The sequence below is a fragment of the Tachysurus vachellii genome, chromosome 15, assembly GCF_030014155.1.
Source record: "Tachysurus vachellii isolate PV-2020 chromosome 15, HZAU_Pvac_v1, whole genome shotgun sequence".
Classification (NCBI taxonomy): domain Eukaryota; kingdom Metazoa; phylum Chordata; class Actinopteri; order Siluriformes; family Bagridae; genus Tachysurus; species Tachysurus vachellii.
Window position 1 is genome coordinate 17,208,597 of NC_083474.1, and position 72,089 is coordinate 17,280,685.

A 72,089-nucleotide genomic window follows, 5' to 3' on the forward strand; every position below is an offset into this window, starting at 1 on the left:
TCTCTCTCTCTCTCTCTCTCTCTCTCTCTCTCTCTCTCTCAGTTAATAAGCCATAAGAGTGCATTTTACGTTACTGAGAAACAGCAAAACTCTCACGACTGTGATTGGTGAGTGAAACTGATGCAGTCTTTGAGACAGACTAGCTCCGCCCACTTTTCACGTGGCCGCACATCTTTTGCTGTCGCGGTCGTTAATAACGTAATATTTACTATTAAATAAGAGTTCAGTCTGATGAGTTTCAGTCTCTTTCAGCTTCATTACAAAAGAACACACAAATACTGGTTTTACTTCACTCTTTAATTTGAATAATTAATAAAACAAATAATGAATTAATTATTTATTTAAATCCTTACCTCTGTAGCCCTTGCCTAATGTTAAAATTATAGCTATTTTAGATTTCCTCATCACTCCACTCAATCCTGCACCATCAACACCCTGTCTAACAGCTCACACGTTATAAATAAATAGCTTCCAGTAAAGTAGAGCTCGTTCTCTTTTAGTTCGTCCTTAGATCTGAATTATTCCTCCCTGTCATAAATTGTCCAATTCGTCAGGCTGTCAGGAGATTTCTTTGTTTTGCTGTGTACAAAAGCCTTCTAAACATTACTGTTCGATTAATATTTCCTGGTGATCTGTCTTGCTCAGACGTCATCTTTGAATAATGAAAACGTATTGAAATTAGATCTGATAAAGTCTTTTTTTCCCCCCTGTTGAAACAAATCTTTCTGATTCAGACATTATGGAGAAAATACATAATACGGTGGATACAGATGAAGCATGATGCGTGTGGTGGATGACTCGGGTAGAATTTGTATTATTCACCAGAATGTTCTGGTTTCGAATCTCAGGACTTCCTGATAGCCAAGGTTTGATCCTTTAACTAGAGTAAATTTTAGCTGTCATTTCTCAGCTAAAATAAATTCACCTTTAGCTACCCGCTAAACTGGTAGACCACCTTTACCATGCACCACGTGGTACATGTTGGTAGAAATATTCCTCAATTAGTGTTTCTAATGCTACATCGTAGTGTAATGAGTTTGTATTTTTGCACGTCCGGTCCCATTGTATTTAAGTCGATTTTTTTTTTTTTTTATAGTTTTTTTTTTAGAAAGCCTGACACAAGTTCTGTGGTTAACACAAGCTCAAGCTATTATCATGTTTTATTCTAGAAACCTCTCATGATTTTTTTAAAGTTTTTACGTGTCTTGAAAAAGGCCTCTACTAACAAGAGGCTACAGCATTCTTTTGTTAATCATAAGTCTTTCAGCTGCAACTTAATATGAGTTCAGAATCAGGGGCATTGCTAGGGCTGGAAGGGATGAAGGGCTTAGTCTCCTTAGACTATGACTCACTTAAAAATTATTTAATTTCACCAGAATTACAAACTTACAATCTGACATTTAAATTATTATTAATAGCTCATCAACATCAACTCTTCAGCTAATTCTGGCACATTTACATTTTGAGTGTAAACAAAAAATGTTGATTGATGTGCATTGTCCCTTTCAAATAAATAAAAAAATAAAAAAATAAATAATAAAAAAAAAAAAACTGGGGGGTCACGGTGGCTTAGTGGTTAGCACGTTCGCCTCACACCTCCAGGGTTGGGGGTTCGATTCCCGCCTCCGCCTTGTGTGTGTGGAGTTTGCATGTTCTCCTCGTACCTCGGGGGTTTCCTCCGGGTACTCCGGTTTCCTCCCCTGGTCCAAAGACATGCATGGTAGGTTGATTGTCATCTCTGGAAAATTGTCCGTAGTGTGTGATTGCGTGAGTGAATGAGTGTGTGTGTGCCCTGTGATGGGTTGGCACTCCGTCCAGGGTGTATCCTGCCTTGATGCCCGATGACGCCCGAGATAGGCACAGGCTCCCCGTGACCCGAGTTAGTTCGGATAAGCGATAGAAAATGAGTGAGCTCATCAACTGTTTGAATGAACGAATGACGACTATTCAATGGCCGTATATTAACAACAGTGCCACCTGCTGAACCGGAATATGTACTGTTCTGTTTAAAAGCTCAACACAAAACGTTTTAAAAGTGCGTAAAGCAGAATGAACGTGTAAAATAAACCCTACAGACAGGGCGGGTTTCTTGTCCTGGTAAGTCTACTTGTGGTATGGAATATTTCCAGTGTTCAAAGGACCAAGGGCTTTTGACAGTACATGAGTGTCTTAAGACCCCCAAAGCCCCACCCTCTCAATGCCACTGGTTCATAATTATCCACAAAAAAAAAACACAGTGAATCCCTTTATTAGGATAACTGATTTTTAAAAGAAGATTGAAAGAGCTGTCAGAAACAGTGATGATGATGTCGAAGTTACGTGACCGTACAGTCGTTTGTTTACTTCAGCTTCTTAATTCTTACTGTATTTAGGCCTAAAATCTGTGTTCATTCATTCATTTCTTTGGTCACAGAAAAAAAAAAACACTTTCTGGTTATATCCTACAAAAATCTCCAAACATTTATTGACCAGTTAACTGAAATGATACTTCAGTTAGAAAGTCTCTTACCAGCGAGTAGTTTAGCAGATTTCTCACCTCAGACAGTGGTTCAGAATCTAGTAGCTTATCAGAACATGCTGGAATTAAAGCAGCGGTACATAACCTTGACCGCTTTTTGACAGAAATCTCTCTGAAAAGCAACTCACAATGGAAATATATTTTCTATTCACTGTGCAGATTAAATTTATGGTCGCAAAAGGCGAGTCAATACGCACTAAAGACAATTTAAGACTTGTTGAATAAATAATTACGTGATGCAAATCTCTAAAATAACTTGGATTAGATAGAAGAAAAAAAGCTGCATTATTTTTAAATTCCATTAAATTTTGGGTCCGTGATCAATTCTAGAGAGCCTAGCTAGTGTTTATTTATCTTTTTTTTTTTTTTTTTTTTTGGCTCACTTTATTTTTTGCTTGCCAGCACTCTTGGGTGTATTCTTTAGGGGTCATTAGTCGATGCCTGTGGTTTAAACTGCTTTTAGAATATTAGACCTCAGGCTGGCATGTGATACTGTAAAAGCTACGAGGCAATAAACACCAAATCCGACCCAAACCAAACATGTCTGACTTCTCCGTCCCTGGAAAAGATCCAGTCGAGTTAACCCTCCCTCTACTCCTGACCTAATAATGGCACTTATTAACCCATTAAGAAATGTTACGTACTGCAGCTTTAATTTCCTAACCTGAGAGTCATGCCATACATAAATCTTTTATGGTTCTGTTGCTTCTGAAGGTGAAGGTGACAAAGGGGGGAAAAATCCTTAGCAATCACTGTTCAGCTTTTAATTAAAATTATAATGAGTAGAATGTTCCAATTAAACAAAAGAAAAGGATCGATATCTATTAAATGTTACATGATGGAGAGATGGAATGGTGCACTGTGGTTTTAAGCTTGGAGACTGAACATCTTTTAAAATTGATTAAGGCAAAGTGGCCGTGTGACCGGTTGAACTGCAGAAAGGCTGGAAAATGAAGTAAATTACTGCACATTTTAAGTAACATTTCAGGAATCACAACTCTAGTAAATGTAGATCGCTACACAATATATGGCCAGTTTTGTGGACACTTAACCATCAACCCATATGAAGATCTTTTGCCTCCCAAGTTCAAAGCACACAGTTGTATTTTTTACTGGAACTACTGTAACAAGCTCAAACCTAAAACCATGGATTGTCAAGGTTGGAATGGACAAACCTGAGTGTCCTGCAAACAGCCCTGACCTCAAACCCACTGAAATTTGGGATGAACTGGAACACAGAATGGATGTTGTTATAAAACTGGGAATGGGATTCACAAATACAGACATATGTGTGTGATAGCCAGGTGCACACAAATTATTATTTATTTATTGTATATGTTTTCTGGTGTGTGAGGTTGTCTGGTCAAATATGAAGCAGATATGTGAAGAGATGTGGTAGCCAAGTCTTTAGAGGTGAGTTTGAATCCCTGGTCCACCAATCTGGGCCACTGCTGGGCCCCTGAGCAAGGCCCTTAACCCTCAATTGCTCAAAAAAAAATCATACATTAATTCACTTTTAGTAATTTCCTGGTTAGTGGTTCAATTTCTAATGAATTTAATTATTTCTGTTTCCCAAAATAGGCTAATTAAAACCACTGAGACCACTAACATGATAAAAAAAATTCCTTATGCTTAAAACCATGCCCACTTTGGCTTTGCACCAACTCTAATGATATGTGTGTTAGAGCATGATACAGATATTTGCATTGCATTACTTCGTTAATAAATACATTTATATGTTTCCCAGCATAGCTTTATAAAAGCCTTCTACATATTATCAGCAAGTAGTTTTTTTTTTCCATCTATCTCTTTCCATGTCTTTGGGCATGAGTGAATCACCTCTTATGCAATTTTAAAGCTTCCAGCATCACTGGAGCAGTTTAAGAGCTTAGCATACTTACAATAAATGGAAAGATTTAGTCTTCTTGATGGACAGTCTGGTCATCTCTGTTGTTGACCCACTGTACACCTTTCATAAACACCTGCTTATTAGTGTAAAACATTGTTCCTGTTATTGCTGCCAGCATATAAATATTTATGTCATACCTCTGCCTGTGTCGCTGCCCTTCAGCCGCTTGGCTATGCTTTACTTGTAGACTTAAACCATTGACTTGTAGATCTAATGTCAATGTTTGCATTGTGTATTTGATGATGCTGACCTGCACAGCACCTAAAATCATCCATTATTTATCATAAGCATTCTATGTATTATTATATATTACACTATTACATATCCATTCTGTACTGTGTTTCTATATTGCCTCGCTTAATGTGCTTCAGAATGAAATATGAAGCAGTTGCGAGTGTGGTCTAGCATCATTTTTCACTTGCTAAATGCTGACTGTTGCTTGGTGTCAATCTCAGTCTCCACTGAAAAGCTCAGAGTTGTTGGATTAATTAGATCTAAGAGCATGAGCGAGAAGGGAGACGTTATTAAATAATGGCTGTGCTCCAATCTGTAGATTTGTCTTCCAAATACAGCGCTCAGCAAGAGTGTAAACCGAAGCACTCCAAATAGCATCGAGGCTGCCACTTTTTATATTTTGATTAAGTTCATCTGTAGGAATTGTAGAGCTTTTAACCACAAACATCATCAAAGAGCAAGAGCATGGGATGGTGATTTAGTACAAATTTACACTATGTGTTAAAGGTAAATGTACTGTGTTTATTTGATCCATTTCTGTTCATATTCTTTAGCACTTATCCTATAAAGGGTCGCAGGTAGCCTGGAGTCTATCACCAGGGACTTGTGACACAAGCCAGAGGATACTCTAGATCTTGTGCCAGCTCATCTCAGGGCACACACACACACACACACACACACACACACACACTCCCTTTCACATTCACATACTACAGAAAATTTAGTATGGAGGAACGTTGTTTCATTTCACTATGTAATGCATCAGCTATGTGTGGTAGAAAAGTCAAGAAGAGCTTCTTGAATTGACTAGAAATGTTTACTGCTAAATAAAAAAAAAAAGTGTTACCACAACCAAGGATGTGGTAGTGGTCCACCAAGGTCCACCAAGATGCAACTGCTGGACCCCTGAGCAAGGCCATTGACCCTAAATTGTATAAAAAATAAAAGTGAGATAAAATGTAAGTTACTCTGGATAAGGTTGTCAGCCAAATGCTGTACATGTAAAAAAAAAATAACAGCAGCTCTGTCAGTAGTACTAACTTTAAACCAATTAAGTCACTGGTTTTCAATAAATGCACTTGTAATATATTATCATTTCTATTCTGACACACAGGGCCTTGTATATGGTGAGATAGAGAGACGTTGCTGAGGGAGAAACTGTTTATAGCTGCTATAATACTGTATGTGAAAACTAATTTGTCTTGCAGATGGTCCATAACATGGAATAATAAATTAATTAATAAAATTAATAAAACAAATTAATAAAATGTTTGCAGTGTTCTAAGAGAAATGCTTAATAACACAAAAAACTCTGATGCCATCTGTTGATGTTTTAGTAATACAGTGCCTTCGTATTCTGGGTACACAGCTAAAGTAAAGTAAAAAAAGTAAAGTATAGTACAATTTTAACATGATTTTAACACTCTTGTCCAGTTTTTCAGAGTCCAATTATCAGTTAGTTTGACATATTTTAAGTGTGCAAAGTTTTCACCATGACAGCTGCTCATGTATTTGGGTAAGTAGCTTAACAGGCAGCTAGCTAGCTAGCTAGCTAGTTAAGTAACTAGCTAGTTTAATTAGATGCATGATCACTTACTTCATTTCTAAAATTAAAGTGATTAAACATGACTTTAACACTCCTGTCCAATTCTAAAGAGTCCAATCTGACAATGTAAGTATGTACATTTTTACAATGACACCTCTTCGCTTATTAAGATAATACGCAAGCAGCTAGCTAGCCGATTTGGAGGCATGAATTGTTTGTTTTTAAAATGAAGCTAATTAAACACCATTTCAACATCCCTGTAAAATATCCCAGAGTCCAATCATCATTTACTTAGTCTTGTTTTATGTGTGTAAGCTTTTCACAATGACAGCTACTCATTTATTTAGGTAGGAAATTAGCTAGTTAATTGAACTGGAAGCATGACCACTTGGTTTATTTATAACTTTTAGGTGAGCATTTCAACATCCTTGTCTTGTTTCCATGAGTCCAAGCATCATTTAGTGAAAGTTGGTGAAAGTTTATTTCCTCATTTATTTAAATATTTAGCAACTCTGCTATTCATTGCACACATCTGATAACACACTCAAGTCATGGCTGCTTTTTTATTTGAAATGGTTTTATTTAAATATAAATATGTGTACAAAGTTACAAGCAACAATAGCTCATTTTAGCAAGTAAAACCTCAATGCATAATCTTAAAAAGAAAAAAAAACAAAACAACAAAAAAAAGGTGTCTAAAAGAAACACAACCCCATGAATGATGAAGAACTCAAACGTACGGGGAGAAAAAAGTGAACTAAAATAATATGCTGTGTTAAAATCAAATCAAATCATATTAGATATATATTTATAAGCATTCATAATAGAAATGTACTTTACAGTTGAGCAGCTTACACACTGTACATTAAGGCTTATATAAAGTAGAAAAATAAAGACAAGCAACGTGTTTTTTCGGCACAGTTCACTTTGTGAATTTACTTTTTTTTTTCTTCCCCAATGGAAATCACTCAGGCCCGAAGAAAAGAAATGGCAGTACGGGAACCCGATCATCGGGATTACCACGATCCAATGGCATTAGGTGCAGTAAAGCAATGTCTCACACAAGGAATGGACATGGAAAGATACGTTCACATAGACACGTCATCTGCATGCAACAGACAAGAGGAGAGGGCTCACCTCTGTATTTTTACACTCGTTTATCAGGAGCATTGTGTTCTACCTTTTTATCGTGTAAACATGGCGGAGATACTTGATTGTGTCATTTCAGATAGAACGGCTCATGCCGCACTTTCTTCAGAAAAGAATTCACAGTCGCTAAACCATTACTGCATGTCGATTTTCGCAGTTTCAGATTGCCACCAGCTTCTCGATACACCCGAGGCACCTTTTATTTGCACCCCAAAATCAGTAACATGCTATTTTGGGATGCAAAATAAGCCTCTTGTTACTGGGTTGCATATTCATTAGGGCTTCATCTCTCTTTGTTCAGCTAATCAGAGCAAAATGCACCTCTTAATCTTCATTACATCATTTTGTTTCAGGAAGTCCTCCTTATTTGCCTTCTTTCTCAGAAATACAGTAGATTTCATTAAAAGAGGCATAATTTATCATTTCAACCATTTTGTCTCAGTTTATCTGTGAATTCCTGTTGTAAGTTCAGTCAATGACACACAAAATGTGCTTACGATTCCTTCAGCATGCCAGCACGAGACTTTTTTTTTTCTTCTTTTTGTTGTTTTTTTGTTGTTTTTTTTTTTTTTGATTGTGGTCCAGCATAAGATCATTAGCTTCTCATTTACAAAAGTTAGTTCATTTGATTCCTATCACAGACCACTCGGAGACGCCGAAGCGTCCTGACGTGCCTGTCTCCATAATAAGTGAGATTAAAAAAGGAATGGCATTCATTCACCAGAAGTTCAGCTAGTAAACAAAGCTAAACACGATTAAATTAGCTTAGACAATCCAGAGGTGACTCAGACATGGGAGTTGTCCTGCAGTTCTCCTTACTCCAAAAGCTCAAGAAGGATAATCCGAATCTGACTCCCAATGCGCATTTAAGATTGAGGGGAAAAGTCCTTCATGGATCAAACGTGGCACCATCTGCAATTTCTGGCGCTCACACGTGAGTCTGCATGCGCTGCTGGGACGGCCGTCCATAGTCTGACTGCTGCGAGGAAGCGTAGGAGAAGCGGGACGTCCCGGACACCTTACTGGCCTGATCTGATTGCTCAAACGTGTCCACTTTGTCATAGGAGGTGGGTTTGACGTAGCTGGTGAAGGCGCGGCCGTAGGTATTGGGCATGTACAGTGGGTCCTGTGGGTACATTGTGGGAGTTGTTTGCTGTTGTGGCTGTGGTTGTTGTTGTTGTTGCTGTTGTTGTTGCTGTTGTTGAGGTTGCTGCTCATAGGTGGTGCGGGTGGCTGGGGTGGTGGCGTAGCGGTTGGAGAAGTCATAAACACGTGGCTGGGTGGTGCTCTGGCTGTACAGTGGGCCTGGAGACGGAAGCTGGCACGGCGTGTACACGGGACGCGAGGTCGGGACAAACTCGGAAAAGCCGGTGCGTGCAACATGGCGGTCATCATGACCACGAACATTGTAGTAGCCGTTCGTGGGGTCCTGGGTGGAGAGAAAAGATAATGTGAATTAAGCCTTTATTTTGTCACATACACATTATAGCACAGTGAAATTCTTTCTTCGCACATCTTAACTTTGGAGGTTGGGATCAGAGCGCAGTGTCAGTCATAATACAGCACCTCTGGAGCATTGAGGGTTAAGGGCCTTCCTCAAGGGCCCAACACAGTCAGCTTGGAAGGGCTGGGACTTGAACCCACACCTTCTGATCAACAATCCAGAGCTTTAACCACTTGAGCCTCCACTGTTCCATTCAGCAATCATTTAGCATTAAAATTTGTTAAAAATCTCAAATGTAGTGCATTACGCTTGAATATATTTATACATCTTTAATTTTAGTAGCAGATGTAGTATTTGTGTGGTAAGTAGTCTGATGGACTTGTGAAACAGGACATATGAGACTTTGTGCAAGCAAAGTGCTAGTAAAAGCAGAAGGTGAGTTATTCGGGAAGGTTTCTGGGATTATTGTGACTTTTTCTGTGGAAAACTACTTGTTAATTGACGAAATTGCGAGCACAGGATTTTTACGTTTGTAGTTCCTTCAGGAGGTTTTTTTTGTAATTGTTGTGCTTGATTTGGCAAAAAAATGTTAAAATTTCAAGTACAAGATTCTTCTTTTAAACTCCTAACAGTGACGACACATATAGTGGCTTTCTATGATGTAGCTTTTCTATGAAAAATTGCAAACGTTCAGGCGTGTTCTTGATTTCGTGTTCACTTCCGAGATCTCAAAAAAATCACTTCTTCTTAAAATCCTAGAAGGTCTGATAAAACACCCGAGCTCTTCCTGGTATAAGATACTAATCACCGTCGAAGATGTATGATGTGGCCTGATGCCAAGCATAATTACTGTTAACACCCTGATCTCTGTCAGAGTTACTGTTATAGACAAATTAATCAGCACATCCTGACCAATCAGAATTGAGAAACTTTCTCCACTTCGGTGCATGTGAAGGGCTTGGTGAGAAAATATGATCCTTTACAGCCTGAGATTTGAGTTCCTCTGTTAATAAATGTGCATAAAATGTTGAGATTAGTATTTCCCTGGTTATTTATTTCATTTTGATGAGCATGTCTGCTGTGCTGGGAATCATCTAGCACTCAGATATGATCTGGTCAGCAGTGGTCCTGTGGTGATCCTGCCATCCGTTGATGGACAGTCCAATTGGGTGTAAGTTGTGTACTTCTAGAAGTTCTAGAGTAGTGCACATTACAACAGCAATGATCCTCAATCAGACGACTGTTAACATCGACGCTCGTGCAATTTTGGAACCCCACGGAGCGAGTATATTAGATTCTGAAAGATCTCTGAATAATAAAATAATAAAATATCATCTGGTTTTGCCTCCTACAGCTTCAGAAGCACTTTTGCTCTTTTGTGCGGTGTCCTGTTTCTAAAGAAAAGTATAAAATCTTGTATCAGACTGTGTATCAGTGGAAGTGAATGTTTCCATCCTCCTTGTTTGTGTAGGTGTGTTTTGTCGACTCGCATCACTGAACACGGCAATGCGATGCAAATGTACAAGAACCAATACGTTTGGCACCCAAGAAGTCAGCCGTGTTGCTAATAAAAGTGTTTAGAAGAAACTTACCTTAATATCTGATCTTTCGTCATCTTCTTCTTCAAGTAGATCGCTGTGCTCGGTGCGTGATGTCCCGGGAGACTCGCTGCTGTTGGGAGCCTGATAGAAATCAAACACACACACAGGTTGGTTACACACTGCTATACACACACACATACACAAAACACCCTGCTGCAAGCCAGCTGAGCTCTCATTAGGATGCTCATACTGTGAGTGTGCCCAAGCATAAAGTCTTCAAACAGCTTAAATGCTTAAAAATACCATATTAGGTTCAGGTTTGTGTAATACTTCCATGAGCTTTCTAGCACAGACAGAAACCGAGGAACATCTTTAATATTTTCAAGACAACCAGAACTATTTTTTTGTAATGCAATTATATTTAAATCTATAATGCACATGTTATTGATGTTCTTGATGCTCACCATGGGCTCCTTCACGTCCTCCTCGTCATCGTTCCCACGGGTTGCGTTGTGGTCGCTGTGCACGATCTGCACACGGATGTCACTCTTGGATAAGCGTGTCCCTTTTTTTCCTATAAGAGAGAGATATGAGATTATGCAAAACTCCTATTCAGTCGATATTGATTTGATTTCTTTGTCGTTGGACACAATATTGGACACAAATCTAGGAAACTCCTGACCCATGTCCTCACCTTTAGCAGCATGGCGGCAGCAGATGGACGCCAAGGTGATGACACAAACGATGAAAACGCATCCTCCTCCAACAGACGACCCGATGATGATGAGCAAGGGCAGTGCTTCTGGAACAGAATAAGAAAGACGAAGTCAATCATAAACGTACGCTCAGAGGAACACGTACGCTGACTGACAGCCGGGTCAGCGCGTAAAGCTAACTCTGTTTTCAGAACTGCAAAGTCAAGTTTATTTCACCAGCTCACCCTTTTAAATCTTAATTGATTTTTACTCTGGGTCTCGTTTCTCTAATGCCAAATCAGCCTTGAGATGTTGGAAAATGTTAAGAATGATTGCGTTTCATTACAGATTCGTGGATTCGACCTCTGGCGAGCCTTTGCCGTATTCTCCGGAGGATCTGGTAGCGAACTGGCCAGTACGCTTCAAAACAGTCTGTCTTCTTGTCACTGCTCATAGATGTGCGTATAGAAATTCATCCAGCGTGGCGTTCCCGAGCCTGGAGAATTTTCTTTAATCTCAGCTGGAAGGGGCCTAACCAGGCCTGACGCGTGCTGAGATGCCTGACGCTAATCTAATTAGAGATTGCAGGAGATATAGCGTCGCTTGCTGTATTTCTCCTGAGACACACTTCTTCTGCCTTGATGTAAATTGCAGCCGAGGATCTCGTTTCCACTGTCTCTCACGACTGACTACTATACGCTCAGCCTTATTTAAACAAACTCAGGCCCCCGGTGTAGGAGGAGCAGCGAGCCGAGGCCCTGCCGTGCGGTACGCGGGGACACCCAGCGGCCCCCGAATCAAATTAATCTAGGCTCAAAATCTATATGTGTGTTATGGGGCAGATGTATTCATTAAGCACTCCATCTCCTGATTAAATGATATTGATTTGCCCGAGAATAATTAAGATAAGCGCACTACTAGAGGGCTTTTTTTGTGGATCTGTTGGTGTAGAGCTGACTCTGGAGAAAGGGCTGTCACGAAACAGCCAGGATAAAAGACAGAGAAAAGAAGCCTCATGGAGCTGGTCGTAATAAATGAAACCATTACATTAGCCCAATACACTTGTGTAGGCATCTGATCACAATGTTTGGCTCTTCTTCCACTACTGAATGTCAGAATAATATGGCAGCAGTGGCATACGATTTTAAATCATACACACACACACACACACACACACACACACACACACATACAGATTTGTCTTATTAGCTTTATCAGGCCCTTCCCCTGACATCAGTAATAACAAAATTAACCTCTATAACTAAAAGGAAACTTTAGAACAGTAGAACTAGTTAGAAAAACTGCAGCTTTTATTTTAAAACCTAAGAAATAGCCTTTAAAAACCTCATAGAAACTCATGTCCAGCATTATGCAGTGATTTGTTGACCTGGTAATTTACTCTGGTTTCACCATTTTATTTTAATTATATTTTTCTTCTTTTCTTTTTTTTCCTTTCTTTTTTTCCCTTTCCTTTCCATTCCTTTCTTTCTTTTTTCCTTTCCTTTCCTTTTCTTCCCTTTCTTTCTTTCTTTCTTTCTTTCTTTCTTTCTTTCTTTCTTTCTTTCTTTCTTTCTTTCTTTCTTTCTTTTTCCCTTTCCTTTCATTTCCTTTCCTTTATTTTTTTCCTTTCCTTTTCTTTTCTTTCCTTTCCTTTTCTATCATTTCCTTTTCTTTCCTTTCTTTCTTTTTTCCTTTCCTTTCTTTACCTTTTTTCCTTTCCTTTCTTTTCCTTTTTCCTTTCCTTTCCTTTCCTTTCCTTTCCCTTCCTTTCCTTTCCCTTTCCTTTCCCCTTTCCTTTCCTTTCCTTTCTTTTCCTTTTTCCTCTCCTTACCTTTCCTTTCCTTTCCTTTCCTTTTTCCTCTCCTTTCCTTTTTCCTTTCCTTTCCTTTCCCTTTTCCTTTCCTTTCCTTTCTTTTCCTATTTCCTTTCCTTTCCTTTCCTTTCCTTTCCTTTCCTTTCCTTTCCTTTCTTTTCCTTTCCTTTCCTTTTTCCTTTCCTTTCCTTAACTTTCCTCTCCTTTCCTTTTTCCTTTCCTTTCCTTAACTTTCCTCTCCTTTCCTTGTTCCTTTCCTTTCCTTTTTCCTTTCCTTTCCCCTTTAATTTCCTTTCCTTTTTCTTTTCCTTTCCTTTCCTTTTTCCTCTCCTTTCCTTGTTCTTTTCCTTTCCTTAACTTTCCTTTCCTTTCCCCTTTAATTTCCTTTCCTTTTTCTTTTCCTTTCCTTTCCCTTCCTTTCCTTTCCCTTTCCTTTCCCCTTTCCTTTCTTTTCCTTTTTCCTTTCCTTTCCTTTCTTTTCCTTTTTCCTCTCCTTACCTTTCCTTTCCTTTCCTTTCCTTTCCTTTCCTTTCCTTTCCTTTCCTTTCCTTTCCTTTTTCCTCTCCTTTCCTTTTTCCTTTCCTTTCCTTTCCCTTTTCCTATTTCCTTTCCTTTCCTTTCCTTTCCTTTCCTTTCCTTTCCTTTCCTTTCCTTTCCTTTCCTTTCCTTTCCTTTCCTTTCCTTTCCTTTTTCCTCTCCTTTCCTTGTTCCTTTCCTTTCCTTAACTTTCCTTTCCTTTCCCCTTTAATTTCCTTTCCTTTCCTTTCCTTTCCTTTCCTTTCCTTTCCTTTCCTTTCCTTTCCTTTCCTTTCCTTTCCTTTCCTTTCCTTTCCTTAACTTTCCTTTCCTTTCCCCTTTAATTTCCTTTCCTTTTCCTTTCCTTTCCTTTCCTTTCCTTTCCTTTCCTTTCCTTTCCTTTCCTTTCCTTTCCTTTTTCCTCTCCTTTCCTTGTTCCTTTCCTTTCCTTTCCTTTCCTTTCCTTTCCCCTTTAATTTCCTTTCCTTTTTCTTTTCCTTTCCTTTCCTTTCCTTTAATGTCCTGTCCTGCTCATCTGCTAGTACATTATCTCAGGGGAGCTTTTCCTCACTGCTGCTCTTTACACCACATCTGGATTTCTATGAAACTACCTTGTGACGGTGTCAATTGTTAAAAGCTCTAGACAAATCTTCGTTTTCCGTTCATTCTGCATGAAAGCAACATCCACAGGGGCTACGTTCTGTACACACTGGGAGCTGTCTTTCTGCTACAGCGTTCACTTTCCTGATTAACGTGATCAGGATACGTTCAAAGCTCAGCCTCAGGTTAAAAGCCTGTGTTAAAGATCTTTGCGTCATTTTATCTGCTCTCATCATCTCTACTCTCTTTTAGCACAAGATCAAACACAATCCTGTCTCGGGGACTAACGAGTATGTCAGAATATTCCCACCTAGGGTTTCCGATTTTCTGAACACCTTTTATTACAAATATGCAAGCTGAAGTTTAGTATAAAGTCTTAAAACTTTGCATCTTTTCATCCTTATTTCATTCTCCTGTTCTTCAAGAACAAATATGTTTGAGCTTAAACTTTTCCGATGCTTAAGGTTTTACTACAATGTTCTGGAAGCGTTTGTACATCTTCGCTTTTATTAATTAGCAACTATTGATGAATATGCATGAGGAGGCAAATAAAACACACAATAAAAAGAGGCCCGTGTCCTTCTTTTCTCCCCAAGTGCACCCTTGGCATCACACCACCCTGTTTTGCTTTTACAAAGCTATCGTTTCTATCGTTTCTTTCTTCCTGTTTAACACGATAACGAGTGAATCACAAACTTACAGCTATCAGAAGATTACTGCCTGTGGTTTCTCTTTACGGACTCCTTCGCCTTCCACTTTCTTCCAGACTTTTATTACAAATGAGCAAAGCTGAATCCTAAAACTTTTCATCCTCGTTTGCCCTTTTAAGCAGAGCAGAAAGTGAAATAAAGATTAAAAAAGAGGTCTGGATTAAAGTAACCCAGAACATGTTTTAATAAGTCTTTTAAAAATGTTAAATATCCAAAACAATAAATACATGTCTATTTATTTAAATGCTTTAAAAGCATCTCTACACCTTCACTTTTATAATTAATTCGAGGATTAATGAATATGCATGAGGATTCACATTTTAACACCCCCCCCCTCCCTCCTGTGGCCCTGACCGCATTCCCGCCTCCCGCTATGATTAAACAACGCTCAGTTTAGAAACCTGTCACAAGACCCACCACGTCCTTTTCTATTTCAGCCCAAGATCAGACTAAATCCTGTCTCACGTACTTAACACTATGTCAGAATATTACCACCTATGGTTTCAGAATTTCCATTTTTTCCCTCTATCTTAGTTCCCTTCCACTTCTTTACATCGTTTTATTACAAAATGAGCAAAGCTGAACTTCAGTTTAAAAGCAAGTCTTAAAGTCTTTGCATCTTTTAATCCTCGTGTTCTTACTTTTTTTTAAAAAAGCAGAACAGAACGTGAAATAAAGATCAAAAAGGCCTGTTTGAAAGTAACCCTGAACAAGTTTGAAATATAAATGAGACACTTAATACTTTCGAACATCTAAGAAACTACTAAAAAAATGGCTTCTATTTTCACATATATAATTAAAGCAAGAATATATGAATATGTATTAGTATGCAAATAAATAAAAAAAAAAAAACACCCCCATTTTGCTAACATGTCACTGCTATCGATTTAGCCTCGTTTCCTTTCCTTATTTAACACAAGATAAAGCGCAACCCTGAATAAAGTCGTTCTGTTCTCATCTCGTCCAGTCCCGAGTTTCTTCCCTCACCTTGTTCTTTGAGCGTGACGAGCACTGTGCCAGTTCCGAAGCGGTTCCATGCAGTGCAGTTGTATCTCAGCTGGAAATCTTGAGCCAGCGTCTCAGACAGGATAAGTGAGGACAGGACGCCGCGGTCGCTGTTCACCGTCTGCACCGAGAAACGGCCTGAGGAACCAGAGGACAAGCTCGTGTCCCCGAACGTCCACACCTGAGGACAGACAGCACATAAAGTCAGACTTGCCCTTCTGTACGTGAACAGTAAAGTCAAGGTTAATGAGTTAATTAGCTGGAGTTATTTAACAGCTTTTGCTTATTATTTGCCTCTCTGCTCTGGGCTAAATATCTAACACATAAAAATGGACTTTAGTGTTGTTTCAGCTCTGTTTCATTGTCCGTATTTATAGATAGCGCTGTCATACAATGTCAAAAACCACTCAAGCGAGTCTGTTTGCGTTACTGAACAACTTGTGAGTGTGTTATTTTATTATTTATTTATTTTTTGCTTTATTTATTTTTTATTTTAATGCTTTCAAGGAAAAGAGGAAACTGTTTATATTACATTTTATTTTTTTTGCCAAAGAGACAGGAAGCTTTTTTTTTTCAGAAGATTAAGTGAAGTGAGATTCGTTCTCTCTCTCTCTCTCTTTCTCTCTCTCTCATTCTCTCTCTCCATTTCTCCATTTTATAAACTGCTCAGGCAATCAGTCCTTGGCCTGTATTTCTCCTTTCACCCTGAGTTTGATTCTCTTTGTTGTTCTTCTCATTCTTTTCCTTGCTCTATCTGTTTATACATCCATCATTCCTCCTCTTGCTGCTCTTGTTTCCTCTCTCTCTCAGTCTTACTCTGTCTGACTCTAATTATCCTGCAATGGCAGAAGGTGAAGTACAGAAGTGACCTCCTCGTCCAGCCGCATCCGACTGCGTCTGTGTGAGTGTGTGTTTGTATGTGTGTGTTTGTGTGTGTGCGTATGTGTGGGATTATAATGCACAAAATAGAATCAGACAGCGAGAGAAAGTACACAGACAAATTCTGCTTAAGATGTTGATAGGAGGTTGAATCCTGCCATGTGATGTCCACATGGCACACACACACCTCACGCCTACACTCACATATAGGAAGAAAAATTAAATAGACACCACATGGAACTATAGCATGTCAAGGATGTGTAAATGTAAGATACCTAACAAGCATGCAGAAACTCACACACACACACACACACACACACACACACACACACACACACACACACACACGTGCACACACACACACACACACACACCAGGAGAAGAACTCACTATTTTGTCAGGCGGAGGGCTGCTGCCCACCAGACACTCCAGCTTTCCTTTGGCGTGTTTGACAGCCTGCTGCGTAGCCTCAGCCGTGATGATGGGTGGACCTGCAGAGATGGAGAAAGAGAGAGAGAGAGAGAGAGAGAGAGAGAGAGAGAGAGAGAGAGAGAGTGAGAGAGAGAGAGAGAGAGAGAGAGAGAGAGAGAGAGAGAGAGAGAGAGAGAGAGAGAGATAGAGAGAGTGAGAGAGATAGAGAGTGAGAGAGAGAGAGAGAGAGATAGAGAGAGAGAGAGAGAGAGAGAGAGAGAGAGAGAGAGAGGAGAAAAGTTTTTACAAGTTTAAGAGATAACACAAAACCACAGAAAATGTGTATGTGTGTATATGGTGTTTATATGTAGGAAAATATGAACCTCTCTATAAAGTTTCTAGAGATGAAAGTGGGTCTCTTTAAGTCTTATCTACAATATTTGAAGGTTTTTAAAGCCAAAACTCATCTCCAGAATTTTTGGCACCCTTCATGACAAATGAGAAAAATGAGATGAGAAAACGAATGATATTTATAACGATTTTTTTCATTTGTCATGAAGGGTGCCAATAATTCTGGAGATGAGTTATCTGATAAACATCCCACTGTATAGCTTCACCCTTTTGTTTTCTATTGCTTCACAAAACTGTGGTGTGTCTGTTCACAGGTCAACATTCTCCTAGAATTTGTTGTGAAGCCAAATCAACTGCTACCACAAGTAAACACATCTTTCACACTTCTTTCCGCTTCAGTGAGCTGGCTTTCCCACTGGGTGAATTTTATTATTATACAATCTGACCTCTGAAAAACTGAAGTGCGGTTTCCAGGTTGCTTGAAAAATTACCATAGCAACTGGTCAAAAAATTGTAAATGTTAGACTTCTACAGCTGTAGCTATTGACGACTCTGCTATCCCCTGGCTAATCTGTGTCTTTGAATGCAGTTACAAACCACATGTTTTCTATTTATTCAGAAGGATGTGAGTGTGTGTGTGTGCGTGTGTGTGTGTTTGAGGTGTAAAGGGGGCTGGCAGGAGGCATAAGTGTATGTCTGAAGAGGCAGATGTTAAATAATGAGTTTGAAAGACTTTACAAGACTGAAATAGCCGGTACAGAAAATGGGCGTTTCTGACGTCCATGTTCATTTGCACTCTTGAAATAACTTTAATGAGTGGTTTGAGGGCTGATAGATGGACAGAATGGGAGAGACTTTACCGTTAACAGTGAGTGTGACGTCTCTCTCGGCCACGCCGATCCTCGGTACGATGGCTTTACAGGTGTACGTCCCGGAGTCTTCCTGAGTTACGGCCTTTAGGTGGAGTGTGTTGCTGTTGCTGAGCACCTGCCATTCAGAAAGAGCTGCCATTAGCACTGGGATGAGAATAGATTACATCCCTCAAGCATTATTATTCTTTATGGAATATGGGATATGGCCAGCTTCTTTGGAAAAGACACAGAGGCCACACCTACTTCATGTGGACTGACAGGTGTTTAGGCCACGCCTACTTAATGTGGCCTTACAGATACAGAGGCCACACCTACTTCATGTGGACTAACAGGTGTTTAGGCCACGCCTACTTAATGTGGCCTTACAGATACAGAGGCCACACCTACTTCATGTGGACTAACAGGTGTTTAGGCCACGCCTACTTAATGTAGCCTTACAGACACAGAGGCCACACCTACTTCATGTGGACCGACAGGTGTTTAGGCCACGCCTACTTAATGTAGACTTACAGACACAGAGGCCACACCTACTTCATGTGGACCGACAGGTGTTTAGGCCACGCCTACTTAATGTAGCCTTACAGACACAGAGGCCACACCTACTTCATGTGGACCGACAGGTGTTTAGGCCACGCCTACTTAATGTAGACTTACAGACACAGAGGCCACACCTACTTCATGTGGACCGACAGGTGTTTAGGCCACGCCTACTTAATGTGGCCTTACAGATACAGAGGCCACGCCTACTTCATGTGGACTGGCAGGTGCCTAAGCCACACCTTCTTCCTGTTGACGTGCAGGCACAGAGGCCACGCCTACTTCATTATGGACTGGCAGTTGCCATCTCATGTCTCCTTAGCAAATTATTTATTCAGCTAAATCTGGGCCAAATCTGCAACTATGAATCTGAAATAGCTCTCAATGCTATTGTCTAATATTGTTATAATTATCTACATGCAAAATTCCTCCATTTGGACACTCGTTGCATGAACATTTTTATCCCAACATCATTATTTCTGTCGGATGTGCGCGATCCAATTCAGAAAACAAATAGCCTGCTGTTTATTTCAGTGAGCAGCACAGCCCTGCGAGGCAATCGTCGCCATAATCGTCTCCTCACTCTGGAGCTGCTAATACCGAGGGGAGAGCTGTGACTGGAGCTGTAATTTCGCCTGCCGCCGTCTTAATTACAGTCTAAAGCGTGCCGGCCTCAGTCCTTGGAGCCGGCGCACTTCTAATTAAAGCTAGCTGCGTTTTTCCAGATTAGGCTCGGTTGCTAGTGGGCGCCCTCTCTCACCAGGTGTTCTGGCCTCCAGTGTGTGAGCATCACACTCCATGCTACCTTGTTAAACCCCATCAGTCGTTAACCCCCCACCCCCTCATCTCATCCCTGCCCAACCCGGCTGCACTCTGATTAATCCGTTTAATACTCCCCTTGATTTTTCACTCACAGACACTCATCGAATTAGCCAATTAATCCGGATCTAGTGGCGATGAACCAAACACACCCGAGGATGAGATGATCCATCCCTGCACTTGTACGGGACAGAAAGATAGAGGAGGTGTAGCACCGAAATTAGCCGAGCGCTACACTGCAGCCTCTTTGCCCCCACCCCACCTCCCTTTCTTGCTTTTGTTCCTTGGTTGCTTTCTCGAGCTCTTTGCAAAATCTTATTAACCGGCATAAGTTGTTCCCTGGAGATATTTGGCTGATGTGTGATGCGCAGGCTCTACAGCATTCTCAAAATACCAGTGCTGGCTGACGATCAGCGAGTGCTCTTCTAAAGACTTCGCTCTCGTGTGCATGGATAATGCCCAAGATAGCAGCGATTTGCTACACGCTCTCTTATGAAACTCATCACCCCATTCTGAAGGGGATCAGCTGCTATTAGCTTAGTGTTTTCTCATCACGAATCGATAAAGACTGTCATCACAGCCCTGTTATTACTCCTCAAACAGATGTATGCCGTTTCTGTGTTAAAAGACAGAGTGAACAACAGGTCTCTAAATTTTTCTGACAAAGGTAGGATAAAATTAGATAACACACAAGAAGGAGATATTATTACCACACTGGATCCCTGTTTGGTCCACGCCAGGGTGAGTGGAGGGTTGCCAGTCCAGGCGCAGGTGAACGCCGCATCCATGCCTGTGTCCACTATCTGTGGTTTAGGCTCCGATAAAAGCCTGGGACCGACTACAGAAAACACAAGACACAATTTCATTTAAAAAAAACACACACACACAATATAGCACAATTATAGCACAAAACACATGTCCCTAATGACAACATCTCCTGAGAACACATCTTTTGATGCAATCTGCCTGGACTCACGTGCAGTTAGTGATGCCTGTGCATCATTAAAGCCAAAGTCTGTTCTATTCAAGCTTCATTTCACAACCTTGACACATCACCGGTGCCAATAGCTACAATAGAACAATAGGACAATAGAAATGGGAAACAGTTTTTTAAAAGGAATATTTGATTTAGAAAATGACATTTGCACAAATCTTTCTTGTTAACCCGAGACATGTTTAGCATCTCAAGACATTTGCTGTGTGTGCACGTACACTGCACGTCCACCAGCGTGCTGACGTTAGTGCTTCCCACAGAGTTGGACACCTCGCAGGACACAGGGTCTGTGAAATATGAGTAGTCCACTGTCACCTCCAGACTGTCCCCTTTGGCCTCAGGAATGGGGATGCCACCTTTAGACCACCTATTGAAGCAGAGACAAATGACTTGCGGATGACTTGAAATAAAATACATATAAAATAAATAAATATACATATAAATAAAACCTAAAACCTAAAACCAAAGATGAGCCTAGAACTGTTTGCCACCATGTGGTTTTTCTCTCAGATGGTTATTTTTATTATTAACTGACCTTCATTATTAATTCTAACGAGCAAACCAAAGGTAAACCATATTATACTGACCTTCAGTGGTGAAATTGCACATTAACAATAATCCAAACCCTCTCTCCTTTTTTATTCCAGTTCTGCTCTTATATGACTCTGATATTAGGCACCATGTCTATTTATTTATTTATTTATTTATTTATTTATTTCTATATTTATATATATATATATATATTTGTTTACCTGTAGCCAGTGATCTCTGGGCTGGCAGAAGCTGAGCAGAGGAACAGCACTTTGGCTCCTTCCATTACAGTCTGAGGCTGAACGGACAGAGTGACAGACGGGGGATCTACGATGCAACAACTTTATGTTAAAAACAATCTAAAATGCAACGTGTTATATATTTCTTTTGTGGTTTTACCCGTAAGATTCGATAGAGCACCTACGTTGAACGTTGATGGTTATGGAAGTCTGGCGTCCACCCGGGGCTGCTGGGTTTAGAACCCTACAGGTGTACGTCCGCCCCGAATCACGGTCATCGGGCACCAGAGGTAGAAGGCTGACCGCTGTCTCCCTTTTCCCATCCTCCATCAGTGACTGAAAGGAAAGCAGAGGAGATAAACAGTCAGTATAGAGCTACAAATTCCTCTATGGCTGTCAATTCCACTAAAAGGGGCGTGGCCTCTGTCACAGTGACACTTGCATGATAATGAGACTCTTTGAGTCTTTTTCGTGAGGCTTTATTTTTTCAATAAAAAACTGGATGCCTTTCAGTTGTATAATATTAACCCATCGTCTCTGTGAGTGTATTCTCTCTACTTTGTACCGGCTTGCTGAGCCTGTATAGCACAACGAGAGCGACACACCCCACTACCACTGTCTTTACATCGCTCTTCATACATGAAAGATTCAAAGATATCCCATATCCCATTTATCATTCCAGACATTCCGCTCTCTCGTCTATCAGGCTTTAATGCCATCTCCATGAGGCTGTGAGTACGCTCTGCAGTGTTGAGCCGGGATTAGAGCTGGCTTTCCCTCAGCGTGGCAGGTGGACTGGTGTGTTTAATGATGCCATTTTGCTGTGTGCACATTTTTTCCCACCGAGCCCTCGATCAGCTCTTCCTTCTCCTCATCATCTCTTAAATCTGCTTATTGCGCTCTGCCCGATCGATTCGGCTAAGTGGGGAGAGGAGTGCGAGTTTTGGCAGGGGGCAGCTTTCTGGGTGTGGTGTTAAGACAGTGCAGAGGAATTCTGGGAAATCAGGAGGAGGGGGTGCGGGGGCATTATGGGAAGCTGGGGGCGGCAAATCGATGCATGAGCCCACTCTCTGGCAGACACACCTCTGGCTCACTCAGAGCATTTTTACACTAGATTGAATCGTGACGCTGCTTGTCAACACCCTTTCACACCATCCCCCAGTCCCTTATTCATTTTTCCTCCCTCACCTCCTGCTTGCTCTTCTCCTCCTTTGCTTTTTTGCTTTTCTTTGTCTTTGTTTGTCTCTCTTTCTCCTCCTGTCACTCGTCCCTCACTCTGGAGCTCTTTTAAACAAGCATCTTTTGCCTTTATTCACCTTCTATCTCTTCTCCTGGTGTTGCATCTGTCTCTTTTATCTTCTCTCTCTTTCTCTCTCTCTCTCACTTCTCTACTTCCCTGCAGCTCCCGCCCTCTTAAGCGTGCAGTTTAGTGTCGTTTAGCGTGGTCAGAGAGCATGACAAATGTGACACTTTCATGCCTGTTCATGCTCCGCTGAGTTCTCCATTGTGTTTCGGCATTGTCGACGCCGAATTCGCCCTCTCTCACTCGCTTGCTCTTTCTCTCTGTCTCTTTTGCTTGCTTTCACCCCCTCCCTTTTTCTTGCACTCTCTCTTGCTCGGTGCAGAAACTCTGCTGTATCGGACGCTTATGCCTGTCTGCGCTTCAACATGCTCCATTTATGCTGGAGTGCCAGAACATCGGAGGGTGTGTGTGTGAGACAGAAGGATATTTATAAAGAATAAAAGGGATGAAACAGGAGTGGGGGAAGGGCAAAGGAGTACGGATAGAGCGAAGATGGAGGGAAGATAGAGCGAGGGCATCCGAATGAGACCTGGAAGCAAAAAGACTAAAACTAAAACAGTGGTGGAAATAAATTACACAGAATGCAGCAGTAAGAACATGGTGAAAAAGGAATATGTGATCTTAGGACTTAAAACAGCTGAGGAGAAAGAGCCAAGTCGTGATAGTGTGCACGCTCACCTTCGAATAGATCGCAGTGTGCATGACCTCTCCATCCCTGTACCAGGTGATCTCAGCTGCAGGCTTGGCTCCGGATGCCCGGCATGTCAGGTTATGGGGAGTGTGGGCTTTCAGACGCACCACAGGCCCTCCCTCTACGACAGGGTCCGAAGGTGGCACTGCAAGAAAACATCATCATCCTTATCATCATCATCATCATCATCATTATCATAAAGAATTCCAAATAAATATTCAGCTTTCCCTTTAACTCAAATGCAGTTGATCATCCAAGCCACATATGATGCTTAACTGGTATTATCTGGAATTCACTATATCCTGATTTTGTTTATTATTATTATTATTATTATTATTATTATTATTATTATTATTATGTTGTTGTTGTTGTTGTGGTTGACTCAAGAGTCACACAGGGACTACAATAAGTCCTAATATATTATAATGTGACTAGTGAGGGGTCAAGTGTTAAGGCTCTGGGTTATGGGTTGGAAGAATCCACGGGTCCACTGCCTCCAGCTGAATCCAGAATGACAGCTTGGAAGAATCCAGCTGCCACTGTTGGGCCCTTGTGCAAGGCCCTTAACCCTCTCTGCTCCAGGGGTGCTGTATCATACCTAACCCTGTGCTCTGACCCCAACCTCCAAAGTTGGGAGAATGTGAAGAAAGAATCTCACATTGCTGTAATGTCTATGTGACAACATAAAGGCTACGTCTTCTATAAAATGATGTACAAAAAATATTTTCTCATACTAATACAACAATTTAGAACCACAACCAAAAGCATGCAGTGTTGTTTGTGGTGTCTGTTAATAAGGAATCTTCCCCAAGCCTCCCTATCACACGTTAGATTTTCCCTGCGTCTATGAAATCAGTTCACAAACCCGATGTGTAGGCTGCTTTGTGCTGTCTGATGTTTAGTGTTATATCAGAGTTCGTGCTGCTGAGGCCTTTTACAGCAACGCTGCCGAAACATTCATCACCGGTGGCAGATATTTGACCTATATAGAACGGGCCAGGCTCAGTAAATGGGCCGCGAGATTGAGTTCGGTGCGGAGGAAGGCTAAGTCTGTGTTTCTGCCCTTTTAACGGAGTCTTACTTTGTTATTATGACTCCTCGCGTGTGGCTCTGTTGCATCCGAATCGGTCATTAGTTCATTTATCTGTGTATCCCTGGCACAGTGAAACAGAGCATGTTCTGCTATCACGCAGATACACACCGTCCGTCCCTCTTTTTAGTCTTTTAACAAAGCCAATTTCTGGAGCTGCATCACAATAGTCAGAAGTCTCTCCCTGGCTTGTGGCTGTGCACTAATGGGATCGGCGTGCTAGGTGATTTTAATTTCCATGAGGATTCCCTTGACTGCGCCCTCGCCACTGACTCTTTTGACTGAGCTGGATTGCTTTGGTCTTATCCGGTCTGTATTGATTTGCACACACATGCAAGCACATGCACTCGCACCGTTCCTTGGGATTCATTTCCTCCTCTTGTGACGGAGAACCTTGCCAGACTGTGTATGTGCACAAAGCCTGTTGTTGTGGAGGTGCTGGAGCTCTGTTTTCCGCCCCCTCATTTTTTTTGTGCAGTAAGCAGCATCTGAACTTCCAGCGAATGTGGCAGATTGAAGCGTGCAGGAAATAAACTTGTCCAATTAGGCCTGTATTTTTTTCAAACCTGGTTTCTCCGTGGAGGTCTCAACATAAGACGAATCACAAGTTGTGCAGCTGGGATGAATTCGCTAGCCACACACACACACATACACACGCTCATGTTGTTAGAATATTATAAAGATGTTTGTTGGTGGGAGTAAAATTAAAAGTGGTGTTGTTGTTGATGTTCTGCTGTCACCCACAAGGTGTCACCACTGTTGCAGTGTTGAAATCCCCAGCAAGACCCCTTCACACTCCCTGCTGCCCACCCCGGCACTAAATGATCTATGGTGAATATGTAGATCATTCACATCGCGTTAGCGTAAAAGGTGCCCTGCGGTTGACAAATTTTGTGAGTCGCTGTGAAAAGTGCTAACTGTGCAGCCTGCGACTTTTAACTGTGCATGCGAATCATCGGTGACTGCAGCAATCACATTATCTTAGCCTTTCACAGTGCTGATTACAGTTAGGAGAGAGAGACAGGGTAAGAGAGATGGAAAGAGAGATGGAGTGTGTATGTGTGCATGAGAGAGAGAAAGAGAGAGAGAAAGAGAGAGGGAGAAAGAGAGAGAGAGAGAGAGAGAGAGAGAGAGAGAGATAGGGAGAGAGAGGGAGAGAGCAAGAGAGAGAGAGAGCGGGAGAGAGAGAGAGAGAGAGAGAGAGATAGGGAGAGAGAGGGAGAGAGAGAGAGAGAGAGAGAGAGAAAGAGGGAGAGGGAGAGAGAGAGAGAGAGAGAGAGAGATTTTTCTTTCACGCCAACATCAACTCAGTTTTGCTTGGTTTTGAAAAAAGAAATACTGCCAGGGTATGATTTAAAATTGCAAATAAATTATGAACCATGAGTTATTGGCTTGACGCGAGGAAGTGTTTATTCAGGAGAAACACAAAGTTGCAGCGTTACACATTTCAGGCAGTATTTAAAACGCTGCTAATGAAATTGGCTAGTATGAGGGAAGCAGTAATTCCTCTTACAGTTAATAATCAGTTGTGAGAGAGGTGTACTGTGGAGAGCTCCTCTCTCTCTCTCTCTCTCTCTCTCTGTCTGTCTCACAAATACACACACACACACACACACACATGCGTGCGGTTCTTACCCAGGACGGTGAGTTTGGCTCGGTGTGATCGCAGTGCTGCTTGCGTGGCCTGGCACTCGTACACGGCATCATCAGCCAGCTCTGCTGATTCGATCACCAAGCTGTGCTCCCCTGATAGTGGATCTCCCATCAGGGAGTAACGTGCCCAACCTGGCACAAAAAAAAAAACAAAACACACAACACTGTCTGAGATAAGGGATGTGTCACAACACACACATACACAAGAAACCAGTGCAGGGCCAGGGTTTCATCGCCGCAGAGACACTATCAGCTCCACACACTGTGAAGTCTTTAAATGTCAGCGCTCAGCAATTGATTCTCCACCTTGCTGCGACCAGACAGCTGAGATGATTAGACAAATTAAACGCTTGTTTGTGCTATATGCGGTTGGTTCGCCTTTTGTTTTCCTAAAGCAGCAACACACCGAAAGGGGCCAGTGGCAATAGTCTCTCTGATACGCATATATACACTGAGATGCTGGACAATGCCATTTACCTGTTACATCTCTACTGAGGTTTGTGTAATTGGAAGGATCAGGATAATGATGGAACAGACCTGATTTTTAGAAATGGTTTGTTATAATGTAGAGTGTAGCATGTAAAAAATTGGTGGTCATGTGTGTGTGTGTGTGTGTGTGTGTGTGTGTGTGTGTGTGTGTGTACATATCTATCAGCTATCTTATGGAATAAAACACAACCGAGGTCAGTTTCATAGAGAAATATTAATCAGTGTTGCGACGTAAAGCAGAGCTGCTGTTAACACCCCAACACTGATTACTTTCCAATAACAGCACACCCTGAAGTATTTCATTCGCCTTATACCACAGCATTATTGCGTTTTATTTATTTATTTTATCTAGTTATGCTTAAACGTAGTGATGTTAATGTTCTGGATCATCAGTGAGAGATTTTTTTTTGTGAGTCACCTAATAAAATAAAACTCAGTCAGGTAACTCTGTCGTGTTAAAAAAAACAAAACAAAACAAAACAAAAAGTCAAAAGGTCCTTGCCATGTTGGTGAACTTCCAGTTACGAAGCGCTGACACTGAAGAATTCTTATGTGTAATAATGTGTATATATGTGTAATAATGTGTATATATGTGTAATAATGTGTATATATGCGTAATAATGTGTATATATGATAGGAATGTCTCGATCTTTACTAGATCAACAACTCCATTGTTTTCTTTGTGAATCTGTAGCTCTGGATATACAAAGCTCCTGCTGTACCACTGTATTCCTTGTGAAAGCTGATGCTTATAGAAATAATAACATAGAACATACGGAGCAGATTAATATAAACTTGTGGCTAGAGTTACAGGTTAGAGCCGAACCCGCTCTCAGAGCCGTGCTGTTATAGAAGACACCTTCTGACTAATCAGAATCCAGAATTCAATAACATTGTCGTATAGTATTTCACAATGACTTATTATGGAATACAGTCGTATCAATTTACACTCAATATTCCTGTTAGCGACGGCTGCAACGTCTAAGGCTCTTACCGGGTAAATCTCGCTCTCCACCAAGTGCTAGGCCGTCTTTGGTCCACTGGACCATGCCTCGATATCCCACGATGACACACGGAAGCGTCACCGATTGGCCGGCCATCACCACCTGGTCCTGGGGCTGCTGGGAAAAGTAGGCGGCTTCGGTGGCTGTCGGAGCAACGGATACATTTGTTTAGTAACTGATATTAAAAGATATTTTAGAAAATTTCACAAATAATCAAAAAAATAAATAAATAAATAAACATCAACATATAACTTACTATTTAAACCAATTTTAACTCCAGGTCTATGACTGCATTCTTGCACAAAAGGTTCAATAACATCATAACGCTGTTGCTCTGAGTTTTTTTTTCCCTCTCTTGTCCTGCCTGCTTCACTGATTCTGTCTTTTAGATGAGCCTGCTTGGTGCTGGTTGCACCATGGGAAAGCTATGCCGATACTCTAGCTTCAGCATGATGGACTATCTGTCATGCTACTTGCACCTGCACTTTGAGGTCAGTGATTTTACAGGAGGAGAGGGACAAGCAGGCACAGAGCGCGTTACAATTTTAGAGCAGAATCAGCAAAAAACCTACACCGGCCCATCTGTATTCTCACTTCACCACTCGCACTCTACTGTCACCAGTACTGTGCTAGCATTAGCATCAACGAAACGCATCAGCCGAAAGACTAGCATTACGCAAGGTTCGCAATACAGGAGGAGGTCGACGAGGATGAGGTGGACGAGGAGGTGGAGGAGGAGGAGGAGGAGAGGGGGGATGGCCTTTTTACCCAGCTTGCATCGGTTTGCCTTGTGGAAACGACTGCCTGGAGGATATAAGCGAAGCCGCTAAAGCCTGTCGTATATCATTATGAAGTGGCAAGTTCTACAGGGGGCTATCTAGTTGATGCTAGCATGGTTAATGTTGCATCATTCTCTCCTGGATTTTTTGGTTTCCCGTGCTGAATCGAGGAGGCTGGGTGTCAGCTGTTCATGACTTATTTAACTCTTTCCTCTGCCCATATGGCCAACTGATGGAGAGACTGGGGCCATACTGAGCTGTGGAATCTGTCACCCTGGCCATAGCTTGCTTTGTAAATGGGGGTGGTTTGCCTTTTGTAGAAAGAGATGTTAAACAATCAAAGCAGTGCTTGCAATCCCACGAGGGCCATCGGTTGTGTACAAAAACAGTGAGAGAAAGAAAGAGAGTAGGGTGAAGGAAAGAAATAGGGTAGGAAGGAGAAGCACCTGCTTTCACTCCTAACTGTACTGCTCATGATCTTCAGATCCTCAGATCCAACCCTAACCCTAACTCAAATTCAAGTTCTTCTCAATCCTCCAGCATCATCACATTCTTATATGTTTAAGAAACTAATTCCTGTTTGCTAATTACTAATTTCTCAACCTTTAAAACTAAAGGTTTTTATATGCTTCTTTGTCAGGGTGCACGATTATATGAAGAACCTTTAACATCTCTGGGAAGTTCTCTTTGCACCAAAGGTTCCTTATTGTGAAAAAAGACTATAAATATGTTCTTTATGGCGCTAAGAAAAAAACGAACCATATAATGGAATGTTCTTTGAGGAACCAAAAAAAAAAAAAAACCCTTTTCGGTTCTTCCTTGAACCTGTATTTTTAAAAGCTTAAAGGAAAAAGTTTCTATACAGGATCTATACCTATAAGAGAGGATTTTCATTTCTGATTTTCTGAGATGGACCTAGATAGACATTTCAGAAAGTTCGATCTATTAACATCTAAAGAATCCATTAATAGCACATTTTATGCCTGAAGGCAAACGGAGCATATTATTTCAGGGGTCGCCGAATGGCGCGGACTTGGAAGCATTTTAGCAGACCAAAGCGAATAGCTTATGAATTTTTTTTAAAAATAAAATAGACCTGGCTGTACTCATGAACCATGAACCCTGAACCAACTCAACTTCTGATGTGGTTTATTCAATCATATTTGGTTATTTACATAAATGATTTAGCTGAAAGCAGCTCATTAGTTTTTCAGAAGATAAAATATCTTAAAGGTTTTTTTTTCCAAAAAGTTTAATTTCACCCAAAATGCTAGTTACTGAGTTTTCTCATCGTAAGACTTTTATTTGCTTCCCCAGTCTTTCTAACCCTGACATACAGCAAACCCACACAGAGTGTCAATATGGCTGTTCCCTCACTGTGAGTTTCTCATCGCTGGAGCTCCCAAACCCCTACCGGATCCAGAAAGCTGGCAACCAGCCGGAGGTAACAAATCCATTCAGAGGCACAGAGAGTTTAAGCTTCAGAAGTTTAAAAGAGGTGGGTGGTGGAGGTGGTGGGATGAGAATGAGGGGTGAGGGGTGGTCTTGGAGCACTTAAAAGAAAACGGCCTTCCCCCTGGTTTTGTTATTTCTCTCCCTCCCTCTTTTTTTAACTGTGTGGTTAAATAGTAGACTGGAGAATAAAGCCAGGCCCATTCACTCTGCCCTAAGCCCACTCAAACCTCTAGCTTTGGGGCTGGGGTGTTTAAACAGAGGGAATGAGGGGTGAAAGGGGGTGAAATCAGGGCAACATACGGCGTCCAGAGCTGAGCCATTGTCCTCCTGTCCCTCGCTTTTAATAGGCCTCTTCATTTCCAATCAATCCTGCTAAATGCAAGTTTAATAGCTTTTCAATAGCGGCTTCCCCCGCCCCTCTAGGGAGAACGGGATTTTCTCCCCATTCTCTCTCCATCTAGCTTTTTTTTCACTCGCTTTCTTTCACTCAATCATTCCCGCAGCTTCTTTTTCTCACCGGTGAAAAGGGGCTTCCGAGCTTAGCTGACAGTGTTTGGGTCGCACTCAATTATCCACTCTATCGAAGGATGCTGCAAAGACTGCCCCCCCCAGCCCCCTCCCCTTCACTACCGTCACCACACGCATACCGCTATACTTCCATCTCTGTCTTTCTTTTCGTTGTCTTTCCATTTTCAGTCACACACTATCTGTCTCTTTTGGTTTCTTTGTATTTCAGTCTGACACACACATGAAGGCATATCTCTCCTTCTCTCTCTCTCTCTCTCTCTCTCTCTCTCTCTCTCTCTCTGGTTAGAGCTGGTGGTGCACATATTTGAACAAGTCCTCTTGATCAATAGGGGAGGGAGAGAGAGAGAGAGAGAGAGAGAGAGAGCTCTCAGTAATGCAATGGTGAAAGTTATTCTCCCAACTAAAGGTGTGTGTGTGTGTGTGTGTGTGTGTGTGTGTGCGCGCTGAACAGAATATTTGAAGATTACCTATTGGTGCTTCCATACAGACCTAAATCAGCTGTGCTCATGCATTTTTGAAGCTTTCTTTAAAAAAACCACATAATTTCCTCTCCTCTTCTCCCACCTTGACATTCGCTTCACTTTTTAAATTTTTTTTATTGAGTCTTTTCGTGGACTCTCTAATTGTTCTGTGCTTTTGGGAGTGTGTGTGTGTGTTGAATCCAGCACTGTATAAGCATCGGTTGCAATTTAAAGCACGTTGCTCCATCTAAACGTTTACGGCTTGCGATAATTCATCACAGCGGCCCGGGCTTTGAACGGAATTCACACATTGACTCGCTTCCTTTTGAGTAATCACCACATCCCATTAATAAGTACGCATACATATTATCTCTCACACTGAGCACTCCAACAGGCTCACATCTTCTCCGAGCCAGGATGATGCATATGCCAAGCTCAAAATATAAACACCAGACACAGACATGTCAACTGATCCAGCGTGACAGCAGTCCAAAAATGTAAATCCTGTAATATGCACATACATCAGAAGACGCAGAAGCTCGCACCGTAGGAGTGATTCACTGCAATCCAAGTCTATTTTCTGGAAAAAGCCTGACAACACATCACTGCTGGTTAATGACTCATTTCAAATTGGAATAATTCCTCTTTGCTGAATTACCCAATTCTTAGACGCTGGTTTAGCAGCTTAATTACACGAGAGCGCTCCTGACAAGGAAGAACATGATGAAAGAGCGAGAGACGGCCGAGGTTAGAAAGGTACGGTGCAACATTTTGATAACCCACAGGTTCCAGAGCTCCGTGAGGCTTAACAACGTCTAGTAAGACGTGAGGACGACACGCGCGCGAGGTGAAATCAATCTCCTTTGCGTTCGCATGAAAGAACATGTTCACCCGAATACAAACACGTCAGAATTATGCTAACATGACGATTTAAAGATTTCTCTGAGGGCTTACCTTGAACACAGAAATTTCACTTAGCATTTAGTTAAACCAGATGCTAAAACTTTTCTCTTATCATTTAGTGAAACCAATTTCCAACCCTTTTCTCTTAGCATTTAGCTAAATCACATTCAAACACTTTTCACTTAGCATTTAGCTAAACCACATTCTAACACTTTTTTCTTAGCATTTAGCTAAACCATGTTCTAACATTCTAAATTCTAATTAGCTAAGCCATCTTATTTGACACATTTACTTAGCATTCAGCTATATCATATTCTTACGAATCTTAATTAAACTATAAACTTGCTAGCACAATTTGGAAGTAGGCATCGTCGAAGTGACTAGCATGAAGAAATCAGAGTGTTTGTTAGCATAAATCTGACATATCGTTAACATGCTAAATGTTTTCATGCTAGTTGCTGTCAGTTCAGACGTTTAGACTGTGAAACATCTTACCTCTTTGTTTTTTTTTTTCACAGTTAAAATGAATAATAGTATCTTTTTTTATCCCTCAGAGCTACAACATGGAACTTTTTAGCATTAGTGTTACCTGCTCAAAAATCAAAATAGATAATGCTACGTTCCCTATAGCATCGTAAAAGTCCCTATAGCACATTTTAAGGGTGTCAAAAGAGGACATTACAAAAGGACAGAAAGTCATAGCGTCTATGGGACAGTCTCCCGTGTGTGTGTGTGTGTGTGTGTGTGTGTGTGTGTGTGTGTGTGTTTGTGTGGGTGTTTGTTCCCCTCCCTCTAGTAACAAGGTCAAAACTCACTTGGCCTGTCAGACTTTAATCCGGATTTTTCAAAAAAGATCATTTCATAGGCCTGGATGGCAGCAGGGCAGAGCACATGTACTTGTGTGTGTGTGTGTGTGTGTGTGTGTGTGTGTGTGTGTGTGCATGCAGTAGGGGGTTGTGTTGTGTCGTAAATAGGGCAGACATGCTGTGGGGATTGCAGGGCACATTTACCAGCTACTTTGACTTGTGACTTTGCTTTTTTAGTCACACACACGGCCCAAGTTAAGTGCAGCAGTGGACGAGAACATGCCATATTAAACAGCTTCGCTCTTCTTCTTCCATGCTGTTTTTAGAGCCCAGGGTCCATCTGAGGACTCGCTGAGAGCAAAATGAATGGACAGATGTTAGCAATGAGCCCTCTCTGGCTACTGTCACCAGAGACTGCACAGAAAGAGAGACTTGGTGCATGTGTGTGTTTGTGTGTGTGTGTGTGGCAGTAATGTAAACTGTTGGCTGGTACCTGCTCTATTCAGTCTGCTGTAAATCAGAATATTCATCTCAGGGTCTGACCTTATTCGGTGCTATGTTGTGCCCTGTGTTTATGTTCTTCATCACTGTGCTGTCTTCTGAACGCGTCATCACCACCAGCTGTGTGCAGTTTTAAACAAGTCACCCAATTCGAAAATAGACCTCAATCATAACTACTCCTGCGACATATGTACATATGTATATATATATGTGTGTTCAACTGTGTTTTTCAAAATTTCCTAAAGTTATGTGCGATGCACCAAGATTACGACAGTTATAGACACAGTACTCTGTGCCTGTCAATCGGCATTTCCTGATACTTCACTATTATATTAAAAAAACAACACACTACTTATTTAATAAGAGCAACAACTCATATATGGATCAAAAATCTGCGTTTCTGTAAAAGTAAACAGACAGACTTTAATTGCCAATAAGGTAATGCTCAGTGTTTGGACCTATCTGTCCGATCATGCACCACAAAAAGGGGTGGAGCTTAGAGCATATAATGGACAGAACATTTACATTTACGGCATTCAAGTCGAATACATCAACACTGGTTCACTAGGTCACAGACTTAGGATACTATCAGGCTAAAACTTTTTTTTCAAATACTAAAACAAATGGCGAAAAATTGCTAGTTTAACTGTTCCAGGAAGAGGTAGGTACATTTTTGTCCTACCTCTTCCTCTAATTTTACCATTCATCCAAATTAGAGAATGTTGATGGAACAAGGATTTATTGCTACTAGCTTCTCACAAATGTTACACAATATTAAATGCAACTATTATTGAGTAAAAATTTCCTCTAATATTATAATCCAAAATAGTGTTTTTTAACATGCTCTTTGGGGGTCACGGTGGCTTAGTGGTTAGCACGTTCGCCTCACACCTCCAGGGTTGGGGGTCCGATTCCCGCCTCCGCCTTGTGTGTGTGGAGTTTGCATGTTCTCTCCGTGCCTCGGGGGTTTCCTCCGGGTACTCCGGTTTCCTCCCCCGGTCCAAAGACATGCATGGTAGGTTGATTGGCATCTCTGGAAAATTGTCCGTAGTGTGTGATTGCGTGAGTGAATGAGAGTGTGTGTGTGCCCTGCGATGGGTTGGCACTCTGTCCAGGGTGTATCCTGCCTTGATGCCCGATGACGCCTGAGGTAGGCACAGGCTCCCCGTGACCCGAGGTAAGCGGTAGAAGATGAATGAACATGCTCTTTGGTTTCAGTAAGCAGTCACTTGGCTGTTCAACCAGTTCAGCTGGCTGTTGTTAGTAAAGTTAATTAATTTTTGTATGAGATTAGGATGTGTCAATCAAAGCTCCATCCAAGTCCTGCCCCATTTATAAGTCACTAGTGTCAGGTTCGAATACCCTGACACCCACTCACTCCCTGCTCTCCTGGCTTTTAAAGACTGTTTGAAAAAAGACTTCAGGCAGCAACTCAACACACGCACACACATACATACACTGTAGACACACACATACAACATGGCCACCCTGAGTGCTGTGAGCTCTAATGGTGTGGTTAGCCAGAGAGGCTGACCCAACCTTATATCCATTACACTTATCCGCCATGCTCTCAGAAGAACGCGCCCTGCCTCTGCCCACTGCTCACACAGATAATTCAACAATGTGCTAAAAGAGCAGCAAATGCTGCCCTGCAGACCCTCGCTTTCAGCTGACCCGCTCCCTCATTCGGCCTCTGGTCTCATTTCTGTGGACGGATAGATAGAGAGTGAGATGGATGGATGTGCATAAGGGAGGGAGAGCAGAGAGCAAATTAAAAAAATAGCTTGCTGGAAAATAAGCAGGCTGCGCTGCCTAAAAGCGATGAATTGTGTCTGCTTTAGATAAGGCCGCTAAAGCCGAGCTGGAGAGAGTGAGCTCAATTTCGCACTGGGGAATTATTATCCTTTTGTTTCGCCGTGGAAAGCCCTTTTGTCTCAGTCTCATTGTGGGAGTGTGTGCGTGTGCGCGTGGGTGGCCGGGTGGAGTGTGTGTTAAGCAGCGATATAAAAAAGCATTTGTTAGGGCCTTTGGTGAAGAGTGCACTGGATCTCATAAGCAAGAGACTTGTGTTTACTGCAGCAGTCTAAACAAGCCACCTGTGTCTACTTGTGCCCTCTCCCTACCTGGCACACGACATCCCTTTCTATCCTCTGCTTTCTGTCCGCAGCTCTCACTTCTTATTTCTCCCTTGCCTTTCTTATGCTCTCTTCCTCCTCCTCCTCCTCCTCCTCCTCCTCCATTTCTGTCACTTTATGTCTAAATTGCAGTCTAACAGCATTTTGAGGACTGTAAGCACAGGAGTTTAATCCTCCTAGCCACTCTTTCACGCTTCTCTTCTTTGTTGGTTTCCTGGCACCAATCACAAGCCTTTTTACAATTCCTCAATTCCTTCAATCCACCTTCTATTTATTCACCCATCCATCTGCACACCTCCCTCCACCCTCTATATTTTTGGAGCTAACCCACTGTGGTGTACTTCCACAATACATTTTTCTCCCACTGAATACCTCCCAGGGCTCCTTTTCAGACTTATCTACAGTGTGACTAATCTGCCTTCGCCATGCATTTTACTTTTCTGTACTTGTCTTCTGTTTTTCATCCCTCCCCTCTTTAATTCTTTCTATCTCTCATTCCAGTTTGTCTAACTATGGCCTTGGAAATTACAAGGAACAGAGTGGGACTGTCAGTCTGAGAAGATGGACATGGAGGAGAGAGAGAGAGAGACAGAGAGAGATGAAGGGGGCAATCAAGGAGAGCAGGAAAGGATCACATGGACTAACGGACATCCGGACACGCCCACATCACCGCTGGAGGTTTAAAGCCGTAGGACGGGTCCCTGACAGATTGAGGACTCAAACTAAGACACTTTGATGGAGCTCTAATCACTGTTCCTCAGCAGCAGGACTGTCACCCTTGGGTTTGTCCCCTCTCTGTGTCTATCTCTTTCTCGTTCCTGTCGCGACACTGTTCCAATTATGTCGTCACACCGTCAGTCATCCATCCTGCTCCACATCAGACTCAGAGGACACAACCGCATGCGTGTTTCGTAGGTTGTTGATGAAACATTACAGGAAATGGATAATAACGGTGTGTTTTTTTATTTATTAATATTCATCGTTCGAGTTCACGATTGTTGTCGTCTACGAGGAATAAAACACGCTGATTTTGGAAAATAATCAACTTTAAAGTACAGTCACTTGTGACTTATTTAGTGTTATTTATTATTTTTTAAATTAGTTTAATTTTTCTATCACAACATGCTGCTGAGTGTTTTTACTCCTTAATTTACTGCTCTTATAAACATCACGTTCATGCGTACAATTAGTGTGTACTGTCTGATACGTTTCTCATGAGTCGCACCATCAAAATGTTGCCTAAAGATATTATCCCATGGCTCACATCTCTCCTCTCATCCACTTTTAGAGCAAAGCAGCATCTCTTACAGCTGATCCCAGCACAGAAATAAAATACATAAATAAGACAGTCTAAAGGAGGAGTGGAAAGGAGGAGGAGGAAAAGATTGTCTGTACATATCATCCAGCTGTCTTGACAAGATGTAGATTGAGCCCGTCTTGTCACTTCGTGCCCCCTGGTGCAATCCGGACAAGACTGCTGAAGCTCTCTCTCTCTCTCTCTCTCTCTCTCTCTGGCTCTCTTTCTCTGCTTGGTGAGAGTCTTTCAGTATGATTTACAGCGCCTTTAGATCATTAGCTCTGTGCTCTGTTTGCATAAACGTGTCTGCCCTGCGATTCCAAAACCCAGAGCAGCGTCTACTTTGGACGTGAGATGGATGTTGCGTGTTGCAGAGTGAAGAAAATAAAATGAATAAGGGAAATGGAGAAGAAAAAAAAATATATAAAAATCCCCGATCTGTTCCTTGGATAGAGGCATCGGGGTAAACAACGGGTGAGGAGAAATCCACAGCACGATAAATAAGACAAGGCGATTAAAAATCCATAAAGACGATAGAAAGAGCATGTTATAACGGAGCCCTAAGTCGATCTCGCTTCTTCTTAAAGGAATAGTGAAAGAAAATGATAGAATTCGCAGCTTACACAGAGTCACGCAGCACGTCAGGCTCTTAGCCCTGAAGCGTCAATTAATTTAGTGTTAGGATTTGTGGCCTGCGATTCCTAATTGAGCCCAATAGAGACCCCTGTGGCTCTCCACAACTGAAAAAAAGTGTATTTTACAATTAATCATGTTCTTCGTCTGCTCTGTCATTATTGTTATTTTGATTTGTTATTCATTTATTTTTAATAAATGAATGAATATGGAATTTTCTCCTTTTTTCCTTCAGAATTCAATTTCTTTGACACATAACAATAAACAATGAAACTGAATGTCTCATATGAAAGTAGACACTCAGCTTTAAGAATGTGTAGTATTTCATAAGTATTTCTGTTTTTTTTACCTGGCATACAAATTTTCATAGCATTCAATATTCATTAAAGTGTTTTTGTTTTTTTTAATCAATGTAGATTTATGTTGTTTTAATAATGTGTTCTCTTATACTCCATATAAAAAAAATAGAAAACGTTAGGACGAGAACTTGTATTCACCATGCAGAAAGCCTGTAATCCATAAGTGCTCCTTGTTGGACTCTTTACTCATTTAACATTGTCCTTCAGCCCACCACTGTGGAGGAAGCTTAAATCCTAGTCGGGAAGCATCAAATCAAACAAAAGTGCGCCTGAGATGGCAAGCAGAATCCATGGGCTGCTAAACGGCCAACGCAACACAAGTCTAGGCATCCTTCAAGCAGTCACAAATTAATCAATGCTTGAGTTTTCTTTTGCATCTACCACAACGTCGGCTCTTTTCTTCCCTCAAGGTGATCGTGTCTGGGAAAAACCGGGAGAAAATGCAAAATAGTTTTTAATTAAAACCATTTGTTTATAAGACCTATTTTTTTTTACAGAGTTGAAATGTTCTGTAAATGATGTGTTGACTAAAAGAAATTAGAGTAATAGAGGAAAAATCATCCATACATTCTGATTGCGTTGTGAAAAAAAAAAAAGAATTCTAAAACGCCATTAAGTTAGCACTAATTAATAAAAGTGTGTAATTACGCTGAAATGTAGAGTCGTTTTTTTTTTTTTTTAAAGAATGTACCGTTTCCTCTAGAAGTGTCAAGCCTTGATTAATGAACAAATGATTAATGAGAGAACTAATTAATTGATTAATTATTAAACATGCAGTCCAGAGAAGAGGAAATAAAGGATAAAGGAAAGTGGAAGCAGCCTCATTGGGGAAAGAATTCAGACCCGAACGTGATCCGTTGTGTTTGTTTTGTGTTTCTTGTGGTCAGGTGGAGACGATACGCCCCGTAAAATGTCAGGTCACGAACTCTCCTTTGACTACCATATGGCTCGCAGGTGTTCCGAAAGAAAAACAAGTGAACTTCTGAGTCAGTAACCTTATGCTAAATGCAAGCCGACGCTAATGCGAATCTTTGAGGTACAACTTCACTTTTCACACGCTGTAGGTCACTCAGTGTCCTCCCTTCACACGCCACCTTTAAGTATGACACTCCATCACTCTCTCCGCTGACACACGATGTGGTTCAGTGTGGCGTGATGGTGACCGAATGCTACCCAGAACGCTGTGATGTATGAAACATGACCCGTGCCAGAAACTATGATATACTGTAGCATTTTTCCAGTCAAGTTTGACCTTTTTTCCTCTCCTGATATTAATCGTTGCAGTGCTAGAAAACATGCATGATCTATTTCTCCCCCAGGATCTCCATGAACTTTCAGGAACCACTGCGTCCTCACTACATCTTTACTTAGCCATGTTTTTTTTTTTGGCTTTCCTCCAGCATTCTCCTACACAACAACTCTGTTCCTGCCTTTCGTCACTGTCCCTATCCCTCTATGCACACTTCCGCTCTGGGATTCATCGTAGCCCACAGTTATTTTATGATCGGTGCTGAGTTTATGGCGGCCTTTAAAAAAAATGCGTTGCTGCTTCCCCAGAGAAAACCCCGCAGCTCGAGCTTAGGAGGAGCTGCTCCGTGAGCGCCACGGTTATATATCTCAGCAGTTTGGCTGTGACATTATTAGCAGAGTCTCTGACCAAGGGAAAGAGCCGGAGAGCTTTGGAGAAAATCTCCAGGGGCTTTTGGAAAGCCAGAGAAGAGGAAGATGAAGAAGAAGAAATGGGGAATGGGGGTGAATGTAGAAGGGGCCTTGGGGCTGTGAGGCAGGATTGTTTTCAGCTAATGTGACAGAAAGGACTTTCTCCGTCAGTCTGTCTCTCTCTCTCTCTCTCTCTCTCTCTCTCTCTCTCTCTCTCTCTCTCTCTCACTCTTTCTCTCTCTGTCTCTCCCCACAACCCTCCTCCTCACTTTTCTCTATCTTCCTGTTGACTGGTCTTGTGTTGTGTGTTGGCAGCGTGGAATTGCACAGTTTCTCAGTCCACATGGGGTGAAAAGACCTTTGTCCTTCCAGTTGGCTTGGCCCATTGACTGCTTTTTCGTGGACATATGGTTCCTGTGAGTCGGTTTCAGCCCGTCCCTGCACAAGAATGCAGTGGGAGGGATGTCTAACTCCCACTTTTCCAAACTCCCTATTTAACACCTCGGTCTGCCTGGGCTTTTCATGAAGTTAAACACTTCATCAGCAGTCTTTTTAGTGACCCTCTTTCACCACCAGCTTTGACAGTTAACGGACCATCATGTAGATAATGGACACTGTGTTTGTGTGTGTGCATGTGTGTATGTTTGTGTGTGTGTGTGTGTGTGTGTGTTGGGGAAGTATTTCAAACATAACCCACACATTAATATCCAGTATGAAATATGATTGCTGATACAATATACCTTCACACCCTTAACCGTTCCCTCCCAACACTCTGTATCTTTCTTTTAGAGACCTTTTCTGTACAACAAGCATGTTCTTTCCCCTGTTCTCTTCCTCAGTTGATGCATCTTTTTCACTATTGTCTCACACACCCACACTGTTTAGTTGGACAGAGGCTTAGGCAGCAGAAATAGATGGATGCTGGGCAGTGAAGCCTGTATCTCTGATGCCCAGGCTCCTGCTGGAGTGTCTCAGCATGTCTCGCTGTGATAAGCCTTTTAATTAAGTGTCTAACAAGGACGTCTAGGGGTATCCGTCGAGGGGACACGGTCGGCCGTGTATGAACCCATTAGCTAGAGGAAAGAAGGGATTCAGAGTGAGAGAGACTGTATTTAATACTCCCTTGGTTATTTTGTATGAGAATAACGAAAACAGGACATTGTGGAAATAACATATTATGTCTAGTAACATGTTATCTCTAATTTTTCAGATAATCTAAAAGTGAAATTTTTTGCATTGCATTTGCTTGATAAACAGGCAAAGCAGGAAGGACACTTTTTCCCATCAGATGCCACTATTGATCATTAGATAGAACGTCCGGTATAACCTGGAGATTGCCTGCCTGCAGCTCGATGCCGATCCAATACTGGCTTCACAGGATATGGGGTCTGAATCTCAGGAAGTCCAGATCAATCTGTATAGATTGATAATGAAAAAAGTCCCTTTTTGCTTATCTGTCCCACTTCGCTGTGTGGAAGTGAAGGAATAGATGGGGTTAGAGGGTATCTCTGCACAAAACAGAAGGAGGAGAGATAGAAGAGGGGGAAAATAGCCCAGGAGACAAGGAAAAAAAGAGAAAACAACCTTTTCTGTCTTTCTTCTGCTATTTCTGCTTCACTTCATCCACTTGTCTGCTCAATCCCCAAACAGTCTCCATCTGACAATTCTTCATTCTTCCTTCTTTAGAAAGAAGCATATTTTAAACCTTAATTAAAACTAGATCCAAAAGCCCTTTTCTTTCCAGGGGGGCAAGACCTGAAATCAGCTTGGAACAATCAATGGGATAGAAAGAGGAAAGAACAGAGGAGGGAGAATGAAGGAAGAAAAATAAGGGAAGGAAAGAGAGACAGAAGAAAAACACAGAGGGCTTTGAATCTACTCTTAAGGAATGGTGGTCAGAAGCTCGGCTTGACCTCTCAACCTGTAGCTTCTCGCAAGATTAAGCAGCCAACAAAGCTTTTAGAATGAAAAAACACAGCCAGCGAACAATGGCCGCCAGGCGTGAAGCATATTGGATTTTAATTAAGAGCCTAGAGAACATGTCGGGGCCATGTTGAATAAGGCCGTGGGACTCAGAGGAGCCTTGGTTCTTCAAGCACTTGACCATCCAGTGTGGCTCTTTGCCATTTCCCCCCTTTGCAAAGTCTTTCGCTTCTCTTTTGTGTACTTTTTTGTCCTTTCTCACTCTTCTCTTGCCTTTCTTTCTCAAAGCCTCAAACAAGAACTGAAAAAAAAAAAAAAACCCTGTGTGTCTGTCCACTCATTCACATGTGCCTGATGAGAATGGCAAATAGAGACTTCTCTCCTAGCTCCTTAGAGAGTTATCTGTCACCCCCCTTCCCAGCCTCTCTCTCTTTTTTCTTGGGTTATTACACAGCTACTCTATTTCTCGTAACAAGGTACAGGTTGCCAATTCCTCTTGAGGATGAGCAAGAACGATAAGGTTAAAATGGTGTAAAAAAAAAAAAGAGGGGGTGTGTGATTATGTGATAGAAGACAAACTACATGATCTCGATTGTGAAAGTGGTGGTGGGATGAAAGAAAGGGACGGGACAGAAACCGAAAGCAGGAGAAATAATTATCTGTCAGCAGCACAGACAGGAAAAAAAAAGTGTTTTGTGCCAACATAGAAAGGATACCATCAATTTAATTGCCTCTAAACTAGTATATTTTTCTGGTCTACTGGATTGAGCAACTAATTTGCCAGAAAGATTGTGTGATGTGTAAACTTTCAGTGCTCTGGATTGGTTAAGTGTTGCTCTTATCATCCTCTTTTTGTCTTTTTTTTCCATAACTCCAGCTAGATACAGCTAACGATAATAATGGTGCTATCTTAATGAACATGGGTGGTGATCAGCAAGCTTTTGAGAGTGCTAACATGACAGAGAAACGAAAAAAACCTCACTGACACACATACTGAAATACCAAGCGCCTGGTCAGAGCCAGGTCATCGTCACCTCCACAGGCAAGAAAAGCAAGTCATTAATTGGTGCGAAAACACACACCAAACTTGTGTAATGGGCATTCGAGGAGGCTGGATCTTGTTAACACAATACACTAGATCATGGTGAGGTGGAGAAGACAGGGACAGAAGGAATGAGGAAAATAATGTGTGAGAGAAAAAGAGAGCGAAAAGGAGACCTTGTTTGGTGAGGATAGTCTCACTAGCGTTGCTTTCTCCCCTGCCTAGCTCGGAGGAACAGTTAATGGACCTTTCGTCACCCACTGCTGTGCAAAGCTAGCAGCAATACCATCATCAAAGCCAGAAGAAACGATTTAAGGTTCCTGGTGTTGCGAACAAACTTTGACCCTTCAGGACATCGCCTTTGACTGCTGTGCTTTTTTTTTTCAGCACACAACATGATGAGCACAGACATTTTTTAATTCTCCCCTTCCAATTCCCCTCCTGAGACAAATCCGCTCCTCTTTTACACGTAAGTGAACTCGTTAATAACATTAGCAAAACAAAGGCGGCTCTGCGCCAGGCTGCCACGTCGGAGTCCCACAGAAGGGCTGAACTCTTTTACCCAAACTCTTATAAAATGCTGCGCACAATGAATCTCTTTCACGCTAGTTTTATATTGAAACTAGAAGTGTATGAAGAGCTAATCAGCTACTATGGTGGATTTGTGACCCCCCCCTCTCTCTGGCTTGGTTGAAAAGGGCTCCAGGGCTTCTTGATTGCCCCGGTCAGCCTTCCTAAATAGCCTGTGATTGAGTAGGACCGTTAAGGGATCATCTATCACTACTCTAAGCTGGTTTGGGGAAAGAAAACGGACACATGACACACCCACAAGGACCCCACATGAGCACATAAAAGCGATATTAAATTAACGCTAGTGGAGTTCAATTACGTGAGATTTACACCGGAGTACATTATGCCAGCAGTTTTATTGTGTACACTCAAGCCTATAGAAGACAGTGCTCCAGTGATGTATCCTTAAAGCATATGTTGTATTGAACACAACAATGCGCTCAAATACATAGCAAACCTGTATGCTGCTCCTCAAGGCATCACTTTTATATGAGCTAAACAAAATGTTTTCCTTTCAGATCCTTTTTATTCCTGCTGTTGTTTTTAGAGTTTGCTCATAAATCAAAAAAAATGTATATCCTCTCAGCATGCTAGCTGAAGTTATGGGAAAGCTGAGGCTAGCTTCGGGCAAGTGTGATGGAGGAGAGCATCTCTCTGCCTCTGTTAGTGGCAGTTCAGGACTAATGCAGAGATAGCAGGGTGTCTGTTTGTCTTTCTGTCTGTTTGTCGGTTTATCTGTTTTTTCCGTCTGCCACAGAGACGGTACAATTCTCTCCACCTTGCCAATTTTCTGCAGCAGGTTTTCTCTACTAGGCAACACTGTTTCGGCCCCACGTAGGGCACAGAATATTTGATATGTTGGTGGTGAAAGAGCAAAGCATGCCTCCTCAGGTAGGGTTGTTTAATTCGTATCTCAGCACTGCCTCAGAATGAAGACCATTTACTTTGGTCTATTTCAATCTCTTTTCTCTGCGCTTTTTTGCTCTCCCAATCTGTGACCGTCTGTTTATCTATATGTCTAATTACGCTGTCTGTCTTATGTAATTTGTACCCGGATAAATGGTTGTCTGCTAGAGACCCATTCCTCCTCCTACTCTGTTGCTTCCACATAACAAATTAGAGGAACAATGGCTGCAAATGGGCTACTGCATCAAACTGGATGATGGATGAGTGATGGGCGCTCACAGAGGGTTGAGTTTTCGTCCCTTCCCACCCGTTGTCGGCAACTCCTTGCGCAAGATAGAGAAACTTCTTGAGTGCTCGATTGCTCGATCTTCAAAAGCACTTTCATCCGACTCTATGAGTCACCTGATTGTGTCTGTTTTTGAGTGTGCCTTCCTGTCATCATGCTAATCATGCAACTTCTCTTGCTCTTTCTCTTCACTTTGTTTCTTTCTATCTCTTGCTCGTGCTGCCTTCCCACACTTTTCCACGCTCTAATCTCTGTCATTATGTCTGAGTGACAAGTACTCCACGCCAGCACCCACTGCAAGACTGAACTTGAGGACAGAATGACAAAAGTAAACATCCGACACCCTGCTAGCATCCAGCAAGCTTAAGGTAGCTGTTTGTGGAAATGTGTGTGTACATGCTCGCTTGTATTTTCTCCCTAGGTATCAGCAGGGGCGGATGCTTTGGTACCACAGGATTCACATAGAACATATTCAAATAGTCTCTTGCTGTAGAGATCCTGTAAAATAAATTTAAGGAAATGTCAGTAGAGATCTCTCCGACTTCTCAGACACTAAGACCAATTTCAAGTTCCCTCTTGCCCCTTCTTACCTTTCCACCTACCTGACGAACTTTTTTTGTGTCCATGGCTATTTAGTTTTTGCCATGTTTCCCTTTTAATGTTCACCTCAAGGTGCTGAAACCTTTCACCTTGTTGTCCAGACTCCTATTTCAGTTGGTGTCTACTTCAAAAGCTGAGCCATTGTTCTTCTCCTTTTACCATAAGAGAACACAAATGCACAGGTTACTTCACTTTGGTACAAGGGTATCCATTACTTTGTGAACTAAGCCGCTGGAAGTTAATCTCTTTGAGCCTCCTTTCTCGTCTGCGATGGCAGGCTGCTCTTTCAGGCTCGAAAATACTCATGTATCTTTTTGCAAAGTGTGTCTTTTGTTTTGTTTTCATTCCCTTTCTTCATGCCATTCCTGTCCTTCCCTTGCTGTGTTGCTTCTCAGATTTGATCAAATGTCTTGCCTAGAAGAAAATTTGATCCACACACTACCCATTCATCCATTTTATTTATATCTCTCAGGTGTTCAATAAAATGAACATGTTCAGACTAAGAGTGTGCTAGGCTTAATCGATGGGCTTTGAGTGACACGCCTCAGCCAATTACAAATTGGCCAACTTTCCTTCTAACCACCGACAGAGGTTTACAGATCTACATAGTGGACTCACGAGAAATAAGGAAAAGGAAGAAATAGTGCAGAAGAAACTCTGAAATTGAACATTCTGTACACTTTTCTGTGCATGAAATCCAGCTGTGTGACAACAAATCAGATCCGTTCACCTCTACACAGCAAAACAGCATCATCCGGCGCTTGTTTTTAGTGCCGTGTGTTATGCTTAGCGGTTGAATCGCTGAAATAATATTTGCACTTGCATTCCATCCAAGCCTTCAGGGTGGAGAGCTCTCGCTTTGTACTCAGAGAAGGACTTGAGACGATGTTAATGAGGGTCTTCCTCTCAGTGTGAGAGTCGTTCGGTGCCACCATGACTCACGAAGAGATGGTCTAAGATCGGCCAAAAAGATATGCAGCAGTCAAGAACGGAGCCTAATCGTATGATTTGCTCTGAGAGGGTGCTGGAAAGTTCTAACGGGTGAAATTTGAGCGCAATCAAACAAGTCAAACTTAATCTTAGTGTTTCCTTTGTTTATATGAGCTGTGTGAAGTCTTGTGACACTGTGCAATTGTTAACGAGGCAGCCGGGCTTTGACTAATCAATCCGTAAAGGGCACGTAACCGTAACCATGGGAAACACACGGCTTAGCTTAGCCCTTGTGCACACACTGCATTAAAGCCAAAACAATCCTTCACAGCAGTCATCTGTGCATGATTCATGTATGAATATTCATTGATGAGTACAATGCCAATTCAGCTGGTAATAAACCAGAGCAGTCTCTGTCTTATGGAAACTTGACAGCCTTCACTGATCGAGCAGCTATATCTAATAGTAAACAGATGGCTATATAAACAGTGTTTTTTTCCCTCAATGCTGAATATTCCTCTGCATCAGGTCTAACTTTAATACCAGGTTCAGCGGCTGCGACTTGAAACGATATTGCTGCAGCACGGAAGACAAATTTCAATTTGCTGCTGTTTTCTGTGTCCCCACAGGAGGTATGAAATTCTGGTCTTGTTTTGATAGTAAAACAGAAAAACTGCCATATTTTCACTGTATTCCCAAATATGCACTAAACCTGACTGGGTAAGTGTGATCTTTAAATTGTGATACATCTCAGCCATATGACACTGTTTGTTAACGAAAGTAAGAAAACATTTGCAAACAATTTCTAAAGATAGTTGAACTAAGTTTCAATGTAGCTTTTTTCTCTCATTCTCACATAACTCATTTTCTACCGCTTATCCGAACTACTTCGGGTCACGGGGAGCCTGTGCCTACCTCAGGAGTGCCAACCCATCTCAGGGCACACACACACACTCTCATTCACTCACGCAATCACACACTACGGACAATTTTCAAGAGATGCCAATCAACCTACCATGCATGTCTTTGGACCGGGGAGGAAACCGGAGTACCCGGAGGAAACCCCCGAGGCACGGGAAGAACATGAAAACTCCACACACACAAGGCGGAGGCAGGAATCGAACCCCCAACCCTGGAGGTGTGAGGCGAATGTGCTAACCACTAAACCACCATGCCCTAGCTTTTTTCTGTGGCACCTAATTTGCTGGAAATCCCCCATCTCTTGCCCCCCGATATGCCCCCCAACCCTCCCTATGGCCCCTTGTGGGTCATGGTGTAAATCAAAGACCAAACACTCTCTTAACTCTGCACTGTATGCCCAGATTTTTTTTATCTATAAGTACATGTCTTTCTCCATCATATCTCTTTGCCGATACTTTACATGGTATTTGTGGTATTTATTAGTATTTACTGCAGGGTGGTTTTCAGAAAAACATCAAAATCTAGACTCTGCAAATAAATATAGAAGATTTATTGGAGACATGGCATAATCGTTTATTTTCCACCAATCTGAGATCGTCATCAGTTTGGTGGTCAACAAATACGACAAGGTTATTTGTCAGTGTCAGAAAAATTTTTGCAGTCTTCAACATACACATTCAGAGAAACTATACAAATAAATATCAAACCCAGTCTAGGAACAAATCCAAGCACACCAGTCACGAATGCTGCTCAGTATATCTCTAATTACCAGCAAATCCCTAATCTCAATCTGCCTTAAAACACACTAAGTTTATCTTATTTTGGAGTGCCTTGTCTTGGCTTTGGGAACAAAAGGATCATGATTCTGAGAGGTCTGCTTTTTATGAGTCACTAGGACACCATGGAGGAACAAACTCTCCATTTTGATCAAGCTGAATACTGAGCCAGAATGATATAATTACTCTGGACTTGAATAAGGAAGTGAACACAATTCGGCTTTGTCTCTGAGCCTGAGCACCAGGGAGAGAGGATGTATGAGAATGTAGACAAAACCAGAGGATTTGAAAAAAAAGGGATGGAAGACAGGAAGTCCAAGTCCCTGTGGGTCCACTGAACTCGGCTGTTAGCCACGTGTCCTACAGTGGTCAGAGACTATTAACCCAAGAGCCTTTGCAAACAATGCCAGGCTCTTTATCTCCATCTATTTATCTATTATCTGCTTGGTTCAACTGATTAGCTTCCTGTCTAATTGTCTTACTCTCCATCATGGACCCCTTGTATGTATAAGGGAGGGGCGCTTGACAAATATGGACCAGCCGAGTTCATTGTCTTTTGTTGAGCACTAACACAACAATGGGATTTTATGCAGCAAACTGTCGTCACAGAAAGCTATTGTCTCATCATCCGATATATGTGCTAGCGTCATTATCTGAATGTTAAGTCAGGCTAACAAGAGCGCGAAAAACAGTGGGGGGGCAGATAAACGATTCTGGAGCATCTTCTCCACAGGGGGTAAGGCAATACTCAGAGGAGAGCTGTTTCCTGACACTGGGAATCTCGTCTCCCGTGGATGTCCACATATGCTAAATGAGACATAACATGAAGTAGGTTTGACTGCAGGCATCAACACGTCCGCTTGCCCTAAATTAGATCCTTTCCTCTCCGTTTATCATCACTTTTGTTGGAGGCAGATAAAAGGGCTTTATTTGCAACATGCCAGAACAAGAACAGAGCTGATCTCTTCATATTTGGAGTAGAACACTGTCAAATGCTGCAATATACATGCGCTATATTGTGTGGAAGAATAAAAAATTCTTTGTAATGTAAACAGATTCGGTCTATATGTGCTGTATATGTGTGAGCAGCAGAGTCCTTTAGGACATGTCCGGTGGAATGAGAGCCAATCAAAGTAGGCCAAAACTCATCCATATCTGTGCCATGTGGATAACTTCTAAATAATGCAGCAGGTTTCCAGACCAGTATTCTGCTGCATCGGCGCTATTGTGAGCCTTGTGTGTCACGATCTCTCTCTCTCTCTCTCTCTCTCTCTCTCTCTCTCTCTCTCTTACACACACACACATCATCCTCCTTCAACTCTTTTAGCACTTTCCCATTTTTCTGTTTCTCACAGGCGATTGAGAGTTAGGGACAGGAAGCAAGGAAGGACAGAGAAAGTGAGAGATTCCTCCATGCCTTTAGTCACACATCCTATTGTCCAACTCACACTCACACACACACACACACACACACACACAAATCTGTCTTGATTTACACCCTCCACACCATGTAAGCATATGGCCAGTTAGCACACACACACACACACACTCACACACCCCTAAATCCCTTCACAGACACTAAAGCCATGTATTATGCTGTGGTTCCCTATCCAAGCCACCACAATGCCACAGGGCTGGTGTTATTAACAGGAGGAAGATGAGGGATGAGTGAGATTAAACCATCACTCACTCTAGTAGAATTGACATAATATATATTCTTTATTTTTATTTATATAAAGTTGTTTGTCTATCTATTTATCAGGCAGTCTGTTTGTCTGTCTAACACACCGCTAATGTGATGTTCCCCACACAGCTAAGGACAGCTAATCAGACAAAATCAGAGCAGGAAGAGGGCGAAGCAGAGTCTGATGAGATCCCGCTCCACAGTGCATGTGTGTATGGCGACAGGGCTGGGCAGGAAGAGGAAAGAGTGTGTGATCTTTGCACACTTCCTTTGAACTTAGCCCCTATGAGACACATCTCTAAGCTAAAGCATCCAAAAAAAAACCCATGCGTCCAAGATTACTCAGAATACTGATGCCGGAGCTGAGTAGAATTCCACTGGGAAGCAGAGGGACATTCGGAGAAAGAAAATTCTGGATGCTTTGGTGAGGGCATACATATGAATGTTTGCCTCAGAGGCAGTGTGTGAACAGCTTGTTTTTCTCCAAGCCTCTGTCATGTTCTGCCTCACTCGCTGCTAGTTTGAGTTCTAAGCTCCAGTGCTGTCACATACTCCCCCAAGTGTGTGTGTCTGTCTGTGTGTGTGAGAGTGCGTGCTTGTATATGCAAGTAGAAAGAAGAAAGTGAGTGTAGAAGCTGGAGTGTGTGTGTGTATATGTGTGTGTGTGTTTGTTTCTGTGGGAGTGAGTGTGTCTGCATATGCAGTTGTGTATATACTGTATGTGTGTGTGTGTGTGTGTGTGTGAGAGAGAGAGAGAGAGAGAGAGAGAGAGAGAGAGAGAGAGAGAGAGAGTGAACACCAGGTATTAGTGTACGCTGTGGTGTGTGTCCATTAGCGGGGATTGTGCGGTATGGTGAGTCAACAGCATGATGGCTGTCACCTACACACTGTGAGGAACACTACTGTGTAGATGTCAGGTGAGATGAGTAGTGGCCATCTGGGAGTGTGTGAGAACCTCAGCGCTCCTCCTGGAGCAGCTGCTGCCAGTCTGTCAACGAACAGCATCGGTCTGCTACCAGCTTACACACGCACACCCAAGCGCACACACACACACATGTTGTCATCTGACGAATAACCACATGTGAAATGCAATGTGAGGTAACTGTTTAAAAGTGGACTTTTGTTCAGTGTCTTTACACATTTACATTTACACATCTATCTTCCCCTGTATTATCTATCTTCCGTTGTTCTCTCTCTCTCTCTCTCTTCAAGTTTGATTTGTGAGTTTGGTCAGGCAGGCTTTTTATTAACATTCCCCACTAATATTTTTTGTTTTGCCTCACAGTCTGATGGCGCACATCCTGATTTCACATTTAAATTTAATTACAGCCTCCATCCGTGTCAATACTCTGCTCTCATTTATCAAAAAGACACAGAGAGGGGGAGAGAAAGTGCAGCTTAACAGCCAGTAAACATTTGTTTTTGTTTTTTCATATTCATTTACCAGAGCGTTGGCCGAAAGCATTTTAATTGGTTGCACTTTTGGGAGTGATTGAGGGGATTTGAAGCCTTTATCTCGACTTGAATCAATGGTGCCGTTAATAATACAGCTGATGAATAAAACATTCGGTTGAGAGTTAGGGAAACAAACACACAAGGCAGGTACAAAATAGAGCTCTGGAAAGACTGACGTGTCCCAAACTACCATACTGTTGAGCGTGTGAACATCAGATACTATTCAATCTCATAATACCAGGAGATTTCTGAAGCAATCTGTCCTACTTTGATGACATCACAGAGATATGCGATGCAGTGTTTCAAAGGAACTGATTTGATTGTTTCACTTCATTTACAGTATAAACATGTAAAAAATAGTAGGTTTGATGTCTACCACAGTTTGGAGACTTCCAGCTCAAACACCCTTCTTAAACCTGCTCATAAACTTTGTGCTGTCATAGCTCATACGTGCCAAGACTTTTCAAAGGAAAGTAACTAATACAAGCTCAAAGTTTACTGTTTCCTCAGGGGGTTTAAACACACCCGTGTCGTCTTCTTTCTGTGAACAAGCGACCAGTGGCAACACAAAGGGAGGAAGAGTGTCAAGTGTGTGAAGTAGATGAGAACAGGAACACACTTACACGTAGAAAACAACAATTGTAGCAATTTCCTTATAGAGATTTATTAGCTTATGAAATTTAAAACTTTCAAACTCTTTGCATATCGCTAGCCAGGTAACACGATCATGCATCAAAGCATCGTCATCTCATTTGATGCTCACATATGGAAAAATTAGTGACTTACACTTTTACACAATACAATATTTGTAACAAGGCTAAGGAAAATGCTATTAAGTGACATCAGACTCTTGTTTGCATATTCTTCTATGAAATGATTGCATTAAAATGGGCTACAAACAAAATTTGTGATTTTTCTACGTTTCTTTTATTATTATTATTATTATTATTATTATTATTATTATTATTAATGAGAAGCGGTTGGTCACTATGCAATGGTGTTTCTGTGATTGGTGGTTGTGGGGAATAGGTGTTGCTGGGCAGTGGTCATCAGGGTTTGGTCTCTGGATGGTGATGATCAGTGATTGGGGGTTGCTGAGCAGCGGTGATCGGTGATTGGAGGTTGCTGAGCAATGGTGATCAGTGATTGGAGGTTGCTGGGCAGCGGTGATCAGTGATTGGAGGTTGCTGGGCGTTGGGTATCATTTATTGGTGCTTGTTGGACAGTGGTGTTTAGTGAATGGTGGTTGCTGGTCAGTGGTGTTCAGTGATTGGTCATTGTTCAGGTGTGCTCAGTAATTGGTCACTGGACAGTAGTGAACAGTGATAGGTGGTTGCTGGGATCGCGCCTGTTGGTGTTTGGTCACGAAACTGCACTCTTTCTGCACTCAAACAAGCAGCAGCTGGTAGTGAAACTATTGCGCTGAGACAAGCACAGAAACTAGTTAACATCTGCTCAGAAAGTCTGTCAGATCATAGCGATATCGGTGCTTTCTGCTGAAAAAGTCTCTAAAAGTCGACAGCATGTTCTAAAGTTGCCAACACAGGAGAAACCACGACAAGGTCTTAAAGAAAGAAGCTTCAGATGAAGAAGTCATTTAAACCATTTAAATAGAAACTCACCCCGACCTACCCTATTGTCTCAGTCCTGTTAAATTAAACAATGAATTCATCAATATGCTACTTTAATTATCTGAATAAAATTGTCATCACGGCTTTCCCTTAGGATGTCGCCCTGAAAGCATTGAGAAGTGTGCCGCCTCCATTCGAGCCCAGCAGCACACTTCAATATTTATTTAATGTCGCTGCATTATTCTGTTTGAAAGAGATAGGGTATTATCCCTGGCATGCCTATGCAATTATTAGTGTGTGTGTGTGTGTGTGTGTGTGTGTGTGTGCGCGCGCGCGCGTGTGTGTGTGTGAGAGAGAGTGTGTGTGTGCGTGCGTGTGTGTGTGTGCGTGCGTGCGTGTGTGTGTCCTCTTTACTCTGCTCTGTGCGACTAAAACCCTCCGGCGTTAAGTTTAAACGCGCTTTATTTCCTCCGTGGATACATTTATAATCTACATTTTGCTCAGAGTTATCCTTCTCTCTCTCTCTCTCTCTCTCTCTCTCTCTCTCTCTCTCTCTCTCTCTCTCTCTCTCTCTCTGTCTTTTTTTTTGTGAGACAGAGATGCAAAGATGTTAAATGAATAGCCTGAGGGTTATAAAGTTTATCATGACCTAAATGATCTGTTTGTAAACTGTAACTCATATAGAGCTCAACCGTTCATCATACACACAGACTGAGCTTCCAGATAGATAGATAGATAGATAGATAGATAGGTTGCTGAAATACCTTATAAGCAGTTCACAAAAACACACAGACAAACACACACAAAGGCATGGATTCATATATATTCACAAAAAAATGTTTAAAATAATCTACAAAGGTAAATATGAACAAATCAAATAATCAACAACCGCAATGATCAAAGTTTCTTTTTCAAATGTACTATTCATTGTGAGACCATTAATATCGTGGACTAGAAACAGATACACACACACGCGCGCGCGCGCGCTATACTGTACGTTACAATAGACAGAAGCTAAAATTGCGCGAACAATACGGCTCCTTCAAATTGGTATTTAACAGACGTTTCATTCAGATTAAGGGCTAAATGAACTAAGACTGGCAGTTAAAGCTTATAAAGTACTCTGCTGAAGAGTGCGAGGTCTCATCCCACTACCAGAACTGGGCAAAAACACTGCCGTAAGAGTGAGATTACTGGTTTGACGCAGCGCACCCGGGGAAGTGCGACAATATAAAATACAATAAATAAACAAAACCTAACCAATTGATCCACGCTACAATGTGACACATTAGAGCACTGCAGAGAACCCCAGTGCGTGAAAATCAATCCCCAAAGCTCTTACCTGCTCCTAGAAAGACAAAAGCGATGAAAAACTGCAGCATCTTGCTCCAGTCTTCTGGCTCTTGCTCACCAGTCCGGACTGCAAATGCTTCCTTCAGCAGCTCTCCAAAGCAGGACAGATAAAAAGCAAAACAAAACAAACAAACCAAAAAATTACTTTTCTCAAAACCAACAGCTCTGAAAACGTCCTCAGTGTCTCTGAGATGGTCCGACTGGGTTCACAGAATTCCGTGGTCAGTTCAGGATTTCCGTGTCCAACGCTCCGAGTTGCGAACTTTTCTTCCTGGGCGCAATTGTCTCGATTTTAAAGGAACCTAGAATCTCTCCAGTTATCGTGAATTCGCTCCTTTAGTCCGAGTCGGCTCGGTGCTTCTCTGTACTGGATTGTCCGTTCAAGAGTGCTGGAGTAGAGTGTGTGCGCGCTTGAGCTCTCTCTATCGCGCGCTCGTGTGTGTATGCGTGTGTGTGTGTGTGAGAGAGAGAGAGAGTACGTGTGTGTAGCTTGGCTGTGTCTATGCTGAATGAAGCTCTGATCTCCTCCGCAGCGGAACGCGTTTCAGCACCAGCCTCTAGTGAAAGCACCACTCGTATCCACACCCCCTCCGTTCCTCCCCTCTCTCTCTCTCTCTCTCTCTCTCTCTCTCTCTCTCTGCGAGAGATCACACCGCTCAACACTCCTCACACTCTTCTGTGCTCTTTCACACTCCTATGCCAGCTCACAGACACCTCTGGGCTTCTTTCTGCACTATTTAAAAACAGCTCTGAAATGTATCACTCGCGTGTGCACCGTGTGCACTGTAGATGTATCCGGTCTTACACTTCAGCGCGCACTTTCTTTCACGCTCCTCCATGCGCTTTGGCAACAATCTAAGTATTCTCTCTGCATCCTGTTCATACTTATACTCCTCTATGCACTGATTCACTCATCTTTTTTGGGGGGGATTTTTTCCACTCCTCTCTACACTATTTGATAGAGATCTCGAAGTGCTTTTCACCATCGTTTATACACTTTTTAGACAGCTGTAACACTCCTCTCTGTACCCTCGCGTGCCTCTCTTTGCTTTTATCTCAGCTTTCTGTGTACTTTAGACATCTTTTTGAGCACCTACACTCCTGTCTGCATGTTTTTGGACCATACAAGCTTTCAAAATCCTCTTTAAGCTTTCAGAGAACACCTATGTTTCGCTTTTTTTTTGCCTCCTTCATGCACCATTTAGAGCCACCTATGTGTACTCTTATGGTCTCTTCGTCTGCTCTCTTTGCACTTCATTTTTTTTTCTATGAATTTTATCTGTAATATCTAAAAAGCTCTATACATTCCACACTCTTCAGCATGCTCCCTGGTACATGATTTAAACTCTATTTCCTCTATGTTCACACACACACACACACACACACACACACACACACACACACACACACACACACACACACACACACACACACACACACACACACACACACACACTGTACATCTGTCTGCTCCTGTACACTTTTTAGTCTATGCAATACTCAGGCTCAATGCACACTTGTAGGTTTTTCTTTCTGTTCTCAGGTGCATCTTTTTGCATCATCTATGAATCTGTCATAGGCTATCTGTTGGCTTCTGTCTTTCTTCACAGGCATAAATAAAAAGAGTTTCACATTTGGGAACTAGAACACCCACTCATGCACACTCCACTGGGCTACAGCCCCTAAGGACTTGTGATTATTTAAAGAAGAAGAAAAGAAAAGAAAAGGGAGGCGGGGTGAGACCTTGCACACTTTAGTGCTAGAACAGTAGGGGGTGCTTGGTTAAACACCAAAATCCCCAGTGTTGAATTAACACCTCCGGTGTTCATTAAATGCCAGCTGGACATAAGTGAATATTGTAAAGTGTTAATTTAACATTCTGAAGTCAAGGTTTGTGGGGAAAAAAGTGACAGGTAAAGAATAGTTAAGCAAATGAAAATGATTTAAATTAGACATAGACTTGACTAGCTTGTTAAACATCTAGACATCTGAACACATGTCCTATGATTTATTCTTTTATGAGTGGTGTTACATTTTTAAGTGTTTTCTATTATTTTTGGTGTTACATTCTCAGTGTTTTGTAACTTAACAAGGAAAAATACAGGCTATTCCTTCCACTGTACTATTAAACTGGACATTTCTGTGGCTAAAGACATATCAGTAGACCGTGATTCATTGACATGGAAAATGTACTTAAGTGAAACTGAACAGACCTCATGAGAAATGTGTAGAATGTCAAACGATTACGTCTGATATTATTAGAACGATCTGTTTCACATTAATCGTTTCATGTGAACTGTTTTAATTTCAAACTTTAACCATTCCATATAAACATACACATAATTTGCTTATTCATATCCTCTGTGGTATCTTGTGCTGAAAATACATGCATTTAGGGAATCAGATTAAATAATCCAGATAACAGTCTATGCCACCCAACCCAGCTCATTTCTCATATCTATGAGGTGATTTACTTTATCAAGCACACAACTGTGTACCAAAAATTTAAAAGCTTCTCATTAACTGCGTAGTCCTGATCTGTCATGTCCCTTTTATCTGCTCTGTCTGTTGTTGATTGCAATCAGCAGTGTGATAGAAGATCAATGAAGTTCACCCAGGTGTGAATCACATCAGCGCTGTGGCAGGTGGCTGGATATTAAAACAGAGCATGAAGCATTTAGGACAAGCACTGAATTCAAAATGACTCACGACTCTACATTACATAGGGTAGAAAATAAAGTCTTGTGTACGTTAGAAACTGCACTATATGCCCAGTAGGGGGCTATTTGGGCTTGAGCCAAGTACTTGTCAAATTGTGTGCTTGCAGCAATCTGCCAATCTTAGATATTGTGGGTCTCTATAGAATAAAGTGGTAAGTCATTTTGCAAAGACCATTTCTCCTCCATCACTGTGGTTGGAAATTTATTATTGATGGAACTCTAGTTGTTCAGCATGGTGTTGTCTCAGCATGATGAGGAATCAAAAAATGATGTGAAGAAGGCCAGTAGGGCAAGGCTACCATAAGTTATTACTGCAGGTAGGTGGTTTCCTGCTTACAAAACAATCTTAATCTGGGACTTGACCAGCACTAGAGAAAGAGATGGGCAGGGAAAGGTTATGAGATGTGCAGATGTATTGACAGCTGTAGTTTATCCATAGCAGTTACTGTTTTTAGACCGCATGCTACAAATGAGATAAAAAAGATATGCAATTCTTTTAAGTTAAAGTAGCAAAGTAAAATTCATCCAGAAGGAATAAAACAGTTCACTTAAAGGGAAAACATTCTGAACTTTAAAGTTAAAGGCGCTCTTTTACTTCTGGTAGTGGTTATTTTACTTCATGCCAACTTTATCTAGATGAACTTTGTCCTGTGAATTCACGAGCCTTAGTCTTGTGAGCCAAAATACCCAAGTGGGTGGGACTGTATGTTTTTTTTTTTTTTTAGAAAAAAAAAAAAACAGGTTTTAAAGTATTCTTTTAAATACAATTTATATATATTTATGTATTTTAAACAGTATTTAATATTTAACAGATTTTTTATTTAATTGTTTGCTTAAGGTTTACTTACTGTTGCTCTCTTTTCCACCTACATCTGCTTTTTGTGGTAAAATTCTTTTTTTTTTCTTTCTTTCTGCCTGCTAGCTTTTCCTTGTTAGCACTGTTGGCACCTTTGGACGTAAAGATGTTTTTTGGAGTAAAAGAAGAAGAGGGTGAGAAGAGGAGGAAAATGGGCAACCTGCTTGGAAAAAAATAGAACAAAAAAGGTGGATAATGCAATAAGAAAAAGGGAGGAGGATGATGGGATACCACTAATGTAGATAAATGAGAGAGAATAATGATATGAGACCTACACTGGAGAAGGAGAAGAAGACAATGGGGCATCTGTAGTATAGAGAATGGAGGATGGTAGAAGACTGGTGTTAGAGACAGAAATGAGGATGGGGAAGACATGAGAGTAGAGGACAAGACAGAAAGAGTTTGAGAATGCACCTGTATGAGTGGAAGAGTAAAAGAAAGCTGGGGAAGAAGATGATGGCAGATGGTGCTGGAAGAGGGATTAGAGGACAGGATGATGAGATAAATGGAGGTAGACTGTATAGTGGAGAAAAAGGAGAGAAATGCTGTAAGTGATTATGGGGCCACCTGTAATGGAAGAAGAGAAGTGGACAGGACGATTATGGGAACCTTATAGCATATCAGAAGATGGAGAGATGGAAGTGAGTTAGGACTGTGTTAAGTGGAAATTGACTGGTAACTTGTTCTTAGAAAACATGAAAGAGGTCTTCTGCAAGTAAAATGCCAGAAATGTGACCTGTCATTTGACAAAGTACCAAAAGGCCGCAGTGAATCTAGAGACTATCCTGGTTCCACAGGGAGCTGGCAAGAATACACCCTGGATGGGATGCTATTCACACATATTTACACCGTGTCTGTAGGTTGCGGAGAAAACAGGAAAACCTGGAGGAAACCTATAAAGAATCTGCTTAGTGAACAGGCACCGGTGAACACCACAACACCATGCTGCTATAGCATAACATGTAGCATGTTTACCACTTTTGCTGAAAGCCATGATCATAGATAGAGACGAGTAGAGGATGATGGAGAAAGATGAGAGACCGTGGTGACTGAGATCCATAGTGCAAGTGGAGAACATGATGATTGGAGATCTATATTGGGAAAAAGAAGAGGAAAAGGAGTAGAGGTATACAATAAGAGAGCTATATTGGAAAAAGAAAAGAAGAGATGAAAGTGCTAAACGATCTTCAAATATAGGAGCTTTGTACTAACCTTCTCAATAAATAGGGGCTGAATGTGTATTATATAAACTCAAAAATGCTTCTTTATTGACGGTATAGACTGAGTTACCAGATTTTTGTTAGATTTGCTTATAGATTTGTTATTTTTAATACTTTAGTAACTCCATGGAGGCCCTTTATTGTTATCTCATTATTTAACTAAAATTTAGTCCAGCTACATTAATGGTCTGGACAAGTAACTAACCTGAACTATTAGTGAAGAGTTGATAGATTAGGTCAATGGATTTAAAATGGTCCTTCAGAGGCAGTGCTGGCTCAAGTCTCTGGGTTGTTGATCGGAAAGTCAGGGTTACAGCCCCAGCAATGCAAAGCTGCCACTGTTGGGAAACTGAGCAAGGCACTTAACCCTCCCTGATCCGACCCCAACCTCCACAGTTGGTATATGAGAAGAAAAGAATTCCACTGTGCTGTAATGTATATGTGGTGATAATAAAGGCTTCTATGCCACAATTTCATTCATGTTACCATTTTTTAAAAGTGGCACTGATTCTCAACAGATGTTGGTTTATGTAAATGTATGTTAGAGATATCAGGGTGATCTGTATTTTGAACTCGAGTCACTGAACTATAGCTAGACGTTTGGTTTTGCTGCAGTATTTTTAAGTGCTTGAAATACACTAAAAAGCCAAAGGTTTTTGTATTTCTAACCATTACACCCATATGTGCTTGGTGAACATCTCTTTCCAGATTTGCTCTTATAATAACCTCCACTCTTCTGGGAAGACTTTCCACTAGATGTTGGAGAGTGGCTGGGGGGATTTGTGTCTCATTCAGCCAAGAGAGCACTGGTGAGATCAGGCACTGATGTCAGGTGAGGAGGTCTGGGGTGCAGTGTTCCAGTTCATCCTAAAGTGCGAATCAGTGGGAATAAGGTCAGGGCTCTGTGTAGGACACTCGATTTGGCAACTCCAAACTTGGCAAAGGATGTCTTTATTGACCTTGCTTTGTGCACGGGGGTATTGTCATGCTGGATCTGGTTTCATTCCAGTGAAGGGAAATCTAAGACAATATATGTTGCAACAGTTTGGAGATGACTTACATGTTGATGTATTGGTCAGATGCCCACAACCTTTGGCCATGTAGTGCACATTCCTGGACTGTGATATGCCATTTGATGACTGTTCTCATATATAATGAACTTACTCTATATAGAGAGCTGTATTCAAGAATGATAGGCTAAAAGCACATGGTATGTTTTTTATAGATAATCATCAATGCATATGGTATAATTAGATAATCAAAAAAATACAATACCTAGCAAATTGAAAGTTAGAGTCACATTATACTGATTTTTATATTAACTTTAATCGCAAAATAACTTCTTTTTATAGACCAAAGAATATTTGCACTGTAAATGACATCATTTCCATGAATTGGTTGCTAGGTTAATTTTGATACTTTAATACTGAGCTTCAGTAGTAAAGGCATTACTGTATTATGAATTAAACACTTCAATAGCTTCATATTTTAGATAACACCACATTTAGGATGTCTCTCTCACCAAGGCTTTTAAAAGCATAAATGATTTATATAAAAATAAAAATAAAAGATTTTGATGTAGATTTATTAACACATTCCGTTTGATATTTACTTAAATGTTCTGTGAAAGAAGAGGCTGACAGTATGGATGTCACTTCCAAGGTAATTGTAAGAAAAGTAATAAATTAAGCATGAGGCAAAGTGCTATGGAAATGTGACTCCCCAGGAAATGAGAATATTTTAACAAAATATTATCTCAGTCTCCATTTGACCCCAGGGTCAATTAGAAAAGAAACGCCAACGTGGGGTGATGCGCCGCTTCGAAATTAAAACGGGAGCTTCCTCTCCTGTGTAATTTGCAAGGCTGATGCAAAGTTAAAGTGAAGCCTGTGTGTTTTCTCCAGATTGCTGCCTAATTGCACAGGACAATGAGGAATTGATTAGGACAATTAGGGGCAAGGCAACCTGAAACACGGCAGCTTCAGCAAACAAACACAAAGCGCTTTTTGCATATGAGGCAGTTTCTGTGGCATAGCTGAGCACCTGTCACATTACACTGTATTAGATGCTGATGTTTCCCATTTGAAACAGTGAAATATAGTACTGCAGAACAGCAGAGCAATGTATCTGTAATGCATCTTTCATCTAGTGTATGATAAATATGCATATGTACATTCATGAAAGATTACCATATCAGTTATACTCAACACAAATCATACACACAATGCTTAGTGTACAGTATGCGAATAATCAACAACACGGTAGAGTGGGGTGCAGTCGATTAATTTCCAATAACTACACTTATAACAGGAATTTTCAAAAAGCGTTTTATCCTCAATATTATACAGTATTTTGCCAACATATTTGTAGATTTGACTGATTTATAGTTAAATTTAATATTGTGGAATGCATGAGAAACTAATTCCTGTTATCATTTACATTATGGAAGCTATAGAGAGTTGTTCCCTCACCAGGCTCTTTTTCCTGAGAAAAACAATGAACATGCAACTTGTTAAACCTAACAGTAATTTAAAAACAAACCTCGCAGTAATTTAAAACAAACCTCGCAATAATTTAAAACAAACCTCACAGTAACTTAAAACAAACCTTACAATAACTTAAAACAAACCTCGCAGTAACTTAAAACAAACCTTACAATAACTTAAAACGAACCTCACAGTAACTTAAAACAAACCTCACAGTAACATAAAAACAAACCTCGCAGTAACTTAAAAACAAACCTTACAGTAATTTAAAACAAACCTCACAGTAATTTAAAACAAACCTCGCAGTAACTTAAAACAAATCTCACAGTAACATAAAAACAAACCTTACAGTAATTTAAAAACAAACCTCACAGTAACATAAAAACAAACCTTACAGTAATTTAAAACAAACCTTACAGTAATTTAAAACAAACCTTACAGTAATTTAAAAACAAACCTCACAGTAACATAAAAACAAACCTTACAGTAATTTAAAACAAACCTTACAGTAATTTAAAAACAAACCTCACAGTAACATAAAAACAAACCTTACAGTAATTTAAAACAAACCTTACAGTAATTTAAAACAAACCTTACAGTAACTTAAAACAAACCTCACAGTAACATAAAAACAAACCTTACAGTAATTTAAAACAAACCTCGCAGTAACTTAAAACAAACCTCACAGGAATATAAAAACAAACCTTGCAGTAACTTAAAACAAACCTCACAGTAACATAAAAACAAACCTTACAGTAATTTAAAACAAACCTCACAGTAACATAAAAACAAACCTCACAGTAACATAAAAACAAACCTTACAGTAACTTAAAACAAACCTCACAGTAACTTAAAACAAACCTTACAGTAACATAAAAACAAACCTTACAGTAACATAAAAACAAACCTTACAGTAATTTAAAACAAACCTTGCAGGAATATAAAAACAAACCTCACAGTAACTTAAAAACAAACTACAACAACTTAAAACAGTAAAAGTGGAATCTTGACATTTGAATTTATCTCCACAATTCAGAGGTACATATACAGTAGTTATTTTTCCATTCAAAAGCAAATCTCTTTGTTTGAGTCACTAACTTGAACAAATTGCCATTGAACAACTTTCTATATAGAACAGTCATCCCTACTGTTTAGTTGCTGCTGATGGATTTTATGATTGCACTGAGAAAAGCATGGGATGCATTCTGAGACTGGTACCTCATCATGTTGCCTTACAGAGTTTTTTCATTCTTGGACCTGTTTTTTTCTTATTAGGGACCTACATCTTGATTTCTGTAAAGCTGCTTGCTGACAATCTCTATTACTCTACACAGATCTAAAATTGAATTGAACTGCAGTCACATGCATACAGAATGTATTCATCATTTCTCATTCATCAATTGAGTTCAGTGAATTGTGTTTAAGCTTGTTCAGGTCGGGCTGGAGATCTCCAGCTGTTCATTGACACACAGAAATACAGTCATATTAAAACAACAACAACAACAGAACAAAATAGCAATTATTATTATCTATTTCACACAACACACGATGTTTGTACTGAATGAATCACTGAACTGTACAGGCTCAAAGGATTACTATAAAACTAAAAGGCGTATGTAGGCACCTGTCCATCACACCTACAAGTCAAGTCAAAAAGTCAAGAAGCTTTTATTGTCATTTCAACCATATATAGCTGTTGCAGTACACAGTGATATGAGACAACGTTTCTCCAGGACCATGGTGCTACATAAATCAAAGACAGACCTAAGGACTTAGTAAGTTAGTCCTAGATACATAAAGTGCATCTGTGCAACCTGGTGCAAACAGTGCAGGACAAGACAAACAAGACAGAAAGACAGTGCAGGACAAAAGACAGTGCAAAGAAAGAATTACAAGACAATACACAAAAGACAATAAACAGAAACAGCACCGATCAGTGTAAATACTGTATGTTCAACACTATTGCTTGTGAGGAAATACTGGAATGAACACAGTGTTATAGCAGCAGTTACCTGAGATATTATAAAGCATTGTGCAAAACAGCAATCAACTGAAATGTGAGACAGCATGTGCAAAGAGCAAAAAAACAGAGTGAAAATACTGCATGTAAACAGTTTGATCGATATATATTGGAAGTGTGTGTATTTGGTGTAGGTGTGTGCAGTCCGTACAGTTGATGTGCGTGTGTATGTTGTGCTCAGGATGTCTTTTTGTTCTGCAGAGGTATATATTTTCCATTCACAGGAAGTAAGATGCCTTTATACAGTACCTGTTCCAGCATGACAATGCCTTTGTGCACAAAGCAAGGTCCATGAAGACATGTTTTGCCAAGGCTAGTGTTGGAGAATTGTTGGAGAAGGTGGCCTGCACAGAGCGCTGATCTCAACCTCACTGCACTCCAGGCCTCATCAACCAACACCAGTGCCTGACCTCACTAATACTCTTGTGGTTGAATGAGCACAAATCCCCACAGCCACACTCCATCTAGTAAAAAGGCAGAAGAGTGGAGGTTATTATAACAGCAAAGAGGGAATTAATCTATCTATCTATCTATCTATCTATCTATCTATCTATCTATCTATCTATCTATCTATCTATCTATCTATATCCATTACATTTATGGAAATGGAGAAGCTTGGGGTGCACTGTGTTAATAAATGGTCTACAGTTACAGAGCTGTCCTCTGTATCATTGTGATACAGAGGACAGCAGTACTATAATGTCTTTTTATTGAAGGAGTATGTCATTGCAGTGCCAAAATACACCAGTGTGCCATAATATTTTGGATAATGCTTCAGCACGTTGGAGCCATCCAGCAAAACTGAAAGGCTATATTTTATTTCAACTGAAGCTACAACGGTCACCAGTGTACTTTTATAGTAAATATTTTATTTTATAGACATCTAAGGAGCAATCTGGGATGAAGTGGTTTAAAATGGTTGTCTGTATGCTAAGCTTTAAAGGAATAATGATTGTGATTCCTCTGCATTTGTGTTTCTTCTCAGTTCAGCTGCTTGCTTTTCTGTTCTACAGGTCCTTGGATAACTGAGAGAATTATAGATGCGTGTTTGTTTCACCTGCTTGGAGTTGGAACTAAATAATAAAAATGCGGAATCTCCCTGAAGACCAGATTTGGGAATCCTGGGCCTGCTTGTTGCACATGACATTCCACAGATTGTTGGAAAATACAGAATGAGTGATGACTCAACATCCAAATAAGTTGGAGAGATCACCATGGAAAATTTGACTGTGAAAGTTTGTCACGCTGTTGAAAATGTCAGAATGAATTATTAATCGGAGTTAGGATTTGCATATTGTTATGATTTTATTTTAAGAGTCTTGCTCTGGTGATTTAGGATACAGTCACAACACTGCTTTTTCCTGGTATGAATTGTGACTATATGCAGACTCAGCCCAGCTGTTGGTACTGGTTTGGCGTCATCACGAAGACACAGCAGGTCTCACTGTCCAGCGCACACACTCCCACCAGCATCAACAGGCCTCAGATCCGCACAGATCTCGACTGAATTACATCGATTGCTTCAACTAAAGTTATATTCAAGAGGTGACATACTGTCACAGTCATAAGACGTTGGCTTTGGACTGATTCAGAAGATGATGCATCATTCAGTAATCTCCTAGCACTTATGGAGTGTTGTGATGTTCTTTTCCTAAGGTGTAATATAACAAGATGTGGATATTTCAGGGGATTGGGGTGGGCGGGGGCCTGGGGGTGTCATTTTTAAGTAAATTCTTAAAAAAAAGCAAGCACTTAGATATTACACTGAGATGCAATTCAAATATCATATGCTTTCGTGCTTTTCGGAAACCAAGCGTCACATTCAATTCAATTTAATAAGTTCTGAATGCTCTGTTGTACATTTTTATTTCTAAATAGAGGTGAAGTCAGAGTACGAATGTGTATTGGGAGCAGTGGGAAGCTGTGCATTTCTGCTGAAGTCTGTTCAGTGATGAAGCATCTGTATCAGGTTTACTTATATTTAAGTACATTTTGTGCTACTGAGAAAACAATTCTACATCAGATAAATTACATCATTCTGGAGATCATACATTCAATGTACATTAGCTTTGACATGTACCATTCGTTCCTTTAGCTCCAGGAACAATTCTAAGAGGAACATCAATGATGTAAATGTGGGACCTTCTTTTGCAGGTACTCCTGCACACACATACACAACAAATGGTCATTTAGTTGGTTTTCACACTGGGCTTGTTTCTTCTTGACGCTCCCTGCAAAGTTGATTTGGTTTCAGACTCGCTCGATTCTGTAGAACTCTGGTGCATTTGCATTCATCTTGCATCATCGCAAACGCACATGGAAAACAGAACCATATTGAATCACCTCTCGTTGACTTATTTATTTGGTTATTATTTTGGTGCTGTAATTATTCACAGTATGGCATCTCACCTCTTCTATGTCTTACAATGTTCCCCTGCTACTTATGGTAGGTTTAATGTAAAAACTAATGATATCATCATTGGCTAAAACAGACACGCAGGTTACTTTACTGCCTGAACAAGTACGGACCCGAGTACTAATTACGTTTACATTCATTGAGCATTGCAGCACAGAATTACAACTCAGACTTCCTCCTACAGGTAGTCTCAGGTTTGGTGCCACGCTGTGCTTCCTGGTCCACATGACAGCTTTCACATTACCAATCTTTTGTGTGAACCATGCTCTATTCTGGACTAAGTGTCAGCGTGAAAGACTCCTTAGTGTCACTGATGCACCAACTAACTTCTTATTGGTAAGTGGGAGGAAATCGGAGAACCCAGAGCAAAACCCACACAAACAACATGCAGAGAAATATCACACAGAGAGCAGCTCAAGTTCAGGATTGACCGGGAACCCTGGAGCATGCTGCTCTATGATAAAATATTGTAGATTATTTTTTTATTTGTCTCTGTAATTTTATTTGGGTCCGCCTACTAGCCTACCTTGTCAGTTATTTTGTTAGTGAGTGTGTATATTCTTTTGCATTTTATATTATTCTCTAGGTGGAGAAATGAAAGTTGAAAGGAAATAGTGTCAAGTATACTTTGTGTATGAGTATACGAGTGCCTTTATTCTGAATATGGCTGGCTGTGGCTCAGCCTTTGGCCACTGGAAATCACAGCCGTGACAATCCAGTACAACAGGACAATTGTGAGTGTGATATTCCTTTTATGCAATAAAAGAATGCATATCGAATAGCTAACATTTCAAACCCAATATAGCTATACACCATATTTTGCTTATTTTTGCTACGCTAATGAATAGAGCTCCAGATGAAGCCACACTTGCTGGCAGCCCTTCAGCTAGCTGGCTTGCTTTCTTCTTCTTGAGCTTATATTGATTTGTAGTGCATGTGTATGTTCCCGCTAAAGGAAGACCTGACTTCCCTTCTTCCTTTTCATCTTCATCGGACGAGCTGTCGTATTTAAAGTCGATAAGATATTCATGAGGGGGGCCACGGTGGCTTAGTGGTTAGCACGTTCGCCTCACACCTCCAGGGTCGGGGTTCGATTCCTGCCTCCACCTTGTGTGTGTGGAGTTTGCATGTTCTCCCCATGCCTCGGGGGTTTCCTCCGGGTACTCCGGTTTCCTCCCCCGGTCCAAAGACATGCATGGTAGGTTGATTGGCATCTCTGCAAAAATTGTCCGTAGCGTGTGGTTGCGTGAGTGAATGAGAGTGTGTGCCCTGCGATGGGTTGGCACTCCGTCCAGGGTGTATCCTGCCTTGATGCCCAATGACGCCTGAGATAGGCACAGGCTCCCCGTGACCCGAGGTAGTTCGGATAAGCGGTAGAAGATGAATGAATGAAAAGATATTCATGAAAAAACTCCACTGACGATGTCACTGACTCTACAATAGTAATCGTTTTCAGTGGAACTCACTATTCCTTGACCAACTTTAAACAAACTTTCATTGTGTTCCTGCATTAGAAAACACACATAAATACATCTTCCACCTTCCACCAACTCTAATGCCTATGACTGCAATTTAGTTACTTTGATTTTTTCCTATCGATTTACTAAAAAAAAAAATCCTTAAAGAGTTATCGGCATTCTGTTAAGTCTCTACACACCTACGATGGCAGTAAAAAATAATTGCCGTTCCGTTTACTTTGAAGAGCTGCCGTAACACCTGTTCATTCAGCAACCTGTCCTGTTGAGAGTGGCTTACATCAGGCGTTACTCTGGATAACAGCAGATTGTTTGCTCGAGTAATTAAAGCTGCTGCGGGCCAAAACAGCAGGGAACCACAGCTGGGAATTCCCTGGCCATTGCATGGCTACTTAATTATCCAGACAAAGCTGAACCAAAAATTGTTACGCTCCACCTCAAGGGATGTCCACTGTTAGAGCACATATGAATATTATCAGTACAACATATAACAACCGAGTGTGACAGTGACAGAGTGTTTCATTCAACTGGGATATCTGATTTTCTTTCCTTTTACATATAATAGAATAGTTTTATTGTCACTGTTTCTGTATGTATATACACAAAAGTCTAGAAAATGAAGTGTCTAAGCAGTATATTACTGTGTAGTATATGAGACCATCAAAAACAGTCAGTAGTGCAATCATATGTGTATATGTATGTGCTTGTTTATGAGGTCACTAATCCCTAATTAGAATTTTATTGTGCAATTAAATGGTCACTTCTCATTCTCTGACACACTATACTGTGCTAAATTATAGCAGTATAGCTCCAGGGTACTGGGGCTTGATCCATCATCTCCATGTAGGTTATGTCTTGCTTCTTCTCACCCCCCCCAAAATCTTCTAAATGCCTTTAGGTAGACTCATTTAATCATTCATTTATCTTCTGTGAGCGCCTTATTTTGGGCACAGCTATAGCAGATCTAATGTCTATCCCAGTATCACTGGGCCTGAGGCTGGAATACACTCTGGACGGGATGCAGGTGCATCCAAGGGCGAACATTGCACTCACTCATTCACAGCTAGAGGCAATTTTGAATCAGCAATCCACCTACTGATATATGTTGAGCTCTGATATGCATTTAGTGTTTTATGCTGGACATGTAAATTTCCTGCTATTTATTAAGAACTTACATACACAAGCCAGACTCATACATGTTATATATATATATATATATATATATATATATATATATATATATATATATATATATATGTATTTCCACCATATATATGTATTTTATGTAACTGATATAATTTTGTAATCTTCTGTAACTTTGGTGATGGAAATACATTCAGCATACTTTTACAAACGTGGCCAATTACATATCCTTTTGCTAAGGTATAATAAAATTTTATGTTAAAATTTTCTTCAATGCTCTGACAAGCAGGTTGAGTCACCACAGGAACCAACAATAGATAGACCGGTTATGCTACATTTCTATAAGGTGTGAGTGTGTGTGTATGTGTGTGTGGTGGGGGGATCCACCTCTAGATCAACCTTGGGTAATCAGTTGTTGGAACAAAAAATTAAATAAATAAATGCTAGTTTATGGTGTCCATAACATAATGCTTTCATAGCATTTTGGAAGGTCAGAAAATAAGTGGGCCAAAGTAGTTCAAAAGCATCACTCTCTAAAAGGTAGGGGCTAGCTTCAACTCTGCTCCTGTCCTGAGATTATCCAGGTTGTCCGAGAAGCAATGACAGGGACTATCCTTGCTCCAGGTAGCAAATCTGTTAGTTTAGCAGAAATAAATATACGCAATTTACAGCTATCTTATAAGTTTCCTGTTAGTTGTCATGGTGCAGTAGCATTGCTTCAGGGCCTCCAGTCCTGTGACTAGCTGTGAATTAAAGTGCTATAATTATGTGTGTATGTGATCAGATCAATGGAATCCCAATCAAAATGTATTTCTGCCTCATGTCTGATGTTCCTGTAATAATCTGTGTATCCATGTTGACCCTGACAAGGATAAAGCTTATTATGAAGGCGGTTGGATGAATGAATGAAGCATTCATTGAGTTGGTTAGAGCCAATTTATTTGACAAGTCAACTCCAAGAAATCTTTTTAAGGATTCGATATCTAGGGACTGTAGATTACCCTGTAGCTCAGGTTCAATGCTTAGGAAGTATGCTTCTACACTGCTTTCTTCGAACCATGATTCTATCAAAAAATTAGTCTCTGACAAAGCTTTCTGCTGTTTTTCTGGATCCAACTGAACCTCACTTTTACTTGTTTACCATTTTGCCTTGTTGGATGGTCAGCCTGCAAATAGCTAAGCCTACTCTTTGGACAAAAAACAACTCTTGCAGGCTTTCAGAAATTCCTTCTCAAACACCTTCTTGACTAAACTACACAGGCATTCAGTAGAGTAAGGATAAAGAAAAACCCTCTACTGTATATTGTTTGCATCCCCAAGGCCGGATGTGTCTACCAAGCTGCCAGTGATAGCCTCCTTGCTTCCTGCTATCTCCAGGTGGTTTTATGAACAGCTTGAGTCTTGTTATTTTTTGGCATGGTTTCAGGGGTTTTGCCCCGGGCATCATAATTGAGGATAGGCAGACAGACAGCAGCAGCCACCCACTTGCATGGCTCTTGCAAACGTTAGCATTAGCAACAGAGCTAGCTGACAGTCATGAGAATGGGCTGTGACTGGCTGCTTGTTTTGTGCCATGATCCCTCAGCACTCACCTGCTCTGAAAAAATAAATAAATCCTCCAGCTTGAGGTCTATAAATAATGAATGACTTGTCCGCTGTCACTTTACATCTTGCATCGAGCCCCAGCTTGGGCATTATTAGGGCCTTCTCTTTCTCCTTCAATCTCTCTCACACTCCTCCACCTTTGTCTCAGTTCTGCTCAGATTCATCTCACACACCTTTCCTCAAGTTTAGCTGTCAGATCTCCTGCAAATCATTATTGGATTTTCTGACTGTGACAGCGAGGTGAGACAACATTGCTTTGTTCCTCTTTCTTATATTTTGTTTTCATGGCTTTGTTTTTGGTTCACTAAGTTCCTTGCTCTTGTTTGTTAAGTGCTTTGATGTGAGGAGCAGCTCTGGTCCTGTGTATGATTCTTTGCGCATGATCGCTGGAGGGCCTGTTCCTCATACGTTGACCCTGTCATGGTGATGCACTCATCTGGACACGATCTCTGAGTGTTGCGTCTACAGAAAAGCCGGCTTGTTAAACACTGAGTGAAGTCTGGTGAAATTCTGCCTCAGGGTGATGAGACGGAGCCCAGGCACACCCTTTCAACAGAAGAAGTCATGGATTATTCACATTTGCAGCTGCGCTAGTGAGAAAAATTGATGAAGAACAGCTGGCCAGAGCTGGATGTATGGGGGGTCTGTGATTGCGATACAGCTCCGCGTTTAGCACGCCGGGAGAGAAACTCAGCTACTGTGAGGGCCTGCTGTTCACTCTGAGCTAAATAAATAACTGCAGCAAAGACCAAAACCAAGAAACACTGTGAACTTGCACAGGCTGGAGTATCAGCCTGCAGGGCAAGAGAAACTGCAGAGACGGGGTTTCGGACAGTATTGATGGCTTGGTCAGAACCTCAGTGCTCTTTAATCAGAAATTCTTTTTAAAGGATAAGTACGACTAGTTGGAAAATCTAGAGCCACACACACTCTGACTTCAGTCTGAGAACATTTAGACACTACTTAGCAACGAATGCCTTATCGATTCAGATGTGTATTTAATCTAATATTATTTATGGGAATTATAAAGAACATTTATTGAAACAGACAATTCACAATTTTAAATCCACACCAATTCCAATCCTTGGTCATCTTAGACATTATATACTCTCTAATGTATGCATATGTCTGTGGCTTTTTTCTTTTAGTAATATTCTCATTTTCATGAATCACAACGATAATACACATAGTTAAAGTAAATTGTTGTACAACTAAAGTTAACAGTTTGTAACAGATTACTTCCAGACTTTCGTTTTCCGTAGCACTGAACCTATACAGCTTCACAAGAAGCCTGGAGTCTATCGCAGTGGACTCAGGGTCCAAGGTAGATGAGGTGCCAACTCATCACATGGCACAATCCAGGACCAGGACACACTCTCACACACTCATTCACACTCTGTGGACACTTTAGAAATGCCAATCAGCCTACAAAGCATGTCTTTGGACTGGGGAAGGAAACCAGAGGTAGTAACCAGAGGAAACCCCTGAAACATTGGGAGAACATGCAAACAGAAATCAAACCCCTCCACCACTGATAGATCACTTTTCAGTCCCCAAGTAATTTAATTGAAAGTCATCCCGTCCAGAATGTTCAATATTAATTTTTTTTTCATATTCATTCGTGTCATATGATGTCATCTCAGCACACATTCAGCCTCAACCCATGCTTTACAGATAAAGTACAGAAATCATAGAAAGTAATTACACATCTGTCTTCACTGGTAAGAGTTTAAAAGTCAAGCTAAAAAAAAAAAAAAAAAAACGCCATCAATTTTGGCCTCAGTAAAAAAAAAAAAAAACCTCAGCAAAATCCTGCAGGGACTAAAAAAGTTAAAAATTTCAACCAATATTCTACCACAGTCACAAACAATACGTTTCCAAATATCCTTTGGAACATTAACCCATTTTTAAGGGTTATATAAGCAAAAAATATCTACCTCTGTCTGAGCTTCTGTTGATTCTAGGAACCTCTGAACAAAGTCCTAGAGATAGATTATACTGTTTTAAGAGATTTGTAAAAGGATTTCAAACCTGTAGAGGATGTTACATCATTAGCAAAACTTTGTCATAAATACAAAAAATAATAGTCATAAATAAAACTGAAGCAATGTGATCGGTCTCTAGTTGGTAATCCAGTCTTTTGAAATTGCAATAATCAATAATCTTCCACTAACAAGGTGCCAGTGGGGAATCTGCAACAGTTGGCACTTTTCCAGCAAAAAAATCTGGTTCCCAGCCAGAAAAATCAATTCGAGCACTAAAGTAGTCTGATTCTATAGCCACTCAAGCAAGTCTTAAAATTTACACAACCGTCAAAAATAAGATCAGAAGCTATGCTTGTATCTGATGATATATGGTGATGTTTTGAATATACCATATAAATATATAGGCTTTTTTAAAAGGCTTGCTGAGTTCTTGAGTTGGAACTTATTTCAGCGATGTGTAAGAAAATTCAGTATTAGTGCAAAGAAGAACCAGAGAAAGGAGATGAGGGAGTGGTGGTGAAGGAGCTGGTGTGATGCGAGGGGTGGGCTGTTTTTAAATTAAGGTCTTGCGACGCCGCATTTAATTTTTCATCGGTCTACTAAATTAAAAATGTGAACGGTCATCACTTATTTGTCAAGCTGTCTCAGCGCGAAAGGTGGATGTGACAGAAAGGTTTACATAAGGCTCAGAGAACCAGCGTCTGAGCAACAGCCCTGGACCAGAGTAATGAGAGAAAAAGAAAGCGAGCGAGACAGATTGTAGGAGTGAGAACAGGAGGAAAAACAGGAATAGATGAGAAAAGTAGAATTTGAATGGGACGTTGTTCAGCATGGATGTATTTATGGCTAAGGAGCCTCAGAGTAACATATGGAAAAGATTCATTATATGAGATAGAAAATTCTGTAATGACGTAAATATAACAAATCCATAAGTTCCATAATCAGACAGTTAAGAAGAAGAGGAAGAGGAAGAGAAAGACGTTCGCGATGTGATTAGAATCTGAAGGCATTAACACAACTGTTGCAGCTCTGGTAATTACATAGAAATGAACAGTGATCACTTTTACTCTATTGCTTCCTGAAGTGT

The 72,089-nt window shown here is 41.0% G+C and overlaps 1 protein-coding gene across 1 annotated transcript; it reads right to left on the minus strand.

Annotated features, from left to right (window-relative positions):
- Nucleotides 1–6,766: 6,766 nt before the first annotated feature.
- Nucleotides 6,767–53,566, minus strand: kirrel3l (kirre like nephrin family adhesion molecule 3, like). The gene is made up of 15 exons (XM_060888468.1): nt 53,066–53,566; nt 27,534–27,686; nt 26,033–26,182; nt 23,295–23,452; nt 21,499–21,649; nt 21,296–21,401; nt 20,762–20,910; nt 20,260–20,387; nt 18,182–18,308; nt 16,950–17,050; nt 15,663–15,861; nt 11,036–11,143; nt 10,806–10,915; nt 10,393–10,482; nt 6,767–8,785 (listed from the first exon to the last, which is right to left on the minus strand). Exons 1-15 carry the CDS (start codon nt 53,103–53,105, stop codon nt 8,285–8,287), a joined length of 2,271 nt encoding a protein of 756 aa, XP_060744451.1. The 5' UTR covers nt 53,106–53,566; the 3' UTR covers nt 6,767–8,284.
- Between the last annotated feature and the right edge of the window lie 18,523 nt (nt 53,567–72,089).

What these genes read in the sequence shown, in the direction of transcription:
- kirrel3l (XM_060888468.1), bottom strand. Translation starts at nt 53,105, where the DNA reads ATGCTGCAGTTTTTCATCGCTTTTGTCTTTCTAGGAGCAG. An exon ending in CATAACCATCAACGTTCAAC is followed by an intron (nt 21,402 to 21,498) that starts GTAGGTGCTCTA and finishes GTTGCATCGTAG; the next exon opens with ATCCCCCGTCTGTCACTCTG. An exon ending in ACGAAAGATCAGATATTAAG is followed by an intron (nt 8,786 to 10,392) that starts GTAAGTTTCTTC and finishes CTCTCCACCCAG; the next exon opens with GACCCCACGAACGGCTACTA.